Here is a 72,089-nt window from a genome sequence, read left to right as displayed (position 1 = left end):
TAATCAACTTTTGTTAATAACTTCCCCACAGTTATTATTACCATTTTATCTTTCACATTACATTGCTGTGAATCATGGAACACCACTCTTTCAGATAAGTAAAATGACATAAAACCCAAAGGAATGAAAAGTTATACAGGATGTATAAATAGGTGGTGGTGTGAGAAAAATGATGACTTGCATAAGAGAAGTGATGTAAAGCACATTGTTCAGGATATACAAAAAAGAGAAAAGGGGCTGGGTTAGTTCTATACCAGAGTGAGAGAAAACAAATGGTACATTGGTTACCTCAAGATCATAAAAACAAAAGCTAAGTGGTATGGTAGTAGACAGAGCTCTGGTCTTGCAATTAGGGAATTCTGGGTTCCAATTCTGCCTCAGATACTTCCTGTATCCCTGTGGTAATCACTTACCCTTTATCACCCTCAGTTCCCCATCAGAAAAGGAGGATGATAACAGTATCTATATCTCAGGTTATTGTGAGAATAAAATGAAATTCGAATTATAAAATACTTTGCAAACAATAAAATGCTATATCAATTTGAACTATTACTGCAAAAGAACATGAAGAGAACTTTTAGCCTCTTGGGTATCTCTTGTATGTAGGATTTATTGCAAAACTAGAATCATACAGGAAAAGGATTTTGGGATTGATTGCTGCCTACATAGTGTAAAGAAGTCACACCTACACTGATGAAATCATAAATACACCAATGTACCAAAGTGTTGCATTTCTTGATTGTTGGAAAATGGTTTTAGGACACATAATATTGCTTATTAAGAAATGTGAATAGAAGCAAAGATTGTGAAATATAAAACACTTGCTATTCAAACATTAGTCAACATAGTCCTTGCCAAAAATAGAAGCCTTTTAAAAAAAAGTTAATCATAGAAAGGGCAGATTTGATCGAGTGCTTATTTTGAGAATTCAATGGCTCTAGTTAAAACGCTGTCATCACAAAGATAGAAAGAAAATTAATTTAAACATGAAGGTCTACATTGACTCATCAATTATCTTAGATTCTTTCCACTTGTAAGTGATTCTATTATATAAACTCCATGGTCCTTTAAAGCTGTTATTATAAATTAAAATAATAAGTCCAGCAAATAAATCTCTTCTAATTTTTCTTTATTTCATGGGAACTATGGTAAAGAAAAAAATAGTCACCAAATGCATAGTGTATGAGGATGACCCTCTCAGTAAGTTACTGGAATGATCATTTGAAAGTAAACTCCATCTTTTGTCATGCTTTTCAGTATGGAAGAACCTCCCAGAGATTATCCCCTACTAGTATATTTTTTAAAAACCCATGGTCACCTCTGATAAGATGAGGCTATGAAGCAGAACTTTGTGGAGAGCTTTATATGAAATATGAAATATTTGCTTTATTTTGTCCTTAAAACATTTTTTTTCCTTGGCAAGAGGGGAAATATGGAGGACAAAGATAACACTGGTTTAGAATACAAATTGAAAATAATATTTTGATGGCTGATAATTATAAGCAATTTGGGCCTTTTTCCAGCAATTTTTCAGTGGTGTCTGACCTCTTGTGATATCATTTAGAGTTTTCTTGGCAAAGATATTGGAGTGATTTGCTATCTCCTTCTATAGCCTATTTCACAAATGACAAAATGAGGCAAACAAGGTTGAATTACTTGCTCAGGGTCACATAGCTAGTCATGTGTCTGAATCCAGATTTGAACTCGTCTTTCTGACTCCAGACCTAGTGCTCTATCCAAGGCACCACCTATCTGTCACAGTTACAATCAATATCTGTTCACAAGGCAGAGATATGCAATAGAAATGGAGGTGGGAAGAAAATGGGAAACATTTGGAAGGAAAGCACCAAGATCTCACTATGAAAAGCCACCATATCAAGGGCACTTAAGGATGAAAATGCTTTGAGGACAACATATACAGAAAATGTTGGGAAAAAAATTGTAAAAATTATTATAACAAATTGCTTTCACTACCAACATCTTACCTGTTCCTTACCATTACATTTCTAGGTGTGCTTATAGGGGAGGTAGAAATTATAGTAAAGAGAACAAAGATGTGAAGAAGCAGCTGGATTAGATCACATGTATATCGAAGAAACCCATACTAAAAGAGACAATGGTGAAATACTGTGCTATCAACATGAATCAATATGAATGTTTCTAAAGGAAAGAAAGGTACCAAAACATGGGGAAAATTCTCAGACATTATTATTATTTTTACAAATGGGTAACAGAAAGTGCCAGCTTCTAAACTATGTGCTTATTCTCCCTCTTGTATAAAGTCTTTATGTGATTCATCTATACAAAAAGTTGAGAGAATACTCAATACAGATATTACCTTTTTTTATAAAGCAGTTTTTTTCAAAAGTGATATGTCGAGGGTCAGTCTCTGACCTGGTCCATACATGGGAAGACTCTGGTCCAGGATTTCTCCCAAGCCAGCTCTCCATGAAGGCTATGTTATGTCTTAAGATTGGCTCACCATCTCTTCCTGACTTGCAGGAGTTTAGGACGTGATAACTGAGAAGTGACCCAGACATAGATTCATGCAAGGGAATAAAGACATTAAAACATATGGATTTATGTAAGTGAACAAGGACATTAAAACATACAGATGTGTGTAAATGAACAAGGACATTAATCATTTTCTCATGGGAACCTAAGAGAGAATTGCTTTACATTAATTATATAAACCCTGCCCTTTGATCAAAAACTCAGAACTGCTATGACAGACACCACCTGGCTCGTGTCCATCATTCCACACTTTTTAATTTGGCCTGTGACCATTTTGATGCAGGCATCAATGACACAGTGAACAGGACTTAAGAAAAGTACCTGGTACAGGAGTGACCTCCTGTAACTCTGGAGAACATAACTAAAGGTAGGAAGTGAAAGTCAGATTTTCTCTTAAGTCAAAAAGTTACAGAGGCTAACTTGCCATCCTAACACCAATATGTGATAGGGAGTAGTAGAAAATACAAAGAAGCAAAGATTAACCCAGTCTCAAAAAAAAAAAAAACAGGAGAAAATGAGACAGGTACAAAGCAAAAGTAGAGACGAAGAATGTTATCTAAGACTTTTAAAAAGAATAGTAAAAGGAGGATTACTTATCATCAATAGTCAATTACAAGAATTCTTGTAATGTATAGAGCAGAAGGGGGCAGTAGATTTGGTAATAGGGGATACAACAGGGAGATAGAGGACTAAGACACTTATGAAGGATGGACTCCAGCATTTCCCTATTTCTGTCTTTCTTCTATGGAATATATTAATGATATTTTAAACATCAGAAATGAAAGTGCCAGGGGTGGCTCGAGCCATTCACTGTGATACAGCTGGCTTTGTTGGAAATAGATAAAAAGAAAATGATAAAGTTTTACCTTGCCTCCATTCTGGAGGACCAAGCATAATGTCTGAAATCTTTAAAAATTTCTAAGTGCACTCTTTCTGCCATTTTCTCTATCTGTCTTCTTTTTGTATCTCTGTGTGAAAGAGAGTGAGTGAGTAATTTGATACCCTGAAAGTCTTAATATGCAGCTGGACTTTCCTTGGAATGCTATTATCTCTTTCCCTCTACTTTCTTCTGAAGGCAGCAGGAGAGAGAAAGGGAGGGAAAAATCATTTTATTTTTAGATTATATGATGGTAATATTAAGTCATAGAGTATCAAAAGAAGTATCAGGCATAAACAATTTGTATTGAAAATTGTGAACAGAAGTTTTAATATTTTTAAAAGTTTGAAAATCTCCTCTTCATTCTACTCTGGCCAAGTGGAGTGAGAAGAAGGGGATAAGAAATAATAAGGGAATTTTTTTCCTTCAGATCAAAGAGGCATATGAACAAGCATTTAACCATTTCCTGCCTCACTTATTAGAGAAAAAAGTCTGTGTATCATAAAGCAACTGTAAGTCAATTGAATTTATGTGAAAATTAAAAAGTGTCTCTCCTAATTTGATGTTAAAGATAAGTCACAATTTATTTTTCTATTTGACATTTAGGCAAATTGGGATATTTTCTAACATCTGATAAGAAATGTGAGGTTTTTGGGGTTGTCTAGTATGGGAGATAAGGTATTAGGCACCACTCCCCAAAATCACTTTTGCTAGAGAAGTCAAAGTTATCACTTTCAAAGAAGTTTTTAAGGAGTGGACACATAAATAGAGTTTACTGGAGTAGAAGTTAAATCAGCTGAAATTATTTTGCAAAAATTTATTAAAGTTTCTTGTCCTAGATCAGATTAAACTAGAGAGTGCTGAAGAATAATAGGAAATTTAAATTACCCTCCCAAACTGACTAAAGAGAGAAAACATAATAAATTTATCAAGGACCCCACTAGCAACAGCCCTGGGGCACTGAAGCCCACACCTTTAAGCAAACGGATGAAAATTTCCATTCAAAACCCCTAAATATACTACCAGACTCTGCAGCTATGAGGACAGGTGAAAAATCTCTGCACTTTATAAGCCCAAATTTTTATCAATAATTTTTGCAAGTGATTATTTGGAAATAAAATTAATGTCGTGATGTTGTTGTGGTATTTTTAAATTGCAGTAAAATTCTCTGATTTAAAAATTGAGGGTCATTGTAAGCCAGAAATAGTGTTAAATAAAGCAAATTTTTAATTTGAGTTTTGTTGAAACTAAAAGAGGAACATTTTGTGTAAAATCAGTTATGCCACTTATGTCTTATAATGTTTATATATGCTATATAGGAAACCAGGTATTTAAACCTTTACTTGTAGTTATAAAAGGAGGTTACAGTTAAAACAATTTGGCTATCACTTATGGAAATTATTACCTAAGTTACTTTACTGTTTTAATGCTAAAACCTAAAATTTCTAATTGATTACTGCATGTGGAAAGGAGGAGACTGGTGAAAATTTTATTTATATTAATTCTGTTTATTCAGACCATTTCTCCTGCATGTATGAGATTTGATGAAGCAGGGACATTAGCCCCAGCCCCTCCCTAAAGTCCATCTCGCTTATTCTTATTTTGTAAAACTGCCAAGGAAACTGTCTCAAGAGGCAAGGTCATTCAGCCTGAGAAAGGAACTTGTTTTAGTTATGTATTTCCTTAAATAATGAACCTAACTTGCTAAGAAAGTTGCAAAATATTAAAAGAAGATGGCTAACAATTGGTTTTTCCACCAGGACATGTTAAAATTTTATAAATAAAAATGCTAAATGAAATTCTTTATGTAGGAGAAACCAAGTAAATCTTTATTGTTTATTACAGCTCCATGGGAATAAAATTAACACATAATTGGATATGAGTTGTGATTGGTGAAAAGTTGCTAATTAAAATAAAAAAGCATTTAAGACTATATTTAATTCACATATTCTTATTTTTTCTTTTTATAGAAAAATTTCTGTGATCAGAATAATTAGGCAGTAAAAGATATGAAATCTTCTGTCTTAGCTTTATGGGAAATCTAATGTTATTTTTTTTCACAAAGAATTAGAATAGATAGAGAAATCTATACAAACTACTTAGGCTCACTTTATAATATTCCCATTTTTAGAGGCATCACAATACTAATAATTTTTATCAGTAGTTTGATCAGCTTCTTAATTGTTGTCAATATAAAAATTCAATTACCATACCTTTTTTGGCTAAAAAACTTTGTGATATTTAAGAATTCTGCAGTAGTTTGTTAATAAATACCTTAAGCATTTATATCACTTAATGATATTTTTACACCAATTTGTTTTAAATGAATCTCACTCTTAAAACTTTTGTTTTTTGCTTTTAGGTAAAAAAACAGAGCTATCATTGTGTAACTTTTCAATTAGCATTCTTCATAAAAGTTTAGTGATAATTTATGAAATTTAAAACTCTTTTGAATAAAGGAGACATACTTTTAAAATTTCTTTTCAATCCCTAGTATGATTTAAACAACAACAAAAAAACTATTAAAGCTTTCATTTCCAAGGCAATTTATATCTAAGTTAAAGTAAAGCAGAACAGATTTTGCTGTTTTGATTTTGATTTATAGTTATTCTATAGGCTAGAGAAGAGTTAAAGTAGTATCTGAACTTATTATAGAAAAAAAAAGATTCAATTTCTGAAGTTTCTCTTCTAAAATGAATATAATTGAAGGATAAACAAGGCTTGTGAAATAAGGATGTATGTCTCCTATTCAGTTGTAAAGTTCTAGTCAGGAACTTCTTTTGTCTATCAGCTTCCTGGAAATGCAAGCTACTACATTAATTCTAAAAATGATAAAGTTATTAATATTCACTTCTGCCCACTAGACAGAGCTTTCTGCTATGATATTATTGTAAAATGATTTTCTCTTTTCCCCTTAATGTTGTGTCAGATAGCAAATATTCAGTGTATGTGTGCCCATATTGATACTGCTTAACTTAAACACACACAGTATTCAGATCCTTTTAACCTTTTTTTCTAAGATTACAAACTCTCAAAAAATAGAGGTGACAAACTATTTAACCCATATTACAGCTCATATTCCAATTCCTGGATCTCTTTATCAAAATAATGCAACTAATAATCAAAAAGTTCAAATTTTTATAACTCCTTTTTTCCCCAAAATATTCATAGAGCTATGTTATCTCACTTTTATTTTTATCAAAATGCACATACTCTATATAAACAATTCCATGTTATTAAAGACCAGGCTAGACAGATTATTAAAAACTGCCTTCAATGTGTTATATATTATTCCTCCAGCTTCCCTTTACATAGGGGAAGCAGTAAAAAATGTAATTAACCATTATGTTACAGTCTTTTGCTTCAATGGGCATTCCAAAACAATGAAAACTGATAATGCCCCCACCTACACTATCAAATTATTGTACTATTTCTGGGATCACTTTCAAATGATATTAAATATAGGCATTAGCCTTATAATTTTGAGAAACAGAATAAAGACATTAAACCTATTTACAATGTAAAATAAAAAGGAACTTTGTCCAATACATTATAAAGGCAATTAGCTACTGCTTTATATATCAAAAAAAATTTTTATACATCACTAAAAATGAGTATTCACCAGAAGTAAAATAATATGAAAAGGGGCATACTTTCCAAATGAAGGTCATCCAAACTCAGATATGGGAAGGGCCTGCCCCTTAACTAATGGGGGAGGGGGGTGATATTATGTTTTTGTTTTCCAGAAGCCGTGGAAGAAGTGTGAGTGCCCGAAAGAAATGTCAGGGAATATACTCCAGCTCACCCAGAAGATGAAAATAACTCTGGCAGCAGAAGAAGAAATCATGGAGACAGAACATAAAGAAGAATAAAGGGAATAAAGAAGAAGAGGTTTCCTAATCCATCCACTACAGAAAAAAGCTACACCCACATGGGGGCAAACTGAATATTTATTATATTAAGCCAAAGAACTGAAACCTGTTACCCAAGGATTTGTGTTTCTTGCTATGATCACTCTGACTGCAATACAAACTGAACTAGTTACATTCTCACTTAAGTCCTGAGACATATACCCTTATCACATCAATTGTTTCATATATAACCTATAACTACATGTACTTGACCCCCTCAAGTCTTCTTTACTTCTACTAATGTGAATCATTTATCGATTATGTAAGTCAATACAACATTTTATTGGAATATAACCTGATTGTAGAACCACCCTCACAGACTTAGGGGGAATCTACACTTTTAGTAATATCTGATTCTATAGCTACAAAAAGGACTTCTAATCATGGAACTAATTGCCATAGGCTCCCTCTCAATATCAACAACTTTGTCTTCTATTTATTTACTAAGTAAAATACCAATTGCTCAATTTCTGACTGAATTGGCAAAGAATGTTATCTTGGCTTTAAAAAAAACATATTATGGATACACCTATCTATAAATGACTCTTTTGTATGGAATATTTTACATTAATTGTGCTCTTCCTCAATGTATAACTGGTAGAGATTCATTGTAGTAATTATTGAATGATCTTCATTTGTTTTTTCCAAATAATTTTAACTATATTACATAAAAAATTTTGGATTTCTTAAAGAGGGGGGAAAGATTTGTCAGATTCCTTGTTACTAGACTCACTGACCTATTATTATTCTACTATTATTGATAATTTCGACCACTGTGTCTACAATTTCTTTATTTAGAAAAATAAAAAGCAGCACAATATGTTAATGAAGTATAAACAATGTTACTGTAGCCTTTATAACATGATAGAATATAGATAAAGATTTTTTTTTATAAAAGTGGTGTATCAGAACAATGAGTATGGTATTTAGGTGATGAGTTAAAGGCCTTAAAAACTCAATTGCTATTCATAAGTGATTGTAAATATACATACATTAGTGTAACTCTTTTGTTATATATTAGCCCTGATTCTAATGATTTTTGGGGGCAGAATACATGTCGAACTTCTTGGTGTTTGATATGATTCAAATATTACAAACTATATCAGAAAACATCCAAAATTGTCATCGCTCTGGTATTGATCTAGGAACATTGCCAACACAATATTATTAATAATGTTGAAATTATTTCCTTTTAATTTAATGTCTATTATTTTACATATTTACCTGTATTTATTATAGTATTATTTCTTTGTATATGCCTTCCTGCAGTGACCAGACTGGTATTACAGCTTTTGTAACCATTATTGAGTTTTATGTATGTATTGAAAATGTATGAACATAACTTTTAAAGGTCAGGATTTATATTGGAATATTACTTGTAGAAATTATCTCACACAATGTATTATTAGATGTCAACAGTATGTAATTATAATAGAATGCAAAATTGCAGTATGACTGTTGTTATACTTACGTTTGTGTGACACCACATATTTGGAATTATGAAACTTCTAATGTTACTTGTAGTCAAATTGGAAATAGGTTTAATGGCACTTTGCATAGTCATAATTTCACCTGGGATATAATTTAATTAATTGTCCTATATGACTGAACAAATTAAACAAAGTCATATTTCAGTAATTGATCCTGAAGACACAGCCAATCAGTTATTTCATTGGAGAAACCAAATTAATCCAGTTAATCATCTTAACTCTCTATTGCTTCACTTTGTTCTAGTTGCAGGCTTGCTGATGATATTGTGTGTCATTGCACCTCTGGGGATGCACATGCTCAGCCAATCTTTTATGGCTTTGGGAACCCAGGTTCATTCTCTGTTCAAGTTACTTGTACAGAAAGGGGGAGATGTCGAGAGCTAGTCTCTGTCCTGGTCCATACATGGGAAAACTCTGGTCCAGGATTTCTCCCAAACCCAGCTCTCCATGAAGGCTATGTTATGTCTTAAGATTGGCTCACTATCTCTTCCTGACTTGCAGGAGTTTAAGACGTGATAATTGAGAAGTGACCCAGACATAGATGCATGCAAGGGAACAAGGATATTAAAACATATGGATTTACATAAGTGAACAAGGACATTAAAACATACAAATGTGTGTAAATGAACAAGGACATTAATCATTTTCTCATGGGAACCTAAGAGAGAATTTCTTTACATTAATTATATAAACCCTGCCCTTTAATCAAAAAATCAAAACTGCTATGACAGATACCGCCTGGCTTGTGTCCATCATTCCACACTTCTTAGTTTGGCTTCTGCCCATTTTGATGTAGGCAACAGTGATAGCTAACCATGGATCACATCTTCATCATTTTCCAATGAATAAAACACATAGAAAATACAAGATCACATTGTGCTTATATTATTGTGCTATTATGTGCTATATATTATTGTTTTTTTATTATGAAAAATCACTTAATTTTGTAGTGTAAGGTACTTAGAAACATTTTTTTCCTCAAATAAGTTGTCTCTAATCCATAATGAAAATAATTCCAGATGCCTTTGAAAAGAAACAACCTGTTCAATCATCCTCTTATCAAAAACATCCAGAAAGGTATAAGAAAGGGAGATGTACTCTTGCCAAAAGTGTTCACCACTGTGATGAAGGAGATCAAGGGCAATGTTCCACATTTTTTTATTTTCCACATAGTAAAATCATCCAGATGTTTCTGTTAAGATAAGACATTGCGCTGGTGCTGCAGAACACACAAGAAACTGTTGGAAGAGATCTATAACCCTTCAGAAGACCTTGGATTGCCAGTTCACTCTTCTTCCTCCTTTTTGATTCCCAGCATGAAGAACTGTTAGGACTCCACAGTGCATATGTTCATTTGCATTTTGATATGTGTGATTGTTAGGGTTTTTGAAATAGTGGAAATGTAGCTCACTTAGTCTGTTGCACCAAATATTGTACTTGCTGTCTTAAAAAAAATTCTCCTGTATTTTAGAAGATTCTTGCACCAATTGAAATCCTTGATTTATGAAACATTTACCCCGAGTTCAGCTATGGTAAATGCCTCATCATGAAAATGTAGTTACTCAAATCCTTGATTTTTCCCATGGGAAATTTCCAATCATTATGGGAAACAGAATTCTGGGAATTTATCTATGGACCAAGACTATTCCACTGAATATTTTCAATGTGGAAGAACTAAACACAATATCTAGAAGTTGTCTTACTAGGAGATGAGTGGACCTTTCTCCATTGTTTTGGACTAAATTGCCTCTGAGGTCTCTTTAAAGTATCAGTTTTTATAATTTTGTGATAGTCATTATACAAAAAGGAAGAAAACTTCATTGAAGTAATGTACATTTTGGAAATAATGTGCTTTTTCAGTGGGCTTTGATTCCACTTTGGAATGGATCCCTGACAGTTAATGTTATTTATTAAGGACAAGTTATAATTTATTAGCACTATCTCACAAAAGTCATAATTTAAAAGTATCTGAATATTATGTACTACGTGGAGCCTTGTCAATAATTTACAAATTAATTGTTCCTTTTCTAAAGTCATATATATGCATTTTAGTTCATTTTATTGTCATTCAATAAATGACATTCAATAAATAAATTCTTTAGTGCACTAATGGAACCTTAATGAAGAAACTCTGCTACTCTAGCAGGTTTTCCCAGGTTTTGTGGTTGATGAAGGGTCAGTCCCAATGGTATATATCAAGTATATTCATAGAATAAGAATCTAGGATGTAATGACACTATCAGTTTTGTTTGGAAGATCCACATGTCAGCTCTATTCCAATGCCCGGAAGATAATGTTAACATTCAAGTGATAAGCAATCCCTCCCTCCCTCCCTCCATCCATCAATCCACACCCACACCCACCCAATCATACAAATTCACAGTTGTGGAAAACCATAGTCTCAGAAGAAGAAAAGTGTATGTTCTCCTAAAGGTCAAAGAGGAGACACATAGCAAATATGAGCAGGCTCAAAATAGTCACAAAATGAGAATCATATAGGAAAATATTTTCACAAGAGATTACAATAAGGATATGAAGTAGGCTGATTATATTATAAGAGGGAGATAGGAGGGATTTTCCACATTCCTGTTTCAGCCATACTATTTGTGCGATTCTGGGCAAGTCATTTGACCTCTGTCAGTTCCAGTTTCCACATCTACAAAATGGGAAGAGCATGACCTTACAAGATTGCTATGAAGAACAATTAAGATAGCATGTAAAATACTTTGCAAACCTTAAAATATCATATAAATATTAACTATCACTATCATTATCTTTATTAGTCCCAATTATGAGAAATCATTGAGTAGAATGACCATCATATGAAGGCTGGACCTATGGTCTGTTATATCTCAAGATCTATGATCTGATGATCCTGTGATTTCCTGTTGAACATTTATGGAAGGACTTGAACTGGAGTCACACAAAACAGAAGAATTTGGATGAATTGTACTCTTCCACTTTAGTGGAAGTGCCCAGTTTCAAGTGACTACCCAAGTATTGTAGTATAGGGCATTCCAAAACTCTTAAAGTAGTTCTGACTATACGTCTATATCTACACACACACACACACACACACACACACACACACACACACACATATTTGTTGTTGTTCTTTAATTGTTTCAGTTGTGTCAGACTCTCCATGACCCCATTTTGGGGTTTTCTTGGCAAAGATACCAGAGTAAATTACCATTTCCTTCTCCAGCTCACTTTACAAATGAGGAACTGGGGCAAACATGGTTCTATGACATTCTAAGAGTCACATAGCTATGAAATGTCTGAAGTTGGATTTGAACTCATGAAGATGTCTTCCTGATTCCAAGTCCAGTGCTCTATCCACTGTACCATCTAGTAATTGCTGCTGTCGCTGCTGGTAGTGGTGGTGGTAGTGGTGTGTGTGTGTGTGTGTGTGTGTGTGTGTGTGTGTGTGTGTGTATGTAATATGTTTGGAAATTTATTAATTTTATTGATTTCTCATGGAATTCAAGTCATTATCTTACCAGCATAAGGATCCATTCATAGGACAGAATAGAACTCTTCTCAAGAAGTTTGGAACATATTGTAAACATGATAAAGAAGCAAAGTTTGCTATTAACTGAGTAGCCTTTCAGTCAAAATTAAATTAAAAGTATTCATTTCAAATTCTGTAATCATACTAAAGTCAATAATAGCTATCTGGAGGGGGATTGAAAACTCTCAAATATTCAAAATTACAAATGACATTAATTTATCCATCCAAAGAATGTGCCTGTAGGCCAGATTATTTTCTATTAACTAGTAGAATCAGTCTTGTAATTAACTAATGTCACACTGTACTGCACTCTTGCCTTTAGGGGGCACATCTTAAAAGAGAAACACAGGCACACTACACATTTACTTATATCCTGTATTTTTGTCATTTTTCTTTCTTTTTTTAATTGAAATCTTTTTTTCTTTTTTTGAAGGAGAATGGCAGGGCAATTGGGGTTAAGTGAATTGCCCAAGGTCACATGACAAGGAAGTGTTAAGTATGTGTGGTCACATATGAACTCAGGTCCTCCAGATTACAGGGCCTGTGCTCTATTCACTGTGCTACCTAGCCACCCCATTTTGCCATTTGCCATTTTTCTTGTGGCTATATCTATAAGATGGTAAAGACTCAGCCAAAAACAAAAATTCAACAATGAAAAGCTGTCAAACTCATTATTTGACTAAACTGACCACTAAAAATGGTATCTCATGTCACCATGACTCTAAAACTTAAGGCATACAATGAAAAAAAAAAGCTGCTAAATGCTTAGAAAATGATTTCACAGATAAACAAACTTATGGCCAAGGAAGTTAAAAGAATTCTATCAAGAGGTCTGTGACTTTGGGCAAATTATTTACCTTGTGGAAGCTTCAATTTCTATGCCATTAAAATAAGAAGATCCTTTCTACCTCTAAAATTCTGTGGTTCTACTCAGCTTTAGTACTTGTTTATTTTTATGTTTCAGTTCTCACAAAACAGAGGAATTTGGGCTTTCCTTATTGAATTGTTAAAGTTAGTTATATTTAAAGTCATGGGCTAGGTTCAAGAATGACAATACAAATTTGGGAATGTGATGAACTTTAAGAAAATTATTCCATTCAGTTTGATGAATGTTTCTAAAAGTTCAGTAAAAAATTATAATACCATATTAGAAAGAAAAGGAAAAGAAAGGAAGTGGGGTGCTGTAATGTCAAGCAGAAGCAACTTCCAAGGTTCAGAATACCAGCATAGTAACTCTCCATTTTATTCAGTGACAAATTAAGGCAAAACATTCACAAAAAAGAGAAAATCAAAATACAGCATTCATCAACTGTAATTCAATAATTTTCAAGTACTACTCCACCCCTGGAAAATACATTCATTTAGTCAATCAAAAAGTGTCTCCTCTCTAATGGAGATTAGTTTCCAATAATAATCAAAGTACATCATTTGGTCAGTCACAGAGCACAAAAAGGTCAAAAGTTTCCCACACCTGGATCAAAACTGAACTACAATTATCATGAGTTAATGCCAAGCACCATCTGAATAGGGGCAGCGGAGAGCACAAAGGCCATCTACTCCTGAGCTACAAAAAGGTTAAAATATCATCACAGCATTTAATACCCAAAGAGAGCTATTTTTTTCATCTTTTCTTTTCTTTTTTTTTAAGCAATTGGGGTTAAGTAACTTCCTCAAGGTTACACGGCCAGTTATTTCTGGGTGTGTTGCTGAGTATCTGAGTCCAGATTTGATCCCTGAGTTATCCCAACACTGGAGCCAGTGCTCTTACTCGCTGAGCCACTTGGCCGCCCCTAAGCAATTGGGGTTAAGTAACTTGCTCAAGGTTACATGGCCAGGTGTTTCTGGGTGGGTGCTAAGTGTATGAGCCTGGGATTCGATGCCCATGTCATCCTGACACTGGAGCCGGTGCTCTTACTCGCTGTGCTACCTGGCCACACCATCTTTTCTTTATCTTGACACAAGGCAAGTTCTCAGCAATCTCTGTTCCTGGGGAGACAAACTTAACAAAGCCACAAGATACATTGCCAGTATCCTCATCAATTCACTCTCTGTCTGCAGAACAGTCTCAGGAACCCTGAAATCATCAACAAGACCCTCTTCCAGGATTTCTGTAAACATACAAGAAGGAAATCCTTCTTCCCGGCTTCTGAACCAACAGCAAGATTCCAGAACTTCTGCAACAACAGCACTGTCCTTTACCAGCACATGAATCTGGCAAAACAAAATTAAAACAGACAGACAAAATACTGGTACCATAGTCATGCCTCCTTAGTTCTCAGCAGCTCCAGTGGCAGTTCTCAAAAGTCCTGGGATCCAACTGGCCCTCAGCAGTCCTGGTGGCTTCTGCTGGCAGTTCTCTGTCTCTCTCTCTCTCTGTCTCTGTCTCTCTCTGTCTCTCTCTCTGGCTCTCTCTGTTTCTCTCTCTGTGTCTCTCTCTCTTTGTCTCTCTGTCTCTCACTCTCTCTCTGTCTCTCTGTCTGTCTGTCTGTCTGTCTGTCTGTCTGTCTGTCTCTCTCTCTCTGTCTCCATGATGCTGCTCCCAAAAGTTCTCCTGCCTCTCTCTGCTTGGGCCTTCTCTCTAAATTCATCACACCAATTCATCCCAGTTCAGCTCTCTGTCTTCACATCAACAAGTCCATTCCACAAGTGGGATTCTCAAGCTCTGGGTTTCAACACTTAACTTGAAAACCAAGCCAATACAGTGGGATCCTTAAATTCCATTACCATTACAGGTGCTCTATGTCATAGTACCTTGAATAAAACTGTAACAATAGAGGTATAAAAAAGTTATGCATTTACGGTGGAGTGTATAAGTGAAATTAGACCCATACTCCTGATATGTGGTATCTAGATCCCTCTAGGTGATTTTAGGCAGGTATATACGATGTTTTCAATGTCACACTGTTACCAAGAGATTCACATTTTTCTCCCCAAGGTACCAGTATGGCACTAATTACTTGTTTTCACAAATTAGCCTCAGTTTTTTCATCTACAAAATGGTATGCACACACATTATCTACATATAAATATACATTACACATATACATACACACATATGTACATATGTATATACTTGATCCCTCAGGTCTCCTGCCTCTAATTGAATACTCTTTCCACTTCACTATGCTTCCTCTCGGTCAGTCAAATGCATTTTCTTCTTAATAATGAATAACATAGACCTTTCCTTGGGGTTTGTAATGGTAATGTATATGAGAAGATCTTTCCTATGTAACTTAAGTCACATGGAAGCCTGAGTCACATGAAGCCTGTGGTGGGAGGAGTTTGCTGAATCTTTGGAGCAGAACCCAGAGGAAGTTGGTCAGAGCATTTAGAACTGAGGGAGAGAGAGAAAGCAAACAGCAGGCTGTGAGTGTTTGTTTGTGGGAAGGTCCTAGCAGGGAGAAGGTTTGGGGATGTTGATGCCCCCTGCTGTGTTATTGTATGTAGATTTCTTTGTTGCTACTATGGATTTGGCTTTCTGGTGTTTGAATAAATGTTTTGTTTCTGCCTTCCATGTGGAGAGTCTGTTATATTTTGTGATTCAGAATTATGCTGGCATATTCATAGCTGTTGTAGGTGCTGTGAATATTGTGTTGGCACTATAAGGTTCCACAATAGAACAAAAATGTGGAGGTGTAAATTAAGGCAAAGTGTTCAGAAATTTGATAGCTTTTGTCTTCATTTAGAATTAGTTCTTCAAAGTGACTTTATGATTTTATTTAAAATAAATTCATTGAATAACAGATATATTCATAATATATTAATTCATAATATAATTAATTCATAATCATATGCATACCTATATACAAAAACACCTTGTCACTTGTGATTTTGCTCATCTCAAAAATATCAAGAATGACAATTTTATTTTGATAACACGAGTCAAAGATTTGGGAGGGAGTAAAACCATGGTTTTCTATAGCAATATAATATGAAAATCAGTTTCATCTTCTGCTTCCATTACCTCATTTCCTCTCCTCTTGTCTCTTCTTCTCCCTCCCCTTCTCTCCTCTTTCTTTCTTTCTTTCTTTCTTTCTTTCTTTCTTTCTTTCTTTCTCTCTTTCTTTCTTTCTTTCTTTCTTCTTTTCCTCTTACTTGTATTCCCTCTTCTCTTCTGCTCTTTTATCCCTTCTTTTACTTTTAAGACAAGAAAAGATATTTTCAGTGTCTCTTTTGACAGCCATTGAATCACATTTCCTTTAGTATTTATATTTTTAACAATCTGCCAATAGTCACAAAAGGGGCAGATATAGTTCACACTGTACTAGGTAACTTGAATATTTTGAACTCCTAGAAATCTAGATAATATTAAAATAATACTGGGTTGCACCATAGAAAAGGTAGATCTTCCAGGGAATAATATAGTGCCCTGGATTCAGTTAATTTAAACAAATATTTAATAATCAATGACTGTTTAAGTCACTGTTCTAGAGGATACAAAGACAAAAAAAATTTCTGCCATATTTCAGAATGGTAATGGAATACTATGGTGATATAAGAAATGATGAACTTGATTTTAGAAAAAAAAACATGGATAGACTTACATGAAGCAATGAAGAGTGAAATGAAAAGAACTAAGAGAACATTGTATACTGTAACTGCAATATTATTTTTTAAATAAACATTAAGTTTCATTGCAATGTGGTCAATTTTGTGGAGGTGGAGACTTTGATCTCTAAAACAATATTCCATTTAAGGCTCTTTTCATAAAGAATTGCCATTATAACTACATTATTCAAAATATCTATAGTGCTGCAAGATACACATGATAAACACTTAACTAATTGTAATGCCATGCACAAGCAGCTTTCCAGAAGAATGCTACTGTGAACAGCTTTTAAGGTTCTGATTATGCAGTATAGTGAACACTTTTTTTAAACTTTTTTAATTTTATTTTTTTAAACACTATTTATTCCATAACAAATCAGATCAAAATGCTCTGAGAAAATCGAAGTACAGTATTTACAATATTACAAATTATCACAGAAAATCACAATATAATATTCAATCATTAAAATGGCCACATAGTTTTCACCAAAGTGGTCACAATATTTAGAACAAAGAACAATCATCTCAAAGTATAATAATCAGTCTTCCACTCCTGGGGCACACTGAATTAACTCAATCAGTCATTTATTCAGCAATCAATTGCTAAGTATCATTAATCACTAAGTACAATCATTAGAGAATACACAAACTCTCTACCCCAAGGTCACTAGTAAACTACAATTTCATCATTATTCAGTACCTAAGGAGAGGTCTTTTCATCTTGATTGGGGCCAGTTCCCAGATTCCCTGGATCCCTTTCCATGGTCCCAGATTCTACCTGGATTTACCAGACTGTCTCCTGTGTTCAATGGCAGAAAGCTCCCAGTTCCTTGTCCCACTCTCCAGGCAGGTCCTCATCCAAACTGAAATTCACAAAGTCCATTCCATCTCAAATCATTCACAATTTCTGCCTTCGGGAATTCAAGGCTCAACCAAGCCACAAACAGACAAAGTCCCTGCATCCTGGTAATGCTTCCTCAGTCTTCTGCAGCTCATTCAAAAATCAGAATCACCTTATCCAGCCTGGGGGAGGGGTGGCTCCTGGGGTCCTTGCTCCTGGGTTGGCTCCTGGGCTTCAGGGCTCCTGTTTGGAAGAAACTCCACAATCACAAGTTCTCAGGAAATTCCGGCTTAGTTCTTGATTCTCTCTTCTGTAGCTACTCTGCCACCAGATTCTTGTCCCAAGACATTGTGACCATGCCACTCTGGGGCTTTTCTTATATATACACAGCATTAGCTGCTTCCTATTTCAGCCAACCACTTCTTCTCATGTCAGGAACAGGGGTTCATACCTCCTGTTTCATTTACAGAGGTTTGATTAGTTACTAATTGCTAAGTACCTGCTTACTTGCCAATATAAAAAGGGGTCTTCAAATTCAAATTACATTACCATTACACTAATACTCCTGTAGTGTACATTCAAAGGAAAATATATAAAAAGGCATTAGCAACTATTTCATTTAGGAACATATGTAGATAACAGGAATGAACACTGAAGCACTACAATAATTCTATGACAGTTATGACAAGTTAATTAGCATTCTTTTTTGAAGAGGACAACCTTATTACATAAAAGTGCTTTTAATGTATAGTTACACACATATGTGTATATATATATGTGCATGACACAGTGTCATATCACAATAGGTGTGTTAAAGGCAATTTAAGTGTACAAATCACAAGAATTTGAGGAAATGCAATCAAGTACAATTCTAAATTACACTGAAGTTTGGCATTTCTCCAGTGGATCATACTTTCAAGACATGCAATTTCCTAACCCTTTGCAGTTTTCTAAGTTATTCTTATTGGCTATCATATTCATCTTAATTCTGCAAGGGGTTGATATAATGCCATTTGTTTTGGCTAAAATGTGATGTGAAGGCATAACTTGGGTTCCCTCATGTAACTACCAGTTACTGCATGATGGAGCAGTCTAATGGCAATCACTGGTAGGCTGCTTAAATTACTGAAATCTCCTTTATGTTTTCTGAGTAAGCACAGTAAGGGACAAAAACCTAAAGTTATTCCAACTGATGGAGCTGCAGAGATGGTAGGGACTTCTGGGTGGCACTTCACTGTCATTTTCTAAAGGTCTTCCTTCAACTGAAACTACTACTTTGCCTTCCAATTTCTCTCCAAGCATTGAGCGATCTTTAATATCAAGCCATTTTCTTGTAACTCATGTTTAATACCCGTAAATTTCTTTTTAATGGAATCTTTAGAACCAGCATAAATCATCTTGCTTTTTAAAGGTTCACATTCAGAATCCCAGAATATAAAAACCAGGTCTTCTTTCTTAGACTAATTTGTCTCATGTGTGATATCATACACTGCATACTAGCAATAATTCAGAGGTAGCAATTTCACAAAAGATGTGTAGGGGTCCTCTACAGTATCACCAATGTCACCCACTAAGATCTGTTTTGCTTCCTCTATAATTATTTGTATTTTTTTAGTCATCACTTAAACAAAAGAGAACTGCTTTCTTTTTTTATGTTTTCTTGTGTAGGATTTCCTTATTATTATTTTTTTTTGCTTTTTGGAGGGCAATTGGGGTTAAGTAACTTGCCCATGTTTACATGGCTAGTTTTTGTGATAAGTGTCTGAGGCCATATTTGAACTCAGGTCCTCCTAACTCCAGGGCCAGTGCTCCATTCACTGCACCACCTAGCCACCTCTGGATTTTTTTTTTACTTTCATCTCATTGAATTACTTCATCCTTTACAGTTACTCTAGAAGCCATGGTTCCTGGTAGAATGAATGCAGTAGAAGTTTATTCTCACTCAGTGGCACCAGAGGAGGAGGAGAGGAGAAAGGAAGAAAAATTGTTTTAAGAACAACTTTGAGTGAATAAATCATCTTGACTTATAAATACCCAAATTAACTACAAAGGGCATATGAAGGATGATGCTATTTGCATCCAAAGAATGAACTGATAAATAGAAGTAGAAGCATGTATGGAACAATTTTACATCTCTCTCTCCCTCCCTCTCTGTCTCTGTCTCTGTCTCTCTCTCTTTTTCTCTCTCTCTCTCCCTTCATATTTGTGTCTAATTGTAGCTATCTCTAGGGAAGTGGGACGGAGGGGAGAAAAAAAGAAAAAAAAAGAAATTTACACGATAAATGTATTATATATTTAAAAGGAAGAGCGATTTGTACATATTAGTTTTGTGGTTTAGTGTGCAATATTTTTTATTATTCTGTATTATGGAAGTGTTTGTTTTATTTAATAAATTAAAATTTAAAAATAATGACAATCTCTCTGTTTTTACTAAAAGACAAGATATTTGACTATTATAAAATCTTAGGTAGTCTCAGTCCCATATTTTTGTTTTTAAAATTTATCACTGTTTCTTACTGATCCCAAAAATCTCTTGATTATCCTTGTTAGAGAACATGTTACTTCCTTCAGCCCATTTCACTCCCATTTCTTTATGTCAATATGCCTGTAACTTATTTCTAAAACCTGTGGAACATCTCAGACAAATCGTTTCAACTTGCTAATCTTCTGATGTAGATTATAGCATTATGGTGGATATACCACTATTTAGATATAACTTTTGCATAACTTTTTTTTACATTGTTGCTTACATGTTATCTCCTCTCTTACTTTGTAAGTTTCTTGAGTATAGGAGCTGTCTTTTCTGTTTTTCCTTTGTACACCCAATACTGATCACATTGCCTGTAATATAGTGTTGTTATTCTCTTGTTCTTCAGACATGTTTTACTCTTCATGACCCCATTTGGGGTTTTCTTGGCAAAGATACTGGAGTGGTTTAAATTTAATTTTCTGTTTCATTTCACAAATGAGGAAACTAAGATGAAAATAGTTAAGTGACTTATTGAGAGTCAGACAGCTATTAATTGTCTGAGGACAGATTGAACTCTGGAAGATGAATCTTCCTGACTCCAGATCTGGTATTCTATACACTGTGCTATGTGGATGCCATGAAAAATAATAATAAATTTTTATTAACTGACTGACAATCTGCTCCTTGCATTCATCTAAGTTCAGAGAATGATGAGAGAGGCTCACTCACTTTCTTGAGCTATACTCAACTAGTCTTGGAGAACATATATTTATCTCTATGTTTGGTTTACAGAAACATCCCTAACTAGCACAATAGTGTATTAGTCAAAAATATTTTTACATCTACTTTCTTGCTCATCATAGGTTAATAAAGGTGAAAGGAGAATATGTTTGGAACCATACGATATAATTTTGAGGATTTAAAAATGAAAAAGGGTGCTTAGAAATCAACTAATTACTTTCATCATTTATTGATGAGCAACCTGAGGTCCTGAGAGGATTAAAAATTAACTCAAGAGTAGGAATGAAGACTTAGGCCCTCTGGTTCTTTTCCAGCTCTGACCTTTTCCATTTCCTGTTTCTAATCTTTCTCTTTGAAAGTTTGTTTTGCTTATGACTATTCCCTCTTAGCCCTCTGCCTCTATAATCCACTCATTTACTTACTGAGTTTTATATATATATACAAAACATGTGTATTCCATCCTCTTTTGTGTACTTTGGATAAGAACAATGTTGATCTGATGTCTACTTCCCCTCTACACCTTCTTTCATGTTTGTACGCTTTTCTCCTGCCCTTAATTACAAGGAATAGAAAGTTCTGCCTTTTTCATAGTTGCTTGAGCTGGTAAAACTTGATGGTGTAGTGACTACGGAACTAGACCTAGAGGCAGGAAAACCTGTGTTTGAATGTCAGTCTTGAGTACCAGTTACCTATGTAACTCTGGGCAAGGCTTCAGTTTCCCCAACTGTGCAATGACAGGATTAGACTTGATGTTGTCCACACCTAAACCTGTAAAGTTATTGTTCTGATTAATTTTTCCTACATATCACTTTGATCATTATCTTACTCCATCTTACTTCTCCTTAAAGGCAACTTACCATTACCTAGTGAATTAAAAATTAATTTCTGTCCATGGCATTCAAGAACCTGCATAATCTGGCCCCATCATATCCACCTAATTAAAGCTTACAGTACTTGGAATCAGAATCTCATAGTTAGAGTGGACCTTAGACACTATCTCATTCAACTCACACTTAAACAAGAATTACATCTACAAAAGACTTGGCAAGTGGTAATCCAACCTTTTAGGAGATTCAACAAACAATGGCTTATATAATATATCTATCAGACAATCCAATGATATGACATATGGAGATAATTTAAGAGTTCGAAAGGACTTTAAAAAGTAAGTGAAGACAAATATCTTTGTTTCCATGAATATTTCTCTGTTATTGAATTGCTCAATTTTGTGATGTTGATTATTTTGCAATTGTATTTCTGGCCCATTTTAGACAGCATTTGTGGAAACAGGAAAACTGAAAAGGAATTGGTACTGCATGTAATCCCTAATATTATCTGTACTGATATATTCAATTTTCAAGTTGTTTCCTCAAATAGTCTGAGAAAATAGAAAAATGTCTGACAATGCTAATTTCTAATACATTTTGTTTTTTTCCAACCTGACCTTTGATTTTGCAGATTTAAGAAAGGTTTTATGAGGAAACTCCTTATGGTGATGTAGAATGGCAACTGTTCATCATTTCAACCTGCCTTTGATACATAATGACTGTATGCCTCTGAACAAGTCACTTACTCTAGGCAGAGATATTAAACATGATTGCTACTAGCAACACACTCTGGTACTATTGGATTCATCTTAAAATGTAATTGGGAAATGTATAACAAAATAAAGATGAATGCAATAAAATATAGATAACATCATATATTCAAACCAAGTTGGGATTTTATGGATCATCAGGGATCATTTATTTCCCCTTGACAGTATTTTATTTTTCCCCTAATTACATATAAAGATCATCTTAAACATTCATTTTTGTAAAAAAAGGAGTTCCAAGTTTTTCTTCCTCCTTCCCTCACTCCCTTCTCTTTCCCCTACCCAAATCAGAAAACAATCTGTTATAGGTTTAACATGTACAAGCATGTTAAACATATTTCCACATTATGTCAGAAGAAAAAACAAAAAAAAACCCTGAAAATGGCATGTTTTGTTTCGATCTTCACACAGACTCTATAGTTTTTTTATGCATGTGGTTAGCATTTTCTGTCATGAATCTTTTGGAAGTGTCTTGGATCATTATATCGCTGAGAAGAGTTAAGTTTATCACAGTTAATCATTGCACAATGGTGCCATTGCTGTGTACAATATTCTCTAGGTTTTACTCACTTCGCTCAGTGTCAGTCCATGTAGGGATCCTGGAACATAGATTCTGTTCGGTCTTTTATTTTTAACTCTATGTGTCTTTCTGTTTACATGTGTTTCTTATAAATAACATATTGGTGATTCTGATTTTTAATGAATTTTGCTACCAACTTTGAATTTATGAGTGAGCTTATTCCATTCACATTCACAATTATGATTACTTACTGTATATTTCCCTCCATTACAATTTTCTGTTTCTTCTTTTCTCTCTTTTTATCCCATCCCTGCTCAAAAACTTATTTTAACAATTTAAGTGAAATGGAAGAAAATTTAAAAAATATCAATTGCCTAGATTATTAAAAGATGAAACAAAATATTTAAATAGACCTATTTTAGAAAAAGAAGTTGAACAGGCCATAAATGGGCTTCCTAAGGGAAAAGCACCAGGGCCAAATGGATTTACAAATGATTTCTTCGACAAAAATAAACTAATTCCAATATTAAATAAATTATTTGGAATAATAGGTAAAGAAGGAATTCTAAGTGTGCGAGGGGTGATTTTGATAGACTTAGCTCTTCTCAGCAATGCAAGGATCTAAAACAATTCCAAAGAATACACGATGAAAAATACCAGTCACATCCAGAGAAAGAACCATGGAAACAGCATGCAGAACAAAGTAGACTCTTTTCTTTGTTGTTTTGTTTTGTTTTGATTTTTTCTTTCTCATTATTTTTCCCATTTGTTATAATTCTTCTATCCAACATGACTAACATGAAAATGTTTTAATAGGAATGTATGTGTAGAGGACATATCAGATTGCAAGCAGTTTTGGAGAGGGAGGGGGGAGAGGGGGAGAAAATGGAAACTCATGGAAGTGATTGTTGAAAACTAAAAGAAAAATTTAATTTTTTAAAAATGGGAAAAAAGGAAAGGATTCTACTAAACTACTTTTATTAAACAAATATAATACTGATACCTAAACCAAGAACACTAAAAACAGAAAAAAAATGTAGACTAATATCTGTATTGCATTTAGATGCAAAAATACTAAATAAAATACTACCTAGAAGATTACAACAATATTACAAAGAGTATACCTTGTTATAAAGTGGGATTTGTACCAGGAATGAGGGATGGCTTAACTTAAGGAAAACTATTAACACAATTGTTTATTTCAATAATAAAAGTTAAAAAAATCATACAATCATATTAATAGATACAGAAAAAGCTTTTGGTAAATTTCTAAACATATTTATTAAATGCATATTGTACCAATTACAAATAGATTAAATTCATAAAAAGACATTTATCTAAAACCATTAGTAAATATTATTTATAATGTGGATTAGCTAGAGGCCTTCCCAGAAAGATCAGGTGTGAAACAAATATAACATTATCCCTGATATTATTCAACAGTTTATTGGAAAGCCTAGCAATAGCAATGAAAGAAGAAAAAGAAGTTGAAGAATCAGAAGAGGGAATGAGGTGATAAAACTATCTCTTTTTGCAGACAAAATGATGATATACTTGGAAAATCCTAAAGAATCAACTAAAAAGTTTATTGAAGCAATTTATTTTTAGCAAAGTAGTAAGATATAAAATAAATCCACATAAATCATCAGCATTCCTATATATCACAAACAAAACTCTGAAAGAAGAGACAGTAAAAAAAAAACAATGAATAACCTATTTAGAATAATTCTATACCCATACCTGGGAGTACAACTGCCAAAACAAACCCAGGGACTATGTAAACATAATTATATAATTATTTTAATAAAAATAAAATCATATTTAGATAATTGGAAAGATGTTAATTGTTCATGGGTATGTAGGCAGAGCCAATACAATACAAATGAAAATTTTATCCTAATTCCTTTACCCTCTGGAATATGTTTCAAGAACAACCATTCTTTAATATAGAAACTGCTAAGTCTTGTGTGATCCTGATCGTGGCTCCATGATTTTGAATTGTTTCTTTATGGTTGCTTGCAATTTTTTCTTTCACCTGGTAACTTTGAATTTCGCTATAACATTCTTAGAAGTTTTAATTTGGTGATTGTTTTTTAATAATTATTAATTAGTTAATTAATTGTTAGTTTTTGACATTCATTTTGAGAAGATTTTGAGTTCCAAATTTTTTTCCCATCTCTCTCCTCTCCCCACCCCCAGGCGATATGCATTCTAATTACCTCTTCCCCCAGTCTACCCTCCCTTCTATCACACCCTCCTTGTCCCTTTCCCCCTTACTTTCTTGTAGGGCAAGATAGATTTCTATAGCCCATTGCCTGTATATGTTATTTTCAAAAGCGTTTTCTTCTGACTACATTTCCCCCCAATCTGCTCTCCCTTCTATCATCCCCCCTCAATTATATCCCCTTCTATCTTACTTTCCTATAGAGTAAGATACCCAATTGAGTGTGCATGTTATCCCCTCTTTAATCCAAATCTGATGAGAGTAAAATTCACTCATTCCCTCTCATCTCCCCCTCTTTCCTTCCATTGTGAAAACTGTTCCTTGCCTCTTTTATGATAGATAATTTACCCCATTCTATCTCTCTCTTTCTTCTCCCAATATATTCCTCAGTAATCCTTTAATTTTATTTTTTAAGATATCATCCCTTCATATTCAACTAACCATGTGCCATCTATCTATCTATCTATCTATCTATCTATCTATCTATCTATCTATCTATCTATCTATCTATCTATCTATCTATCTGTCTATCTTTCCTCCAACTATCCTAGCTTGACAAAGGTATCAGGAGTTACAAATATCATCTTTTCACATAGGAATGTAAACAGGTCAACTTTAATAAGACCCTTAGGATTTCTTTTTTGCTCTTTACCTTTACATGCTTCTCTTGATTCTTGTGTTTGAAAGTCAAATTTTCTATTCAGCTCTTGTCTTTTCATCAACAATGCTTGAAAGTCCTCTATTTCATTGAACATCCATTTTTCTCCTGAAGTGTTATACTCAGTTTTGTTGGGTAGGTGATTCTAGGCTTTAATCCTAGCTCCACTGACCTCCAGAATATCATATTCCAAAGCCTTAGAATCCTTAATGTAGAAACTTCTAGGTCTTGTGTTATCCTTTTTGTATTTCCACAATACTTGAATTGTTTATTTCTGGCTGCTTGCAATATTTTCTCCTTGATCTGGGAACTCTGTAATTTGGTTATAATATTCATAGGAGTTTTCTTTTGGGGATCTTTTTGAAGAGGTTTGGTGAATTTTTTCAATTTCTATTTTCCCCTCTGGTTCTAAAATAGGTAGTTTTCTTGATAATTTCTTGAAAGATGATGTCCAGGTTGTTTTTTTTTTCTTTGATCTTGGCTTTCAGTTAGTCCAATAATATTAAAATTCTTTCACCTAGATCTATTTTCCAGGTCAGTGGTTTTCCCCATGAGATATTTCACATTGTCTTCTATTTTTATTTCTTTTCTTCTGTTTTATACTTTCTTGATTTCTTATATCATTAGCTTCTATTTACTCCCTTCTAAATTTTTTGGAATTGTTTTCTTCAGTGAGCTTTTGGATCTAATTTTCCATTTGACCAATTCTGCTTTTTAAGGCATTCTTCTCCTCAATTATTTTTTTGACCTCTTTCACCATTTGGGATGGTCTATTTTTCAAAGTCTTATTTTCTTCAGTACATTTTGGGTCTTCTTTAGCAAGCCATTGACTCATTTTGCATTATTTTCTTGCATCACTCTCATTTCTCTTCCAGTTTTTTCCTCTATTTCTCTTACTGCATTTTCAAAATCCTCAGCCCTTCCATGGCCTGTGACCAATTTGTATTTTTAAAAATTTATTTATTTTTAGTTTTCAACATTCATTTCCACAAGATTTTGAGTTACAGTTCCTCTCCCCATCTTTTCCCTACCCCCATCCCAAAACAACAAACCTACTGAATACCCCTTACCCCAATCTCTTCTCTCCTCCCCCATCACCTCCCTAACTTTCTAGTAGGTCAATATGGATTTCTATACCCCAGTACCTGTATATCTTATTTCCAAGTTGCATGTAACAGCAATTAAATAAAAACATTTGTTTTTAAATCTGTGAGTTCCAGATATGTTTTTCCTTCTTTCTTCCTAACCCACTCTTACTGGGAAGATAAGTAATTCAAAATAGATTGTACAGGTGTAGTTATCCAAATCATTTCCATAGTTGTTATATTGTGAAAGACTAACTATATTTCCGTCCATCCTATGCTGTCCCCACTTATTCTAATTTTCTCTTTTGACCCTATCCCTTTTCAAAAATGTTTGCTTCTAGCTACCCTCTCCCCCAATCTGCCCTCCCTTCTATCTTCTCCCCTCTTATTCACTACCACCTTATTTTCTTGTAGGGTAAGTTACCCAATTGAGTGTATAAGTTATTCCCTCCTTAAGACAAATTCAATGAGAATTTGGGTTGTGTTGTCCCATTCCCTTTCACCTTCCTGCTCTTACCCTCCATAGTAATAATTTCTCTTGCCTCTTTTATATGAGACAATTTATCCTAATTTACCTCTCCCTTTCTCCTTCTCTCAATAAATTCCTCTCTCACCTCTTAATTTTACTTTTTAGATATCATCTCTTCAAATTTAACTCATCCTGTGCCCTCTGTCTATGTGTACATGAACATATATATGCCCACACTTGCATATATATTTATATGCACATACACCCTCCTAGATCTTAGAACTAATATATTTGCAACAGTATAAAGTGGTTCCATGTTTTTCCCCAATAAACTCTTACCATCTACATTCTATTTCTTTTGCAGTGGAAAAAGCACTGAACTTTGACAAGATTCAAGTCTCCATTTGTTGTGACAAAGTAAGTCACTGTGTCTTTTTTATCTTTAGCTTCTTCCTCAGTAAAATGAGGGGGTTGGGTTAGATGACCACTTACATACCTTCTAACTACTTTGTCAATGATAATTTCATCCAATTATTATATGATAAAGCTACAAGAAATAACACATCACTTAAAACAAATATACCAAAGTTTATTAATCTAAATAAGTTCTACCCTTCAAAGTAACTACTTTAGGAGTCTATAAGCTTAGGCTAAGTATTTATGCATAGTTTGATACATTTTATAAATCTTTTGGAATTTTCTTCCTAGAAAGTTCATTAACTCAGAAGGAAATTAGGCCCACTACTTTTTTGGTCATGCTTCTGAAAAAAAAATAGCTACCTACACTATTGATCAAGTCTGGCTCCTTATAACCTTGGCCTGTTTCCAAAAATCAACTCTACTTGTCAATGGACAAAAATATTTCATAATTAAGAATATGCAAAAGAATTTAAGGAGAAACAAGTCTTGAAAGCAAGTTCAAAATAAAAGTAGCAAAACTTTTTTTTTTCTTCACTGATGGCAATATGTATGGACTCCCAAATTTACTACTTGGATTTTCAATTATTGTTTCGTTTATTTGAGGACCATTTATAAATAAATTATTAAATGGAATCATAACTATGAAATCTCATCAAGACAGTGTTTTGTAGTACTTTTGACTTTATTATTGTACCTTTTTGAAGATGACAAGTCTGATATGAGGATTTCTTTTCTTTGTAGTTTTACAACTTCCTTTGCTCTCCTGTAGAGAGTTCCCAACCTTAAGATTGCATACAGGCATAGTTCCCAACCTTAAGATTGCATACAGGCATGTGTAAGCAGGCACGATGTGGATAATCACAAAAATGTGAAAATATATTTTCACATAAACACATAGCCAAGCTGATTTCATCTTCTTCTGTCCTCTTTAGCAAATGCTTACTGATCTCACTCTGCTATAGGACTTGATGAATTTATACTCAGTGTGCATTATCATGTAATGCTGCTTTTTGTCCTAAATTGTCTGCTAAAAGAAAATAAAAACCAAAAATATATATAAATCATCTTGTATTGTCACAAAGTATATAATTCCATCCCTCTGCCCATTTGCCTATCAATCAGAAAGTATGTAAGATTCAACATTTTATTTTTTTATTGCATAAATTATCTTACCTATTCAAATTTGGGCTCTAAAAGAGACTTGATTAGTGTCTGCTTGATGGCAAATGAAATGATGGATTTTGTCATTTATAAAGTTCCCACTAATCTACATTTCTAATTATTGATAATCACATTCCATAATAGCAAATTGCTTGCGTTAAAGATGTTATCCTGATATTTACTTGCTGCTTTCCCCCACCCCCCACAAATGACATTGAGAAGTGTTGTTATTTTTGGTACATAGTAACTCATAAAAAAATGTTACTTGAAGCTATTGATCTATAAACTTTTATAGTAATGCCATAATTGAATTAGCAGTAAGAGGAGAAGTTAAAGGGAAAAGTTCATGAAATTAAATACTTGGATATTCCTTACAACACTGTTCTTCCTCATTTAACAAGACTTTAATATATTTCTGCTACTTGGGGATATTAAATGAAAAAATCCTTGCCCTCAAGAAGGTCATATTCTGCTTACATTTACATATTTTGAGGATCTTCAATGAGTCTTTAATTCAGATCTTATATAGAACGATGTTTGGTCATCCAGGAATCATTAAGAAATGCATTATTCAGGTGACATTATTTATAAGTCCTGACCATTTTATATTTTCTCAGAACAATTTACAGAATGAAAATGAATCCATGAGTTCACTAGAAGCTGGTAATATCCAAAGAGAGAAAAAAGAAATATAGTTAAGATGCTTAGTTTGCATATAAACATTAAGCAACAACATGTAAAATTTAATAATGGTGTCCCCTCAGAAATAACTGCAAATTACTTTCCAAGGCTATAAACCAAATCTTGCCATTAAAGTTAGATAATTTATTGCCATAAAATACACATTTTAAACAGCATCACAAAAACAGTTTAGAGGTATAAAAATGTAATTAAATATTATTTGTAAAAGGCAGAGACAAGACAGCTGATAGAAACTAGGAAATTTCCGGAGTTCTCCCCATTTTTCCCTGGAAACATTAAATCAAGCCTCTGAAAGAATTCCAGAGTAAAAGAATGAACAAAAAAGATGAAGCAAAAAATTTTCCAGTCCAAGATAACTTAGAAGGACTTCAGGAAAGGTCTGTTTCACTTGGGTAAAAGGGGAAAACAGCCCAGTACCAAACATATCTGGACCAACCAGTGTGGGGCTCTTAGCCACAGCACAGTTGAGCAACTGAGTCCCCAGGGTTCTGTCTCATCAGGTCAGTGGAACAGTAGGCCAGTTGTGAGGCCTTCAGCCACAGGGAAATAAGCAAACTGCTAGCCCTGGAACCCATGGCACAACAGGCATGGGTAGGCTGGGCCATTCTAGCCTCATGAGCAAATCACCAGTTCTAGAAACCCTGTCACAGAAAGACATTGACCAAGCACCTGCCCCAGTACAAAAAGCTTGGAACAGTGCTCCTTGCACCCCAGAAACAGAGCTCAACTTTTTAAAAAAAATGAGCAAAAAAAAAAGATTCCTCATCACAGAAAGCTACTATGACAACAGGGAAACTCAAAACACAAACTCAGGAGAGGACAACAATGTAAAAATACCTACATGCAAAGTCTCACAGGGTAATATAGATTGGTTTCTAGCCCGGAAAATCCACTTGGAAGAGCTAAAAAGAGATTTTACACATCAAGTAAGAGAGGTAGAAAATTTTTTTGAAAAAATAGAGTTATGCAAGAGAATTATGAGAAAAAAAAAACACCAACAGCTTGGAAAAGGAAGCATAAAAAATGACTGAAGAAAACAACTCTTAAAATATAGCATTGGCTAAATGGAAAAAAAAATCCACTGAAGAAAAACCCTTGGGGCGGCCAGGTAGCACAGCGAGTAAGAGCACTGGCTCCAGTGTTGAGAAGACCTGGAGATCGAATCCCGGGCTCAGACACTTAGCACCTACCCAGAAACACCTGGCCGTGTAACCTTGAGCAAGTTACTTAACCCCAATTGCTTAGGGGTGGCCAGGTGGCTCAGCGAGTAAGAGCACCAGCTCCAGTGTCGGGATGACCTGGATCAAATCTGGGCTCAAGAAAACAATGGCACCAAAATTAGAATTGGGCAAGTGAAAGCTAATGACTCTATGAGACACTAGGAATCAGTCCAAAAAATCAAAAGAATGTAAAAAGTATAAGAAAAAGTAAAATACCTCATTGAAAAAACAACTCACCTGGAAAATAGATCCAGGTGAGACAATTTAAGAATTACTGGACAAGATGAAAATCATGATAAAAAAGGAGAGCCTGAACAGCATCTTTCAGGAAACTGTCAAGGAAAACTGCCCTGATATCATAGAACCAATGGGTAAAATAGAAATTGAAAGAATTCACTAATCACCTTCTGAAAGAGATCCCAAAATGAAAACTGGAAGGAATATTTTGTCAAATTCCAGAACTATCATGTAAAGGAGAAAATACTACTAGCAGCCAGAAAGAAACAATTCAAATATAAAAGACAGGATTACACAGAACTTAGCCACCACTACATTAAAGAATCAGATGGTTTGGAATATATTATTCCAGAAGCAAAGGATCTTTGATTACAGTCAAGAATCAACTACTCAATAAAACTGAGCATGATCTTTTAAGGGAAAAGATGGGCATTCAATGAAACCAGGGGCTTTCTAAATTTTCTGATCAAAAAGAGTGGAGATGAACAGAAAAAAATTATCTTCAAATATAATTCAAGAGAAGCACAAAGTAAAAGAGGAAAGAACAAAAAAACAACATGGTATTGAATAAGGTCAAAATGTTTACATTCTTACATGGGAAGATAATACTTGCCATTCTTAACTGTGTCTCTATTGGGGCAGTTAGAAAGTGTATACTTAGAGGATCTGAGTGTAAGTTGACATTCATTTGATAATAGAAAAATATTTAAGGGTTTAAAAAGGATTGTTCTGGGGAAAGAGGAAATGGGGAAGCAGAATGGGATAAATTATATCACATGAAGAGGCATGAAAGACTTACTAAAGTAGAGGGAAAGAAGGGAGAGAATAGAAGACTTCTTTGACCTTTTGCATTTCAGATGTCATTGGATTTGGGTCAAAGAGGGAATAACATAAAAACTCAGTTAGGTAAAGAAATCCATCTCTCCTATAGGGAAATAGGAGGGGAAAGGAGTAAAGAAAGGGGGAGGTGACTGATAGCAGGGAGGGCAGATTGAGGAAGGCAGTGGTCAAATGCAAAGCAATGATGAGGAGGGACAGGTTGAAATGAGAGAAGGAAAAAAGAATTAACAGGGGTAAAAGAAACTGGAGGGAAATACACAGATGGTAAAAATAAGACAAGATGCCAAAATTTATGGAATGCAGCCCAAGAAGTTGTTAGGGGAAATTCAGTATCTAAAAATAATAATGTGAATAAAATTGATAAAAAGCAGACAAATGAATTGGGCATGTAATTAGAAAAGCCAGAAAAAGCAAAATTTAAAAAAAATCATAAAAAACAAAAGAGTGATTAATAAAATTGAAAATAAGAAAACATTGAACTAATAAATAATATTAAAGGCTGTTTTTTAAAACAATAAAATAAATTAACCATTGCTTAATTTGATTTAAAAGAAGAAAGAAAACCAAATTACCAGTTTAAAAAATGAAAAGAATGAATTTCACACCAATGATGAGAGAATAAAAGCAATAATTAAGAGCTATTTTGCCCAAGTCTATGCCCATACGTCTGACAATTTAAGAGAAATGGATGAATACTTAAAAAATATAATTTGCCAAGATTAAGAGAAGAGGAAATAAATTTTTCAAACTACCCCATTTTAGAAAAAAATAAATTGAAAAATTTATCAATGAACTCCCTAAGAAAAAGATCTACTGGGTTAGAAAGATTCATAAGTAAATTCTATAATTCAAATACTACATAATCTATTTGGAAAAATAGAGAAAGAAGTAGTTCTACCAAATTCATTTTATGACACAAATATGGTGCTGATACCTAAACTGGGAAGAAGAAAAACAGAGAAAGAAAATTATAGAACAACTTATTTAGTGAATATTGATACAAAATTTTAAATAAAATATCAACAAAGAGATTAGAACAATCTATCTTGAGGATAACACACTATGATGAGTTGGGATTTATGCCAGGAATGCAGGGTTGATTGAATATTAGGAAAACTATTAGCATAATTGACCATAATAATAACAAATCGAACAGAAATCATGTAATTATCTCAATAGTTTTGCAGAAAATCTTTTGATACAATATAACACCTTCCTATTAAAAACAATAGAGAGCATAGGAATAAAGGGAGTATTCCTTAAAATGATAAGCAATATGTATCCAAAACCATCAGCAAGCATTATTTATAATGGGGGAAATGCTAGTATTGTTCCCAATAAAATCAGGGGTACAGCATGGATGGCCATTATCACCACTATGATTCAATACTGCACTAGGAAGGAGAGCTTTAGAAATAAGAGAAGAAAAACAAATTAAAGTAATTAGATCAAGCAATGAGAAAATAAAGCTATACCCCTTTGCAGATGACATGATGCCATACTCAGAAAATCCTAGAGAATAAACTAAAAAAAAATACTTAAATAAATAACTTTAGCAAATTTGCTGGATATAAAATAAACTCACATAAATCATTAGCATTTCTGTATATTACTACCAACAAGTCTCAGCAAGAATATATAGAAAAAGAATTATATTTAAAATAACTGTGGACAATATAAAATCTTTGGGACCCTACTTGCCAAGACAAACCCAGGAACTATATGAACACAATTGCCAATTTTTTTTTCACAAATAAATTCAGATCTAAAAAACTGGAAAATTGTCAATTATTCATGGGTAGATTGGGCTAATAAAATAAAAATGACTATTCTACCTAAATTAATTTACTTATTCAGTGCCATACTAATCCAACTACTAAAATTTTTTTGGAGGTAGAAAAAATAATAAAGTTCATCTGAAATACAGAAGGTCAAGCATATCAAGAGAATTAATGGAAGAAAGTGTAAAAAGAAGGCAGCCTAACTATCAGATATAAAACTATATTATAAAGCAGTAATTCTCAAAACTATTTGGTGGTACTGGCTAAACAATAGAATGGTGAATCCTTGGAAAAGATAAGGTACACAAGACACAGTAGTAAATGATTATAGTAACCTATTGTTTGATAACCCTAAAGACTTGTAGTGGCAAGCACCCCAGTGTCCCCAGGGTGCCTGCTCACACAGGTTCTTGGATCTGCTTTGTTAAAGGAAAGCAACTCAAAATGGGTTAACAAGCTTACTTTAATCAGTCAGACATATATCGTTTACCTTGTTCAGAAGAAAAGGTCAGCACTCTGAACCTCAAAGTATACAGGCAAAATTATCAAGACATCAACAGATCAAGTAGACCGCTTTCCAAACTGTCCAACCATTACATCCATACCCAGTCAACATCTGGGTTTCCACATTCTGGGTTTTTCAAAGCCGGGGGACTCTCAACAATGGCTTCCCAGAATTCAGATCAAATCACAGAACACTTCTCAAAGTGAGTCCCAAAACAAAGCTACACATCAGGGCTTATATAGCCTTCTCCTGGCTCAGAGAATGTAACAACCTTATTGACTCACTGGCCAATCAAGAAGTATCTACTGAAAAACAAGCCTCCCACCCCAGGCTTCAGGTGCATATTAGCCTAGGGGCAGGGAAGATCTTCAAAATTTACATTCTTATTACAAGACTACAGCTTCTGTGATAATAACTCACTATTTGAGAAAAATTGCTGGGAAAAATTTTAAAAAAATAGAATAACAGAAACTAGGCATAGACCAACATCTCACACTGTATACCAAGAAAAGGTCAAAATTGGTACATGATTTGGACACAGACGGTGACATCACAATCAAATCAGGAAAGCAAGGAATACTTTACCTGTCAAATCTATGAGGAAAGGAAGAATTTATGACCATATAAGTGATAGACAGCATTATGAAATGAAAAAATGAATAAGGTTGATTACCTTCTATTTAAAAAGTTTTTGTACAAACAAAACTAATGCAAGATTAGAAAGAAAGTATAAAGCTGGGAAACAATTTTTATAGTCAGTGTTTCTGAGAAAGGCCACATGTCTAAAATATATTAAAAAACGGAGTCAAATTTATAAGATTACAAGTCATATCCAATTGTTAATTGGTTAAAGGAGATGAACAGGCATTTTTCAGATGAAGAAATTAAATTGATCCATAATCATATGAAAAAAATACTCTAAAATACTATTGATTAGGGAAATGCAAATTAAAATAACTCTGTAGTACCATCTTACACCTATCAGGTTGAATAATATGCCAGAAAAGGAAAATGACAAAGGTTGGAGAAGATGTGGGAAAATTGGAACACTAATGCATTGTTGATGTAGCTATAAATTGATCCAGGCATTCTGGAGAATAATTTGAAACTATACCCAAAGGGCTATAAACCTGTGCATGCCCTTTGATCCAGCAATACCAATAGTAGGTCCGTATCCCAAAGAAATCATAAAAAAGGGAAAAGGACTCACATCTATAAACACAGCAGCTCTTTTTGTTTTGGCAAAGAATTGAAAATTCATGGGATGCCCATGAATTGGAGAATGGCTGAAAAAGCTGTGGTATATGAAAATAATGGAATACTATTGTGCTAGAAGAAATAGTGAGCAGGGTAATTTCAGAAAAACCTGCAAAGACATATATGAACTGGTGCTGAGTGAGGGTAGCAGAACCAGGAGGACATTGTGCACAATAATGACAACATTATGTAATGATCAACTATGAATGACTTTTCTCTTCTCAGTCATATAATGATTCAAGACAATTCCAAACACTCATGATGGAAAATGTTACCCACATTCAGAGAAAGAACCATGGAGTCTGAATTCAGATAGAAGCATGTTATTTTTACTTTTTTGTGGTTTTTCTCTTTTGTTCTATTTCTTCTTTGACAACATGAGCAATGTGGAAATGTTTACATGACTGCACATATATAATATACATCAGTTTGTTTGCCATTTTGGGGAGGGGAATGGAGTGGGGAGAGGGAGAAAAAATTTGTATCTCAACATTATATAAAAATGAAGGTTGAAAACTACCTTTATATATAATTGGAAAAATAAAATACTATTTACCAAAAAAATGTGTAAAATGTGGAAGACAGAGGTTTGGAATAGGTCACACAGCTAATGATTTTTTGAGGCTGAATTTGAACTCAAATCTTCCCAACTTTATGTCAGCTTTGTCTAGCATACCATCTAGCTGCTTCATGTGATTTCTTTGGCTCACTTAAAATGTTGTTGCACACATTGAGTAAATGATGAATATTTAAGAAGTAAATGCATGCAGGTCAAAATCAATGAGTTCAAAAGTCAAGTCTTCTGTTTACATGTTACTAATTGTGCATTTGCTGAGTAGTGCTTGGTTATATGGGATATTTTAGGAGTAGCATAAGAAAGTCCCTCTGCTAATAGAATGGTCATACCTGGAATCTTTGTCTTTTGAACTTTATTTCTATGTAGTAATGTATAGTCTTATCTTCTTGAATTTCTTCCCTACTGCATCTACCATCCAGAACTAAACTCTTCTTCCTGAAAACTTTCATGAAATTTTGTGCATCTTTTTAAAACTCTTCATGCTTGACTTTTGTTTTGTGGTTATATTTATTCTTCTTATTATTTTATTAACTTATTATTATTATTATTATATCTATATCATTCTTATTTCCTCAGGTTAATTGTAAAGAACTTTGAAAGACTGGGACTATATTACTTGTGCTTGTAATTCTCCTAACATGTAGCATTTTTTTATGTAGCATTTAATTTTTGTTTGTTTTGTTTATTTGTTGAATTTTAGTTTCTAAAATTTAATGATTATGGAAGCTGAGTGGTGCACTGGATGACACACTTGGCTTAGAATCAGAAAGATTCATCTTCATGAAAGCAAATCTGGCCTCAGATACTTGCTTGCTGTGTGACTGTGGACAAGTCACTTAACCTATTTGCTTCAGTTTCCTCCTCTGTAAAATGAGCTGGAGAAGAAAACAGCAAACTTCTCTAGCATCTTGCCATGGAAACTCCAAAATGGGGTCACAAAATGTTGGACACAATTGAACAAAAATTTAATCACCGAATTTTTTTCCTACCTTTACAATGCATATCTTTCTAAATAGCAATTTTAAAAACGTTATTCTGTGAGTATATGAAAAATTTTAAAATCAATAGCTTATTTATTATACAAAGGACATTTAAATATATACTGCGCACTTAGATGCTCAAATTAGCCTTTACTCTTCTGTATATAGGCACTTTTGATCATCAATGAGTTCAGTTTCACTGACTGACTAATTTAATAGTAATGGGAGACAAAAATGGTTAAACCTACAGGTGAATTCAATCCAATTTCCCAAAAACCTTACTCTGGGATGATTTATGTTGAAAATATTGTATACAATTGTATATGGGTATTCCAGTTAACTAAGGTGAATCATAGTTGAAATGAGAGAGACTTAAGGTTAAATTAAAATTAAACTACCAGATGTATGATGAGTCAGTCTCTCAGACACATAAAACAAAGGATTTGCTATTTGAAGAAAACTGCTTATTTCTCCAATATATTCAGAGTAAGCGATGTTTTGTTGCAGTCAGTTTGAAACATTTGCCTTCCTTTTTGCTAAAATCAAATGATTACTATATATTTTGATTTCTTAAATGACTTCTTATGTTACAATAAAGTCCACATTAATGTAAACAATAATGAAAAAGAAGTCTTAAGAATCAGTCACAAAATCTTAAAATTTTTCCCAAAATAAGTTTCTATGAACATTTAACCACAAACATTTATGGGCACCTATATATGCTAGGATTTGTATTAGATGTCATAGGAGATACAGAAATAAACAAAATCTTTCTATCTGCCCTCAAAATGCTTCTAGCTTTACTGCTCCTGAGTATTAATCCCCCCCCCCTAAGAAAAAACAGTTCAAAGTCAACATCAATTTCCTGGAGCTTTTCAAGTGACTGAAACAACAAATCCCCCTTTTGATGTCGGAATGATTAAAGAGAGAAATATTTGAGAATGGTAAATTTACTATTTTTCTCCTGGACCTTTATCACTTCTCTATTTTCTGCATGTCACATTCTTTTCTATGTAGACTGCTAATAATGAGTTGTTGAAAAGGAAGAGAGAAGAGAAAAATCAACCAATGATAGCTTTTATGTCATTACTAATAATAGGTACCTTAAAATTTTGAGAATGTGTAGCGAAGATAATTCATTTAATTCAGTTAAAAGATTTAAGTGCTTACTATGTGCAACACATTGTTCAAGGTTTTGAGAATACAGAGAAAATAAATTAAAGTCCAAGCCCATAAGGACTTAAAATTCTTCTAATGGTAGGAAGAAATATATGACCATAAACAGCTACATGACCCAGAGAAAATAGCACTGAAATTGGAGTCAGAAGGAAGAGTTCAAATCTGATGCTAAGTATTTCCTAGCTGTGTGATACTGGCCAAATCACTCGATCTTTTTAAGCCTCAGTTTCCTAGTTTTTAAAATGGTAGTAATAATAGCACCTACACCCCCACTGTTATGGTAAGGATCAAATGTAATAATATTTGCAAAGTTCAATAAAATTGCTAGCTCTTAGTACTACTGTTAAGTATACAAGAAAGCAAATATAAATGAAAAGTATATGCAAAGTAATTTTAAGGGGGAAAAGGGTGCTAATAACTGGACCAGGGCAAGGAGGAAGATGGGGACAGCTTCATTGAGAAGATGGTACCTGAAGTCCACAAGTACATTTAGTGTTAAGGAAAATACAAAGGATCAAATGTAAGAAGGCCTTGCTTCTGCCCAAACTGCTCATACCCTTCGGTCCAGCAATACCACTACTAGCTCTGTATCCCAAAGATATCATAAAAAAGGAGGAAAGGACTCATATCCAGAAAAAAATGTTTATAATAATTATTTTTGTGGCGACAAAGAATTGGAAATTGAGGGAATGTACATCAATTATGGAATGACTGAAAAAGTTGTGATATATGGATGTAATGAAATACTATTTTGCTATAAGAAATGATAAGCGTGCGGATTTCAGAAAAACCTGGACTTACATGAACTGGTGATGAGTGAAGTGAGCAGAAGCAGGAAAATACTGTAAATGTAATAGTAACATTGTGTGATAATCCACAATAATAGACTTAGCTCTTCTCAGCAATATGATCTAAGAGTTCCAAGAGACTCAGTGAAAAATGCCATCCACATCCAGAGAAAGAACTATGGAGTCTGAATGCAGAAAAAGGTATACTGCTGAGGTCAGAGTTGGGAGAGCTGGTTGAGATATTGAAAAAAAAATCACTCAGACCTTCTCTTTAGCCATTGGGAGCTTTATTGATGCAAAAACACACGGCTTGAAATTCAGCAAGGGGCTAAACAAAGGCACTGATAAAGGAAAAGGACCAGACTTACATACATAGAAAGCTACATAGCCTGCTTGATGATGATGTAATTTTTAGGGTTTCTAATGGGGGTTGGAGATTTAGCGACAGGATGAAGAAGATGGATGACGTAAGATATGGGAAATAGGGGAATTTTTTATGACCCAGGATGGGGGGAGACAAAGAATTCCATGGTCCTAGATAAGGGGGAAGTTTTATAGAATTTTAAAATAAGGGAAGAGACTTTAGGGTGCCTTCAGGTTAGAGAATAAACTAGGGGCTTCACAAAGTACTGGAAAAGCAACCCTTAATATTATCCCTTAGGGAACCTTTGTATACATGTCAATACTATTTTCACTTTTTTTGTGACTTTTCCCTTTTGTTTCTTCTTTCACAACATGACTAATGTAGAAATATGTTTACCATGATTGCACATGTATAAAGCTGTATCAGATTGCTTGCTATCTTGGGGAGAAGGGGTGGAATGGAGAGAGGGAGAAAAAATTTGGAACTCAAAATCTTATAAAACATGAATGTTGAAAACTCTCTGTACAAGTAATTGGGAAAAATTAAGTACTATTTACAACAAAAATTATTTGATTGGGACTTACCTAGGGTATGTAGAGGGTCCAATCTCCCTAAATAAAAATTAGATCATTAGGAAATTAGTTATCACATATATAGGTGATAAAATGTGCTATTTTAATTAACATATTCCTTGAAGTTATGAAAATTCAGAAAAATATAAAAGCTTATTATTTGTAGTATAATTTCACTTCCATTTAGAGTTCAATACCATTGGGTCCAGTAACCTCCAACTTAAAAATTATTCTTACCCTTATCTTTCCTGGTCCTTTTGATTAAGTGTGCCAATAAAAAGCTTCTCACTTTTCATCTCCATAAGAATAATCAATGTATGAAGTTGTCTTTGTCAGTGAGAGAGAGAGAGAGAGAGAGAGACAGAGAGACAGAGACAGAGAGAGACAGGCCGACAGAGAAGAGAGAATAAGAGTGTTGGACAACAAATGAAAGCACTTACTGCCATGTCCATGAAGAATAGCAAGATCACTGTTACTGGACTGCAGAGGATGGGTAGCAAGGTAAAGTTAAACAAGAAAGGAAAGGTAGGAAGGGAGCAGGTTATAAAGGACTTTGAAAGCAAAAAGAAGACGTGAATTTCTTCCTGGAAGTGGTAGAGAGCTACTAGAGCTTATCGAACAGGGAAATGATATAGTCAGAGTCCAGGACAGAACTTTGGGTAACCCCCACTGTTATCGGAGTTTATATTTTTGGGTGGAGTAGGGGAGTGTTGAGTATTGGATAAATCCTTACTTTGCCCACTTCTTTTAGTCAATTACTCTCTCAGGTTTTTGCATCTTATTTATTTATTTATCTTGAAATTTTTAAGAAAAAAAAGCCCAAATATCAACTTTTCCTTTCAATTGCAACTAACTTTTAAATGTCTCAATAGTACACATGTAAATGATTATTCTCTTTATTTTTTCTCAACTACCATTCATAAACTTTCTTATTTAAGGCAGAAATTTATCCTAAAATAAAAAAAAAAGTTATTCTAAGATAAGAAAGTTCTATTTTGGGGCAACCTGGTATACAGAAGATGGGTGAGAGAGGCAGGGACAGATATGTTTGTCCCACAGTGCCAAGGTGAATGTAGAGCTTCTCTTTGATCAGGTTTTTGACTCAGGTGAGGAGCCTGTTTTTCTTTCATCCAGAGCCCACTCTGTTGAGACTTAGCTTAATAGGAGTACCATCTTTTTTAGTCACTGGCATTAAGAAAGAAGAAGCCTTTTGACTAAAACTTATGGTACAATAGTGCAGCATCAATAATAGCAAATGAAAAGATGTAAGAGAGCAAAATAACCTAAGGCAATATAAACTATACTGAAGCATGATGCTATACCTTCTTCCATCAACACCCCCCCCAAAACAAAAACAAAAACAAACAAAACTCCTTTGGGGCAAGTACTGATTTCTCCTTTGTATTTATATGTGAATTGACACCTAGTAAGTGTTTAATAAATATTTATTGAATGAATGAACAATGAGTGAGTAAATAAATGAGTATATGAATCTCTCTTCCCTTAGGATAGTTGATTAATTTTCAGGCTCCAGCATTTTAATTTCACGTGTAAGACTCTTTCCAAACTCAAGAATAACTTGTAATTACCCCTTCAGGAAATGGATTTTTCTTCTTTGCATTTTTAATTACAATGTTTTAAACTTCTATCCTTCAGTGACCTTCAGATGACCAGGTATCATCTGCATGATAGATTCAATTACCAGGATATTAAAAGCTTGAATTGATTCTTGACATCCCTTCTAATCTTCCTTTCTGACAGCAGAGTGTTTTGTATTAACATGAGGAAAATCCTTGCCTAATAATAGAACTTGTAGCAATTTCAAATGATAGATATTTTAAAATCAGTTGAACAAAAGTTAATGCTATGCTGCTTGTCAGCTTTCAACTGAAAATTGAGGTAAATTAAAATATGCATTTAATGGTCAAGAAGAAGGTGGAGTTTTCTCTTTTTTTTAAATCTAGAAGAACTTAATAGCACTTGATACAGCTGCATTGAAATAGTACAGCAGTTATCTTTCCATTTACTGTTAGCAAAAATAAAACCATTTCATTTTGAAAGAAATAAAAAAGATATCTATGTATTTGCTATAGTAAATATGCTTTCATGCCATAAGGAGTTTGAATTTTCTCTAAATGCATTTATTTAAACTTAGCAACCAAATTTTAGGCTAATACAATAGGTTTTCTTAGAAGAATTTAAATTTATTTTATAAATATTATTTCTGTCTATGAATGGCCAAATTAATATTGTTTTATCTTTTAAGGGTGTGTAATTGTAACAAAACCTAATATACAATATTATTTTAATTATATTATACTATATCATATACTAATATTTATATTTAATTATAATATTTATACTATATAATTATAGTAATACTATATCTATAATTATACATAATAACATCTATATGTAATTATACTATAGTTATACTATAAATTATATTATTTAATATTAATATTATATATTAACTATAAGAAAAAATTGATTTCTACATAGTACCAAAAACTCTACATTTAAGGGAGAAAACTGTGAAATCTCTGAGGCTAGAGGATGAGTTAAAAGTAAGAGCTTTTTTTTTAAATGAACATTATATAGGAGGAAGAAAAAGAAGTACAAAAAGTTACACAGAGCAATTTTGCTATTACTTTGTTCAGTCTACTATATACAGAATATCCCCAAAGTTATCAAATCTTTAAGCTATTAACACTGAAAGCTTCACAAAAACTTTTGGGCTATCTTAAAAAAAAACAACACCACCTTTATGTTAATTCACTTTCTTATATAATACTTAATTTTTGCATATTAAAACATGTTTATTATTAAATTTATAATTAAAAGAAAGAAAATAAAATATTACAGGATGGACCTAGACAGTCCAAAAAATTATCAAACTCTAAGTGAAATAGCAAATTGGAGCTGAGGTTTGGAATAGGAGATAATATATCCAGATTAATTTGCAATATAAATTTAATTTGACGGAAAATTCTCACCTCATTACTTTGCTTATATGGAAAAATCAAGAAGAGATGTAATAGGAGAAAGAGATTAGAGATTTTCTATGATGAAATCAAGAAGAGGTAAAATTATGAGGTAATGGCAACAACACTTTAGCAAGTATTGATAAAGTAAAGAAAATGTTAGGGGATCTAACTGGGAGGAAAGTAATATGAAAAAAAAGTCAGAGAAATATTTAGTCAGTAGAAAAAGATTCTTGTTAGGGAAAAATTGGGAACCATTATTTGAGGTATTCCTTTTTTAATATCTGTGAATCAGGTCAACCTAACCTGACATGCTTTGTTTTACAAAATAAAATAGCTTCAATATAAAGAAAAGTTTCATTTTTCTTTGTCTGTATAAGTGACAAACTTGAATTTTCTCCATTTCTACATTACTCAGTCACATATATGATGTGAAAGAAAGCCTCTGACATGCCACAAGTTATTCAATAGGGCTGAATCTAGTCAGATTAGGTTAAATACTTTAATAATTCATTTTCTTATGACCTTACTTGAAATATGACAGTTATGTGAATCAGCTAATTAATTCAGTTTTCTAATTATAAGATAATTCAGATATTTCAACAATAAATTCTGTTACATTTAAAACAATAATAAATTTATAATAATTTCATCTCCTGGGTAGAAATAATTAGTCAAACATTCCGGGGTTGGAGAGAATCTGACTGGAATGCATATGCAGAATGCTTTCTGGTAGGGCCAGTTTGTTCATTTACTTGTCCTCTGGGACAATGGAGATTGTCACATGATTTATTTGTCCAGGAGTGATTTGTATTGATTGAGGAAGTGACTGAAATGAATTAGCCTTGTGATGGCCAGTCTCTCCTGCTCCTTGTACATATGGTTGATTGCTTGCTGATATCTTAAGACTTCTATAGGAAATTGGAACTAAAGAATACTTCTCATTTGTTTAGAGTATCATGGGCCTCTTAAATTACTGCTAGAGATAAATTTGGGACCCTCTGTGACAGAATAGATTTAAATAAGTGATACAGTTGACTTCAATATCATGCTCTTTATTTCACCATAATTTCTTCTTTCTATATCTGAGCACATGTAATATAAAACTTAAGGATATTTTATAGATAAATACAAAGATGTACATGGATTTGCAGGGCTGAGGCCTATAGTAACAGGATCACATTGTAAAAGTTTGAGTATCTTAAAGAAAAGTATATCAAAATGACTTTTATAGGGCACTGATACTTTAAGCAAACCTTTTTATGAAAATACATGCTCATAAAATGAGGTTTTTTATCATAAAGTGATTTCTTTATCACAAAATTATTTTAAAAATACTCACTTGTGTAATGAAAAAATTATTTAATGTGCAAATGTTATTTGATTTATTCAAAAAACCTCATGGTTTAAATAGTAACAAATACTGTAATTTGTAAATTTTTGTAAAGTATAAGTATATATGTTAATATATTTAAAATATATGAAATGATAGCATGTATATAATTAGCATTTTGTTGTTCAGTTGTTTTCCTTTTTTTTTCTGTCATGTCTGACTCTTCATGATTCCATTTAGGGTTTTCCTGGCAAAGATATTGGAACAGTTTTCCATTTTTTTCTTCACCTCATTTTGTAGATGAGAAAACTAAAGCAAATAGGATTAAGTGACTATCCCAGGGTCATGCAGCGAGTAGGTGTCAAAGGCTGGATTTTAACTTAGGTCATCCTGACTCCAAGTAATTCCAAGTAATTCATTTCCTCTATAAATTCGAGGACATCAACAAGACATTGACCACATGTACAAGAAGCTGGAGAACATGGTCATCACATGGTTAATTCATTTCAACCACTTTCACAATCAATACTACTATTACCAGCCACAAACACACACACACGTGTGTATACGCAAATACATTTTTGTATATATGCATAACCATACACATATGTTACACATGCACACTTTTGATGTATATGTACAGATATATGTATAATGGTATATGCATATGTATATATGTATGCACATAGCTCTCTATGCATGTGCATATATACACACTGTATATAGTGTTTGTATGTGCATATGTGTATGTATGTATGTATATATGTGTGTGTGTGTGTGTGTTTACCTCTAGAGAGTATCAGTTAAAGTTAGTATATTAAATATTTATATACTTTCAATGTTCAGTGAGTGATCTGGGGACACATGCTCACATTAAATATTCCTTTATCTGTAATAGGCCTTTTCACCATGCATTTAGGTAACAGTGACTCAAGATATTTGGGAGAAGTTACTTTTCATGCTCCTACTCCATTTTTGATAAAACGAATGAATAAAATGGTAGTGGAATTATAAAGTTACCAGGTGGAGAGGCTGAATAAAAAGTCAGGAAGAGTGGATCTTAAAGTGTAGCTAATGCTGATCATAGTGTTAGCTCTGATACTGAGATTAAAAATGGGAAACCTGGTAATACTTTATTTTCCCATCCTGTTTCCCTTCACTTATCACCCAAGAGAAAAAGTTGAGTATGTTCACACCTTTTTGTTTTGTTTTATTTTCCTCTCAAATGAGAAAGCATAGTCTTTATTTTTAAATGCAAGTTTTTGTTTCAAAGCTTTTAATTGTGATTAAAAGTGAAAGTTGACCAAAAAATTGGAACTATTTATTTATTGATCTGTTCATGTGTATAAAGGAAGGGGAGGAAGTAAACAAATTCACTTTCCAGAGACTATAGCTTATCTGACTAGCAAAAGCTGATTTTGGGGCTTCAAGCTAATTTAGAACAAGTGGATAAAGTGGAGATACTGTACAACCTGGCAAAGAATTTTGGATTTATATACCTCTAGAAATAATATTGTGAGCTACTATGAATGCTGGAGGAATCAAAGGTAGGTCTAACATTCAGAACTTGGCTCAAAGTACTGGGATATGTGGTGTGATCCCTCTCCCTTGGGGAACCTGCTGCTCAGGTTGACCAGACTCAGTCCTGGAAAAGAATTGTCCCTAATGAAATTTTTGAGGGAAACTGCCTAATTTTCCCTTTCTCACTCTCTTCAGTTCTTAAAATTGCATGCTAGCACCTTGGAGAAAAATCATTGAAAGCTTATGTTTTGGCTCATGTCTAGGTCTATGTAAAGAAATGTAAAAAAATGTAATTTTCATAAAAAGATGACAGCTGTTGGACAAGTTTTTATTGCTTACATATGTAAGAAATACTAAAAGAAACAAAAGACATAGAAAACATTGATGAACTGACCCTAAATTAGGATTCAGTTATAAGTATTGTGACTATCTTCTGTATGGCTTACACTTACACCTCACCTAAACATGAAATAGTTTGCAGGGCTTACACATTTTAAATTTCCCCTCAGCTCTGAACTGTCTTCCTCTAAGTCCATAACTTTAGGTAAGTTTGGGGGCTTAGGCTTCTCTCCTTGTCAGAAGCTGCTTTCTCTCAAATGCAGATGTTTCCTTTACATCAATCAGCTCTACTTGTCTTATATCTATTACATTACCTGGGGTGTGGTAGGTGCTTAATAGATATTGATTAGTTGCTTTATGGTACAGTCAAACAGTACTGTGATTATTCTTCACACATGGTACCCCATCTCCAATTCCATGACTTTGAACTAACTTTCCCCCATTTCTGGAAAGTACTCCCACTTTATTATCTTCACCCCTTAGAATATCTTGTTGCCTTCAAAATTCTGCTCAATTGCCACTTTCTATGCAAAATTTTCTTTCATTCTCCAGTTTCTATTCCTTCTTCATAAATTTACCTCCTATTTATTTTGTATGTGTTTTATTTGCTTATTTATGCATATGTTGTTCCCCCAATAAAATATAAGAATATAGATTAAGAAAATGTATTACAAATCACAGCAAGAGTTGCCCTGAGGACTATTGCTGTGAATAATTTCAAGGGTCTAATCACATAGTATATTGAACTCTCTATTCATTCAGCAATAAACTAAAGCATAACATTCACAACAACATAACATAACAACTTATTACAAAGATAGCCACATAGTGTTAAACAACACATATCAACACATATCATTCATAGGAATATATATCTTATAGCATTCCTCAGAATCCCCACATAACATATATTATTTCATTCAGTAGAATTCCCCAAAGTACTTGTTTACACAATTAGGGGGGCTCAGCCTAAGAAATTCCCTAGCACAACACATTACACAGTATATATCATTATATACCCCAAATTAGGGGGTTTCAGGCTAGGGTGTAACCTAGCACAACACATCCTTAAGAGATAGCAGAAAATACAAACACCATTCACCCCAGGTCACAGTAAGTCATAATCTTATCAATAAATACACAGTGTCCAAGTAAAGTCCTCTCTCATCTTGACTCTAGGCTGACTTCCAAACCCCACTGCTCTTCTCCTGTGGCATGACCACTCCCAACTCTTACCTGGATTTACACATAGGCAGTTCTCCATTCCTGCTCCATATCTCAGCTCATGGAGACTCTCCACTCCAAGCTCCTTCCCCACAGCAGTCTCCAGGGGTTCCTGCCCACAGCTTCCGTTTCTAGGAAAACAAAATTTAACAGGACTACAACAACATTTATACAGATTACAAGCACCATCGTTTCAATTCACTAGATCAATAGGGAGAGTGTCTGTCTGAGAAATTAACATGGACCAACAGACAGGGTTCCTGTCTGAGAAATTAACACAGACCAACAGAGTGCTGACATCACAAACATTCTTTCTGTTACATCTCCCCATGAGCAAATTTGCCCAGCCCATTCACACTTGCTTCTCTGTCTCAGCTCTGCTCCTTTCTCTGCACTGTAATACACACACACACACACACACACACAAACACACACACACACACACATATATATATGTATATATATATATGTATACAATTTCAAATCAAAGACTCTTGATTCAATCAAAAGACTCAATCAATGGCATTTGATTGAATAAAACTCAATCCAGAAAAACTGCAAAAACCCTACATTTTGCCATTACAGAAACAGGCAAGGAATATTTGATTTATGTTTTTATATACCCCTTAATCTATTTTCTGGCACATAGAAGGTACTTAATAAATGTTTGTTGATTGATTAATATCTATTTCTCTTTTTCTCTTGCTAACAACTGTTCCCTTAAATTGCATTTCATAGGCTACAAATCCCATGACATTTAAGCTCTTCTGGTTAAGTCTAAATCACATGTCTGTCACTGAAACTTATGCTTTATACAATACATGACAAAAAGAGAAATTCTATGGCTTAAAAGACAAGGTCTTTATTTTACATAGAAATCATAACAGGGATCAACAAAGCATAGCTGTGTCTGCTTCCCAAAGTAATTTGACCTTTTTAAATCACCAGTCGAATTCAAACAAAATAAGTGTTTGAAAACAGCTGATTGGATTCAATTAAATAATCAACTAATCACAAGTTATGAATCACTTATCTCACAAAAAAAACTTGATGTTTGATTGAATTTAGTCTCTCTCAAAAATGGTTTGTATTCATGGGTAAAAGTCACACTGAACTAGTTTTCAAGATTCATACTTTTCCTGAACTAAGATAATATAAAGGAACCAATTATAGATTCTTAAAGGTAACCAAGGCTTAAAGAATCATCTTGTCCAATCTTCTCATTGAACAGAAGATGAAGTGGAGGCTGGCAAAGTTGAGAACTGATTGAGGTCAGATCCATAGTTAGGGTGGGAGTTCAGATAGCCTGGCTTGCAGTATAAGAGTCTACGCACATTGCTACATCACTTCCTTTTATATCTCATCTCTACTTGAAGCTAATAAAATACAAGAAATCATTAAAAGCTGGTCAGGTTTCTTAGTACATCTTCCAGGAAATTTAATGCCAATTGTATATTCTTCAATGGAAGGAACTTTCTAGAAACTATTTCATAGAATTCAATTTGAATCCTTTGTGTCAATTATCTCGTAATTAAAATAATGGGAATAATATTTTATGGAATTATTTAGATAGTGATGAGAAGTAGACCTGGCTTAAGTTTTCCTTTCTTTGAAATAAAATCACATGAAATAATGACTTTTATGGCAAGAGATCTTCATCTTCTTATGCTAAATCAATTTACAGAGAGAGAAACAGAGAGACAGAGAGAGACAGAGAGAGACAGAGAGAGACAGAGAGGGAGAGAGAGAGATAGAGAGAGAGACAGAGAGAGAGAGACAGAGAGAGAGACAGAGACAGAGAGAGAGAGAGAGAGAGAGAGAGAGAGAGAGAGAGAGAGAGAGAGAGAGAGAGAAAGAGAGAGAGAGAGAGAGAGAGAGAGAGAGGGAGGGAGAGAGAGAGAGCTACAAATAGAACAACTTTCAAATAGGTTTTATTCCAGAATTGAGTGAAAGTAGATTTGGTGATGATAATGGTGAATATCAAAGTACTCTGTAAAACTTAAAGATCATTAGATTTATGAATCATTTTCCCATTGAACAATGACAAGTCAATCTTAGGATTAGCCATAAAACCAATCGAATATATAATGCATATGCAACAATGTGAGTTCTCCAATAAGATCCCTTTCAGTGTGTTTTATGGTAGTGGGAAAGGAGCCTTGGCCTCTTGAATTACAAATATAAAAGTGTATAATGCATGTTATTTTAATTTCATCAAAACAAACTAGATTGCAGAAAAAAATTTCAAAAATTTAGCCTGCTGCACAGAAAAGAAGACCTAATAAAGTAATACAAATTCAAACTTATTACTAAAATTCCCAGATCATATAGTTGCAGGAAAAGTAATATCAGAATTCTAAATACAAGCAACCAGTGTAGAATTTTTGGACTATTGTGGGCCATTTTGAACATACCATAATTATGGTAGGTGAAGTATGTTAGGTGTATGTAACATAAGTTTGAATGATTGAGCTAGGTGAACTCAGGAGAAGTCAATGAAGTTCAATCTCTCTCAATCTGTATTCTTTATATCTTGGCTTTTGGACTTGCCAAAAATAGATATTTATGGATGTGCATATTTGCATATATAAATATACAATGCATACATATATTTGTTCATAATATTTCTTTACATATGTTTATGAGCATATGTATACATATATATGTATACAAAGTTAAACACATATATCTATATCTATCTTCTCCAACTTTAGAATAGTGATGACTCAGACTAATCCTCTCTGCTTTTATTTACCTTGCATACCACTTTGGGCTAAGTAAGGACTGCTAGACTGAAACTACCCAAGGTGGAGAGTTCACCTTTCAGTTACTTTCCCTCTTTGGCATCCTCATGCCAGCCTCCAGAACATCCCCTAGAAGAGGACTCTCTGTCTCTCTCTTATCTATAGATATTGATATATGTATGTATATATTTGTAATACACATATTCATTTATTCATTTTACTCCCAAATTTCATTTCTCCCTAATAAGCACACAATGAAAGTTAGCATAGTAAATTCTTTTTTCTAAACTTAAATAATATTTATTATATTTACTATTCACACAACGTTTTCAAAAAATTTCACACTCCACATCTAGAGAATACAGGAAAGAAAAAACGGAAAGTCAATTTTCAAAATAATTAGCAATTCTTAACAAATGCAAACAGTAAAGATCTATAGTTTCAAAATAACCCAATGCAAGTGTCTATGATTTACTCTCAGATTATCTGACTTAGCAGATATCTTGGTAATTGACTAAGGTACAAAGAGGTTAAATGATTCATCCTGGGTCAAATAAGTTATGTGTCCAATATAGTATCTGAAACTAGATCCTTCCAGACTGTACCCTGCTATCCACTATACCCCACTGCCTCTATAATATAGTAATAATATAATATATATCATATAATTAATATAATATAATGCAAATGAAAACTAATAAAAATAATGCAAAAATGGAAAACAATAGTAACCAAAATATTTTCCCCCCAAAGGAGCAGAATAATTTTTTCCCCAAAACCCAAATTGCATAAGATAGCACTAAAATAGATTTAAAAAGTCATTTTCTCAGAAAAAAATGTAAACAAATAAAATTTTAAATAAATTTCACAAGCCATGTGTGAACATTCTTTAAGAGTTTCATACATAAGGTCACATTTAGAGAAAATAGGTTAGCACAGTCATTTGAATTGGCTGCCTTCATACTGGACAAAGCTTATTTTTTTTCTTTTTCAGTGTCTTAGAATGTGTAAAACATGCCATAAAATGTCCTATCCTTCCCTGGACAATACAACCGTTTTTAGGTCCTCTTTGACAGATGACACAGAGGTCTACTGTACTAGGGGGAAGAACAGATTCTATGCTTGTTTCTTTCTCTTGCACTTCTCTCTCAAATTCTCCAATACCTTCCAGACTATAACAGATAATACTTTAGGATATGGATGTGGATGTGGATGAGGATCTGGGAATAATCCTCACTTTCTTGGGAATCTGATATCTGTACTATTTTTTTTTTTGCATCATTTTTCTCAAAACATGAATCTTGAGAGTCATCCATTTTATTTTTCTTACTATCTGGAACATCAAAGCCCTCTTCCTGATGGGGTGCTTGGGGTTTCTATGTTTGTAACATCAGTTTGTAAAATCAATTTGTAAAACAAGCTTGTAAAAATCACATTCCCCTCCCCCCTCAGCCTCAGAGCATTAACTCTGCCCCTTCCCCCTGCCAGCACTCTGCCTAGCAACAATTCGTGAACTGTTTATCTCCCCCTAGTATAATGGCCAGCTGAACCTATGAATCCTTCAATGTACTAACTGTAAGTTAACTCCTCAGCCAATTATACATATCCTGAATCCCCATTAGCCTTGGTTCCCGACATCCATCTTGTCAAGCATGACACCGATGGGTGGCAGACTAGGCACTTCTCCGTCAGCCCTGACCGCTAGCTGACTTAGTGACATTTCAAGCCTAAAATCACACCTCCAGGTAGCCCTGCCTTGGGCTATTTCTCAGTGAATTATGGGTAATATGCCTGCACAGTTGATATTAAAAGTGCATGTTCCTTTAAGCACTGACCACTCCTTAACAAATCCCACCTTTACTCACCTAGTTAGCATAATTGGCATCTGATTTACTGTTGTGACTCCTTAAAACTATACCTAAGACTTCTTTAAGTTTGCAGTTGTCCTAAGAACTCTTGCCTGCTGTAAAATGTAAAAATAAACTTTTACAATCCTGACTCAAAAGATTGCTTGGGTCCTAGTGAATTCATTCCAGACTGTTCACTCCAACTAAGGATATTTCAGGGTCTTCATCAAATGAGTCAGTGTCACTGACCTCTGCCTGATATAAAGTTACCTGGTATATCTCACCATCTTCTTGTTCGAGTTCTTGTCCTTCTTCATTGTGACTATAATCTTCTGAATTGATAGACTCAACTTCAAGCTCAACAATGACTTGGTCTGAAACTGAATCATCTGAATTTTCACTTAATACACCAATATCAATATCCAGACTTGAAGGGATTTCTGTTGATTCACTGCTTCTGTTCGTTTACAGCAGATCTCACTTATGACACATAGGGCACAGCTTTCATCAAATGTAAGGGAAATACTATCTGACTTACGCCATTTTCTGTGTCTTTCACCAGGCAACTGATCCAAATTTTCTTCTATTTCACTATGTGCTCTCCTTCTAGAAGAGGTAGTTAGTCTACAATAAAGATTCGGTGACGGTTTTTCTTCCTGCAATTCTTGCATAGATCCCTTTTGACCAATTCCAATTTCAAGCTGACACCTGGCTTCAGATGTATTTGAACTAGAAAATCCTTGTTGATTGACTGCTACCAAGTTTCTAGATATCATTTCATATATTCTATGCTCTTTCACAGAAAAGCTCGGTGCCCCAAACAGATCTCCAAGAAGGCCATCTTAACAATAGACAATGTGCTGTTGCTTTTTATTATATATTTGTTTTGACATAATATGCTGGCCAAGATAGAATAAAACCTCCTTTATGGTGAATGTGTTTTTTTTTCTGTGCACTAGCAAACTTCAACAGCTTGAAAAGCAATGGTTTTCATCTAACCAGAACCTCCTGTCCCAAAGTTGGAATTTGTGAGGTGCTTAAGGCACCATCTGTACCAGAAGACTTTTTGGTATCGCACATTTGCCTGGATAAAGATGGGAAGAGATTTCTTCAGTCGGCCAGAGGGGAACAGGTCCTTTGCGCCTGGTTCAGAGACCCTCCTCAAAGCTATCTGCTTCTTCCTTTTCTTCCCCTCCAGTGGCTGCAGACCTGCCCTTTCACCAGCTTCCCTCATGTCCTTAGCGGGACGCCTCCAAGCCCCAGAAAAGATGGGCTGCGGATGGGACCCCCCCCCCCTTAACCCCCTCGAATGGTCAGTGCCTGCGGACCCGGCCTCACCCCAGGCTCCAGAACTGAGAGGAGCTTCTGGCGGTGCTGGCGATGGGCCTGAGCCCCCGGCAGAACGGGACGCTACAGCCCTCGGAAGGATGATTTGTGGCCCCATGCCCCTCTTCTCGGACCCTTGGAGGGCTTTGGGGTTCGGGAGAATGCCCTCGGCAGCGTGGGCGCACCTAGGGAAGCCCTGAGCCGGCTCGCACCAGAACCCGCAAGGATCTTCATCAGTAAATTCTTTTAAAGGTCAGTGTGCTATCTGATAACAAAATTGGTTCAAGGAAAAAGAACGGTAATTTCTGGCCAGTTTGGCCTATTAGAAATACTTTAGTTAGCACTGAAGGTTTTTATATAACCATCCCCTATTTGGACACAAGAGAGTTGCAGTAGACACACAGCTTCCTCCAAAACTTGAATTAGAGGGATTGGAACAAGGGAGGCATAGCAAAGGGAGTGTCTTTGAGGGGGCACTGTACCAAATCAGGTTCCACTCTCACCAAGGCAGGTTTATTCTGAAGTGATATGCCTCCCACTTCCAAAGAAGGCATGACTTCTCCTGATTGTCTATTTTTAGGAACATTCAGAAAGGTGGCTGAGACAACCTGCTGTTGAATTTGGCTTCTACCGTTAAAAAAAAATAGAGTTCTTATGTGAAAAGTTCTGATTTTTTTGTAGGTGAAATATTAAATGCATTAGAATTAAAATATAACCATGGCTAATTCATAACCAGTGGATGGGTAAGTATGGAAATAGTTTTTATAAAAACAAACAACTTGAACTCTTTCCAGCTTCTTTTTTCTTATTTATGAACTTTAGTAGAAAAAGTTATTTGATGTCCCTTACAAAAGGGGCCCTTTCCTCCTAACCCATTCTTAGGTTGTCACCAGATACTTTCAAATGTTCAATGAATATTTGTTGATAGGTTAGCATTTTAATGATCCAGTGTGTACCACATCCTTATTCTACTTCAACATCCCTTTGCTTTTTTGTATTTCAGTTCAACTGAACAAGGATTTATTAAGTTTCTACTGTGTATAAAGCATATGTGATAGCTGTGGTCTGCAAACACAAACACAAAATGATCTCTTGTCCTCAAGGAACTTGCATTCTAAAAGGGGATATACATCAATCAATCATCATTAACACATCCCATGTACAAGGCACTGTGCTAAGCGCTAGAAAGACAAAACAATGTAAAAGACAGTCCATACCCTCAAGGAGCTCACAATCTAATGGGAGAGACAAAAGGGATAAGAATATTTAGATAGATATAGATAGATATAGATATATAAATCAAGTTATATACAGAACAAACAGGAAATAATTAAAAGCTAGAAAGCACTAGAATTAAGAAGTGTTGGGGAAGGTTTCCTGTAGAAGGTAGGATTTTAGCTGGAAGGGAAAGGAAGTCAGTAGGAAGAGCAGATGAGGGAGAGTATCTCAGACATGGGAGGCAGAGAATATGCCTAGAGCTGAAGCTGAAAGATGGTATACCTACTTTGTGCAATAGTCATGGGCATGTTTGTAGGCAGTAGGAAATGGCAGACAGAGAGAGACAGAGAGAGAGAGACAGAAAGAGAGATAGAAAGAGAGAGACAGAGACAGAGAGAGAGAAACAGACACACAGAGACAGAGAGAGAGAGACAGAGACACAGAGAAAAACAGAGAGAAACAGAGACAGAGAAACAGAGACAGAGAAAGACAGAGATAAAGACAGAGACACTCAGAGACAGAGACAGTCAGAAACACAGAGACAGAAACACAGAGACAGAGACAGACAAACACACACACATACAGAGAGAGAGAGAGAGAGAGAGAGAGAGAGAGAGAGAGAGAGAGAGAGAATTAGAACCAGTTGAACTCATTCATTATACTACTCCAAATTACTTTAAAATAACACCTCAAATTGAATTCTAAAGTGAAAGGGCAACAAAAAGTTGGGATGAGACATTTTTCCATCCTAAGACAAGTTGGCAAGTTAGGAGAATTCTGTGACAACAGAATGGGGGCTGGCATGCAGCCCACATAGAAGTAGGACTGGGGTGAGCTTTGGAAGCAGCAGCAGCTTCAAGAGCTCTCAGCCCAGAGACAAGAAGGAGGTTGGACAACAGGTCAGAAAGAGATTACAGAGGACTCTTTCCTAGGATGGAGTGCAGGGCCTGGTGTTGTTTGCACTAAAAGTTGGTAGATGCCCAGAATTAGCTAATAAAACAGAGTATGAAAAAGCCTGAAGCTTGGGATAGTGCTTCTCTATCCCTAGCTGTGTAGAACCCAAATTTAAAGGAAAGTTCAGAGCCAATAAATAGTTTAGAAAAATGAACATACTAACAAAAACAAATTTGACCTTAAAAAGCTACCATTGTGGCAGAGAGGGCCAAGATATAAACTCAGAAGAAGACAACAACATGAAAATAGCTACAAACAAAGCCTCAAAGAAAAATATTAATTGTACATAGCCCCAACCAGCAATCCTGGAAGAATTGAAAAAAAGAGAGGAATGACAGAGGAAAAATTGAGAAAAGATAAAAGAGTGATGAAGAAAAATTCTGAAAAGAGAATTAACAACTTAGTAAAAGAAGCACAGAAAATACAGAAGAAAATAACATTTAAAAAACAGAATTGACCTAATGATAAAATAGAAACAAAAATTTGCTAAAGGAAAAGAACTTAAAAAGCAGAAGAGAAGAAATGGAAAAGGAGGTACAAAAATTCAAATGGCAAAAAGAAATACAAAGCCTCACTGATGAAAATAATTCCTTAAAAAATAGAATTGGATAAGTGAAAGCTAATGACTTCATTAGACATCAGGAAACAATAAAACAAAGTCAATAGATGAAAAATAGAAAAAAATGTAAAATATCTAATAAAAACTAACCTGAAAAATAGATCAAGGAGAGATATTTTAAGAATTATTTGACTACTTAAAAACCATGATTAAAAATAAAAAAAAAGCCTGTATCTGATATTTCAAGAAATTATCAAGGAAAACAGTTTTGATATCTTAGATACTAAGGGTAATATAAAAATTGAAAGAACCTACCAATTCCTCCAAAAAAAGATCCCTAGATGAAAACTTCTAGTAATATTAAAGCCAAATCCCAGAGCTATGATGTCAAGGAGAAAATATCACAAGCAGCCAGAAAAAAAAATGCTGGAGCCAAAAGCCACAGTTTGGATTATACAGGATTTAACAGCTTCTACATTAAAGAATTGGAGGACTTGGAATATGATATTCTAGAGTTCAAAGGAATTAAGATTACAACCAAGAATAACCTACTGAGCAAAATAAATATAATCCTTCAAGGGGGAAAATGGATATTTAATGAAATTGAACTTTCTAGCATTCCTGATGAAAAAAAAAACAGACCTGAATAGAAAAATCTGAGATTCATACACAAAACTCAAGTTAACATAAAAAAGGTAAACATGAAGGGAGTAATCATAAGGGACTCCGTGAAGTTAAACTATTTGCATCCTTGTATGGGAAGATGATACATGTAACTCCTGAGAACGTCATCATTATTAAGGCAGTTAGAAGGAGTCTGCATAGACAGAGTGTTTGGGTGTGAATTGGTTATGTTGGGACGTTAGCAAAAAAAAAAAAAAAAGAAAGAATGAGAAAGAAGAATGCATTGGGGGAGGCAGGAAGTGAGAAGAAGAATGGGGAAACTATCTCACATAAAAAGGTGCATGAGGAAAAGCTTTTATAGAAGAGGGGAAAATTAGAGGGTGAAGGAGAAAATGGAGTGTGGTGTGGTGTCTGCAGGTAACATTTGAACTGCACTCTCATTGGAATTGACTCACAGAGGGAAAAATACACACATATACATACATGCATCTACATATGTACAAATACACACATATACTATACATTTAAATAATATAATTTTTACAAGTTCCTCAGATAAAAGCCCTCGTTTTCAAATATATAAGGAACTAAGTTAAATTGATGAAAATAATTGCCATCCCCTAACTAATATATGGTCAAGGCATATGAACAAGCAGTTTTCATAAGAAGAAGTGACAAAAGCTGGAAGAGATATGAAAAAAAATAGGTACAGTAATGCATTGTTGGTGCAGTTGTAACCTATATACACCCACACCCACACAAGTATAGAAATCTATATTACTGAACAAGGAAGTAAGAGAAAGGTGGAAGTGGTGATAAAAGGGAACTGTATTAATAGAGTCAGTGGTCAGAAGGAAAATAGACTTTTGAGGAAGGAAAAGGTAAAAAGGGAGAGAAAAGAATAAATAGAAGAATATAAGATAAAGTGGAAAACATAATAATCATAACTGAATGTGAATGATAAGATCTCACTCATAAAATGGAAGCAGATAGCAGAACATATTAGAAACCAGAATCCAACTGCATGTTGTTTACAAGAGGTACATTTGAAACAGAGAGACACACACATAAAATTAAATTAAAGCCTGGAACAGAATCTGTTATGCATCAACTGAAGGAAAAAGGGAGGGGTAGCAATATTCATCTCAGACAAAGCAAAAGTAAAGATAGACCTAATAAAAAGATATAATCAGGACAATTATATTTTGATAAAAGTTATCCTAGATATTGAAGTAATATCAAAAATTTTTACAAGTTTCTCAGATAAAAGCCTTCTTTCTCAAATATATAAGGAACTGAGATAAATTGATGAAAACCATTGCCATCCCCCAACTAATAAATGGTCAAGGGATATGAACAAGCAGTTTTCAGAAGAAGCAAAAAAAAAATCCCTAAATCACTATTGATTATAGAAAGACAAATTAAAACCACTCTGAGGTACAGAATTGACAAATGCTAGTGGGGATATGGAAAAAAATATGGAAATATATATATACCAATGCATTGTTGGCGGAGTTCTGACCTGGTCCAACCATTCTGTAGAATAATTTGGAACAATGTCCTAAGGGCTATAGAACTGTGCATATCCTTTGACCCCGCTACTAGATCTGTCTCTCAGAGAGCAAAGAAAAAGAAAACAAGGACCTATATGCACAAAAATATTTATAGCAACTCTTTTTGTAGTGGCAAATATTTGTAAACTGAGGTGATGGCCATCAATTGAGATATGATTGAACAAGCTATAGTCCATGATGGCAATGGAAAACTATTTTGGTATAAGAAATGATGACGAAGAATAACCTGGGAAGACCTATATGAATTGATCCAAGGTGAAATGAACAGAACCAGAAGATATTGTTGTAATGATAATCAATGGGAAAGAACAAAACAAAACAAAACAACAAACAACTTAGCTATGCTGATCATTTCAATGAGCCAAAACAATTTGGAAGAATTTATGATAAAAATTGCTGTCCCCTTCAGAGAGAGAACTGATGAACATGTAAATTGAAATAAATTTTCTCACTTTATGTATTTTTCTTGCTTTTTTGTCATATGGTTAATATGCAAATATGTTCTGCATAATTTCACAGGTATAAAGTATTTCATATTTCTTGTTTCCTCAGTGGGTGGGGCAGGGGATGGAGAGAGAAGGAATTTGGAATTCAAATTTTTTAAATATTAAAAACAAAAAATTAAAAAAATAAAAATGAGGAAACACATAAAAACTGAGTGGGAGGGGGGATATTAGAGGGAACAACCTATAGGAGGGTATAAGATATAATAGGATCGCTTGAACAAATGGGAGGTAAAGAGTAAGTTGTCTTCATCAAGTGATACAGGCAAGAGTGAATCTAGAGAAAGTGGCATAAAGCTTTAAGGGATAAAAAAGTGAAAAAGAAAATGGAAAAGGAAACTCTTGGAAAATTGCTTCATTTTTTTTCCTATAAAAATGAAGCAAGGTTTCTTGGTGAGACATGGGGTGGGGACCATGGGAGGTTTGAGTAGAAATGAAAAGGTCTGGAAGAGTCACTGTGGACAATGTGATACTGAGTCGATAAGGAAGGTATAGTAGGATTAGCTAGCTGAAGTGAAGGCCCAGTTGAGGTTACATAACATGATTTACAGTGTACCCATTTAGAGTAGTTGTGTGATTTTTCTCTACTTTAATTTATTAGCATGTTTGTAGCAGAGAAGGTGATGAATGGTGAATTGATTCAAGGTTAAGGCTTGACTGGGTATAATTTGTGAGAGGATAAGGGGATTAGAGATTCAAGAGAGGAAGCCAGTATTGAATTGAATTGCTTCAGGGGAGGTCACTTGGGTCAGAATTGAGGAATCAAGGGAGTTGAGGTTATGGTAAAGTGAAGAGTAGGGTTATTTAAATGAAGACAGAGGAAGGGGTAAAAAGGGAATGGGGAGATAAATGGATTTCAGAATTTTTGAACAAAGAGGTGCTATATTTGTTAGTGATGGCAATATCAAAGATGTTATCCCCTTTGTGTGCCTAACTAAGGTGGAAGGGAAGAGTAGCTCATGGTAGATGAATATATTGTGGAACTTAGGGTATTTGAGAGCGAACCAGTATGTATGTTGAAATTCCCTAGTATGAAGACAGGAGTTGGGAAGGAGAGAAAAATATAAGCTTGTTATTGAACTCATTGAGGAAGGAAGGGAAGTGACCTGAGGGTCTATAAAAAATGGCTACTAAGTTTTTGATTGCGTGTTAGATATTAATAGCATGAACCTCAAAGAAATGGAGGTTACAGAGTGATGGAAAAAGGGGAAAATCTAGAAATGGCAATAATGAGCAAGAACTATTCCAGTTCTTCCCTCAACCAGTGAACGGAGGGGAGTGAATCAAAGTGCATCCAGTACTAGAAAGAGTGTTCAGGAAGACTTTTTCATCAGAAGAGAGGCATTAGATAGAGGAAATGGGAGAGGAATAGATTTAAAATGAAGGGAAGTTCATTGCCTTGAGAACAGGTATTCCTGGGGGCACGGTTGAAGGGCTGAGTGGAATAAGTAAGAAACTTTATAGTGGGAAGACTGATGGGGATGGTAATGAAGAATTGGGTTGTAGGAGTGTGGAATGTGGGAGATGGATGATTATCTACAGGAGTTACTGGGATATGAAGAGTGTAACTTAGGTGTGAAAATGCTCATCTTTGAGTATAGAAAGCCTGTTTATCCCCAGTAGACAGGTGCATCAGGAGATAGGAGACCTGCAGTCTAAGAAAGGATTACTTTACTTTGTGTTATTGTTTCTTTACATCCCATTTGGGAGACAACTAGAAGCAGGACATAGAAGATAACTTGTGCTGGTAGAGATAGAAGTGTTTTCTTTGGGGCAAATAGAAGATTCCTGGTTTAACCCCAAGCACCCTTTCCTCAGGGGACACACTATGCCCACCAGGAGAGGCAGAGGGCTCAGGGCAAGACCTACAAGGTAATTTCAGGAGGTAGAGACATTAATAATAGATCAGAAGAGAGTTCACCCAGAGAATGATAAATGGATTAATATTTATGTAATGAATGTATAATTCTTCCAGAATGTATGGTTCTTCCTTTCTCCTAGAACTCTGAGATAAGAAATGGGTTGTGGTAGGTGCACAAGCCCTAACCCTTCTTTGCCGTTCAGGTTAGGCCGAATTTTCCTTAAAATGAATTGAGACTTGGTTATCTCATGTAACTAAAGTCTCAGACTTTTTCTTTATCACTTTGCTACAATGTAGTCATGAGAGGTGCACAAAGGGGTACTCTGAGATTTGATTGTTGAAAGATGTACAGGGGTCTAATTTTGTTCCAGTGTCAGATTTAAAGTATCAGGGCATTGGTCTGAGTTAGGCCCAGGCTAAAGCATAAATCAATGAGACACACATATGTATGTGTATATAAATATATATATATATATGTGTGTGTGTGTGTATACACGTTTATACACTTAATATGTATATATGTTTATATATATGTATATATACATAAATGTGCAATGCACATACATGCATAAACATATTCTTTCCTCATTCCTCCATTCTTCCCCCCCCCCACACACACACACCTTTTTTAGACTTCTAGAGACCTTTGGACATTTTTTTTTGTTTCTAATCCCAGTGAAAGAGAAAGATGAACAGCCTAGAAACCTGTTGGCTGGCTGGGCACAGAGAGTGCATACCTACTGTGCTCAGATGGACATTTTTGGGCATAGGTGTTACCATGGCAGGAACCCAAGCCTGTGTCTTTGGAGGCCAGTATTAGGGTAGGGGCTCATCATCAAAGTAGAGATTAGACTCTAGAGGAACTTAATTGGCATCTTGTTAAAAATTTACCATATGGTTGAGATGGAGAAGAGGATTGCTTTTTTTTTCCATTCTCCAAACTATCCTTTGCAAGCAGTCATAACCCCATAATTGACCACTGAAGTATATTCCTCCTGCGCTATACTGCCAAATGTTTAAAAACTACTTCTGAGGGAAAATGCTCCCATGGAATACTTTTAAGTTTAATCTGAATTATTAAGATTTTCTCCACCATTTTCTCAAGGCTGGGCAATCAACAAAATAATAAAGGAAGCCCTGATTTGTAATGTTTACTGATTTCTAAGATGTAAATGCTCACACTGAAAATTTAACATTTTGGCTGCAGTAGAATCTGACTCTAGTGCACCACTGAACCCCACTATAATCCTGTATGATATCAAGTTTCTGGAAGAATTTGGAACTTGTCATTAGCAAGCATCTCTCAATCTCCAGTGATGTGGGTGAGCAGAAGGATATTAAGATTGACCATTCCAAGGAGTAGAATTTAACAAGTTTCTTATTCATTTTCTTCTTAGAATAAATGTTGGTGATCACAATATGGATTTCACTTGTAATAGAAATATAGAGGGGCAGCTAGGTGGTGCATTGAATAGAGCACTGACCCTGGAGTTAGGAGAACCTGAGTTCAAATCTGGTCTCAGACACTTGACATACTTATTAGCTGTGTGACCTCGGGCAAGTCACTTAACCTCAACTGCCTTGCCTTCCCCTATCCAAAAAACAAAAAAGATAGAGAATTGGTCAGATTGAAAACTTGGAACCATGTAGATGTTTTCACAATATTCATAAGTCAGAGCTATAATCCATTGTATTCCCCTAGATTGCATTTCTGAATTAAGCCAGTCAAGACAAATAAACTAAATATGTCCTGTCTCAGTACTGGAGGAAAGAAATCTTTTGATTATATTTGATCATATTTGATTAATCAGTAATTAATAGACTAAGAAAGTGACAATCTGATTTTCTGTGAACTTAAAGAGTAACATCAAGTCATGGACCAGGTATGAGCTCTTCCTACAGAAGCATCTCTGTTGTCAACTGGGATTCTCACCATGGTAAAGAGGCTGAACTGTCACATTTGTGCTTTTTAGTCTTTTAAATAGTAAGTTCCTTGAGATCAGATATTATCTCTTATGTTTTTGCTATATTCCCCATTTCTTACCATATTACTACTACTACTAGAACTTATTAATACTAGTACTGGTGCTACTACTACTGCTACTACTAGTACTTATAGGTAGCTAGCTGGTAGAGTGGAGAGTGCCAATCCTGGATTCACGAGGAGCCAAGTTCAAATCAGACCTCAGATACTTATTAGCTTTGTGATCCTGGGCAAGTCACTTAACTATGTTTGCCTCAGTTTCCTCATCTATAAAAAGAGCTAGAGAAAAAAAAATGGCAAATAACTTCAGTACCCTTGCCAAGGAAATCCCAAATGGGTTCTCAAAGAGTCAAACACAACTTAAACAACCATACAGCTCTTCCTTCTCCTAAATAGTTGCCAGCATTTAAATACTATCATTTATGTGCCAGGCATTATGTTAAGCATTTTAGGAATATTATTTCATTTTATCCTCACAACAATCCTGTGAGGTAGATGCTATTATTATCCCTGTTTTAGAATTGAGGAAATGGAGACAGACAGGTTGTGATTATTCAAGGTCACATAGTGTGTAAGAGTACGAAGATGGATTTGAACTCAGGAGTTCCTGACTCCAGGTCCAGTGTTGTATTCACTGTGTTATCTATCTAGATTATACCTATAATAGGATTTATTCATTTATTAAAAAATAGATAGCCAATATATCAGAAAACTTCAATAAATACTTCTCAGTAACAACTATCTGTTGAATAAAATTGAGATGGAATTTACTTCTCCAACTGTGATGGCAAAACATTTTACAAATGAATAGTCATTGTTTCAAGGAACTTTGATTTATGAACAGTGATGAGTTTTGCCACATGTACTTCTTACAGTCCAGCACTGGTGTTCTTTGTGTGTATGTCTGTATGTATTTTAAATAACCCAGAATCCCTAGTCACTGAATTTCCATTTACCTCATAAATCAGGTTGCCTTAGTTGAGTAAACATCAATCCTAGTATATTTTGGAAAGGAATAGCATGCATGGATTCATATATTTGCAGTCCCATATGTGTTACTGAAATAGCTTCCCTGAGCCTTTTTTCCCTCTGCAGCTGAGTACACATGCTATGAGTACCATAGCAAAGCAAAAAAGTATAAGAAAAATGGTATTTGGAGTAGATATTTACTGACATTATGGTCATATTATGATAGTCACTGTATCTTCAGTATAAAGTTTCTGTTTTTATTCAGGAATCTGCTGAAATTGGCAAAAATTGTATTTGAGGGTTGCAAAAATAGATTTAGGTGACTACATAAGATTATGTGAGTAATACTCAGAGTGTCTTATTCGGTTAAACACATAACCTGACTTATCACAAGCCTAAAGTATTTGATAAAATGAATTATTTGGTAAATGAAAATCACATTAGCACCTTTTGGGGAAGTATTGTTTGACAAACTAATTTTCTATATTAAAGAATTATAATATAATTGATATAAAAGCCAGTATAAAGTAATTATCAATAATTCAAATCTATAAAAATTTCTCCCATAGGTATAAAATCAAATTTGACTCAGACTCTTAGGTATTCAATCTAAAGAAAAAAAGACCTTAAAGTTCATCTAGTTACATTTCCTTATTTCCTAGATGAGGAAACTGAGGCCCTGAGAGGTGAAGTAATTTACTCCAGGCCACACAAACAGGAGATCCAGGTTCTTTATTTCCTAATTCATTGCTCCTTACCCTACATACCACTATCTCTATATCCTTAAGACAAGCTACTCAAAACACTCTTCACAGATGGAGATCATTGCATTGTCATTGTTGTTCAGTCCTTTCCAACTGTTCATCTTGTCCAACTATTAGTGACCCCATTTGAGGTTATCTCAGTAAAGATACTGAAATCGTTTGCCGTTTCCTTCTCCAGCTTATTTTACAGATGAGGAAACTGAGACAAACAGGACTAAGTGACTTGTCCAGAGATAACAAAAGTAGTGTCTAAGACCAGATATGAATTCAGGTCTTCCTGACTCCAGGCCTGGCTCTCTACCTACTGAAGATGCCCTCATTGCCTTGATACACACACCTTATGCTCTATCCTTGGGACTTTTCTGGGAGGCAGAATGGAGAGCTTCTTCCTAAACCTCCATTTAAAGAGGGGTCTCAAACCAGTCTTTTCTTCATTTCCCACCTGGCTGGCTCCTACACCAGGTACCAGCACTCTCTTTTCATCTTTCTTTTGCATATTGTTGATCCTCATTAGATTTTAGGTCCCTTAAGTTGAGGGAATTTTTATTTCATACTTGTATTCTCAATATATGGCACGGTGCCAGGGAGATCATAGCAGGAACTTAATAAATGTTTGTTGAGTGACTGAACGACTTGGTAGTTTAAGATGAAAATCTCCAAGTTCTGTCCTATACTTAACTAGAGCGGTACAGTAGGATTCAAACAGTGATACATATGGTTCTTTATCAGGAAGCTCATAAAGTGTTAATGTGGAATGTTACCTAATCATTCCAATTAGAAACCAAGAAAAGAAATTATATTCTGTTTTCAATGTCTGTTTATAAAAAAAAACAAATGATGAACTATAGCTCTTTTTTTTTAAATAAGCTTCTCTTTCCACTGTTTATTATTAATGTTCAAAATATACGAAACAAAAAGAAAATAATCATCCTCAATCCATTGTGGCTCTAAACCTGGTGCCCTGCACAAAACCCGATCCATCCACTGCCATTTTCACAGAAAACAACTGACGCCAGGATGGGACAAAAGAGAAAACTGGGAAAGGGCAGCAATACTTTCCAGGATCCATCCTGGAAAGAGCCAGGTGGGGAATTACAGAAGTGACTGATGGGGTTGGGCCTGAAGAGGCCTCACACTGACATGGTTTGAGGTAAGAGGGACTGGAGCTGAAAAACTCTCAAAAGTCAGTGCATGTAGTGTGACTATGTCAGACTTGGGATCACTGACATATTGACAGAGTGGTCTTGCTTAAGAGTGTTTTATAGATCTCCCAGTTAGTATAAAGGAAGAGAGGACTGACACCAGGGATCTCACCTGCACCAGCTGAAAAAATATCGGGTTCAAAGAATATGGATGACTTTTGTCAAAAGGTATAAAGGACTGATAAAGCTGGTCTGGGTGCTCATACAGGGCTGCAGTGTCATACCATTAAAAAGTATTCAGAGTGCAAAGGACAGGTCCTGATGTATATATTATATAGGAAAAGAAGGGAGGAAGGCAGGGCATAGAGTGTGCTGGATAATTCACACCTAGCCTCTCAGTTCCCTAGAAGGAACCCTCTCAGTGCAATGAAATAAGAGGGCACTCCTCATCTCCTCATCACCCCCCCCCCCCCCCCCATAAGGAATGAATGAACCTGCTTGGTTATAGGATGATTTCACAATAAGTGCAATAGACGCCATTTCAGGCTATTGTTCATGTGGGTGACCAAAGATAGAAAAGGTTTCTTTTCTATCTTGGTTGTAGAGGGGTCTTTGCCTTTCTTCAGGATAACCAGTCATAGGCATATGCAGGGTCCAGGATAATACTGGAAGGAGGTTAGGGCTTGGTAATAGCCCCTCACAGGGCAAAGCCCAATAGGTCTCCTCTTCAGCAGTCCAGGGGTACAGGCTGTATCAGTCTTTCTCCTCCCCTCACTGGAGGAAAATATGTACTACAATGCACTCCAGTGATTAGAAAATTCCCAAAACCCCAAACAGGGGTGAGGAAGGGAGTCCAGCTCATCAGCTGGGGAAAGGGAGAGGTGGGCCTCACAGAAGCCATAACAGGACAAAAGGACCAAGGAGGGAGGGAGGTTGCAATCCACAGGGTACCACAGATGGGTAGCCCCTAGGGCAAAGGTAGCCCATTGACACCTGGGTGGTAGAAGGCACAGTTGTTCTCATATCTGCAGCTGCCCTTCATCATGAAGTGTCGGCACACAGGGCGGCTTGACATATCTCCTCCATGGCCATGGGGATCATGTCCTCTGTGGCCTCCATGACCAGACCCATCATGGCCACGATGCTCATGTGAGGGTGGGCCCCAGTGGTCATGGCCTCGATGACCAGGGCCATCATGAGGCCGGTGACCATGGGGTCCACCATGACCAGGGCCATCATGGGGACAGTGGCAACCACCTCCACCCATTCCACCACCAGGACCTCCTCGACCATTAGGAGAGCCTCCTTGAAATGGAGGAAGCTCATTCCCACCTCAACCCCCTTGGCCTCGATGGTATGGCACAGGACCAGATCCTGGCCCTCCTTACATTGGACCACCTGTCATGGGATCTCCTGGACCATCCCATAAGGGGTCACCACCATGGGGAGGAGGAAGTGGGCCCAAAAATCGTGGACCCACTGGACCACCAGGACCTCCATGGGGACCTGGCATAGGCCCACCAGGGCCAGGGGGGAAATACTGCATCCCTTTGGGGCCACTGGGGCCCCCTGGACCCCCAGGTGTGAAACCATTGGCCATTGAGACAGGTCCCAATATCCCATGGGGCACCAGCAACTGCTTGATTTTATCTGAGTAGTCTGGTTGTTTCAGCAGCTCCTCTGAGGGGTGACTATTGGGGCTTCCCATTACTGAGGTAAGGATCTCCTGGACATTGATGCCACCTCCTTTTGGGCCCTGGGGGCTCTTTCCAGCTCTATACTTCCCATAAGGTTGGCCAAGACAGGAGGCAGCTTGGAGCCACCTGTCCCATCAGGGGAACCACCTGGTCCACCAGTCTCTAATGCCTCAGAATATGAGGTTTCATCTAGGGAACATTCCTTATCCAGAGGAATGAGTTTTGGAGGAACAGGTTCATAGGACTCAGGGTTAGGCTCATTGGGACTGTCAGGGACACTCTCCTTGGATAAGAAGAGCTCCTGCAGAATTCCTTTCACACGTTCAGCCTGGACATAGCACTCTTGGCTACTGTCACCCAGGGACACAAGGGGTGAAGGTAAAGCCAGGGGTCAGGGGCATACCCATGCCACCTTCTCTTCCATATTGTCATTGCTCAGACGCCGAGCTGTTTCAAAGGCATAACGGTCTGATAGTATCTCTCTCTTGGCTGACTTACCAAAGTCCTTGATTTTGTTCACATTAACTTGCTCAGTCTCATTCAGTTCAAAGTAAAAGTATTCTCTCAGTTTACCTACTTGAGGCCATGTCACAGTCTTTCTCTTCTGGCTTTTCCTTATCAACTGGCTTGGATCACGAAGGCTCTCCACAGGTTTTGCATCCAGCACTCCTGTGTCCAAGGAGACTGTGTCCATAAGCTCTGGAATTTCAGCAGGAGAGACAGGGATTCCAGGACACTCTATGTCCATGGCCTCAGCAGGAGCCGCTGGCTCTGATGAAGAAGGTTTAACTGTGTTCGGTTCTGTGCTTTGTTTCCCCTCAAAGGGGCTTGGCTTGAAACAGGGGTTGAGTTGAGGGCATCTAGGAAACCCAGGCCCTCCATAGGCTGTGGGGTATAATCTTCACTTTAATTTCTTTGGTGGTGTTAGGTGTTGTATTGAGTGGTTTGTATTTCTTTTCAGCTGGGAGAGCCACATCATCAGGTGCAGCTGCAGAGCTCTGACACTTAAGGGGGATGGGTTTAAGGTTGTACTTGTCAGAAACAATCACAGTACTGGCATTCTTCTTCACAGGCCCCAGGGATGGTGTCTCTAGCTCCAAACCAGTAGAAGGGAACTTGGCATGGCTAGGAGCTGTGGTTCGCAATGATTTAGGTTTCTCCTTCTTCTTCCCTGATGCCTCCTCAGCTCTTGTTTCTGCCTTCACTTCAGGCAGGGGTTGTTCAGGAGGAGCAGTTCGTCCCTTCCTCTCTTCCGTCCTTTTCTTCTTATCTTTCTCAGTGGGCTGGGTGCTACTCTGAGAGCATATGACAGCCATCCAGTCTCTGACAAGGACTGAAGCTAGTTTCCGGAGTTCTTCATCCTCACTTGACTTGCTCAGATGCTTTACAAGTTTGACTGTATTGTTCTGCTTGAGATGGTCCACAGTAAGGGGTAGGTGCTGTAGGGTGAGCAGAATCTGCTCCAAGAGAGGTATGTTGTTCGTTGTCTTTGAGTAAGTCAGCCAGTTATTAAGGAGCTTGTAGCCACCAACTCCGATAAACTTGGCCAGTGCATCTGGTGAACGGGTCTGCAGGAGAATGTTTAGGTATGTACAGCAGCTCACCATCTTTCTAGCTTCCTTTATCAGGCTAAAAATCTTGGCAATTCCCTCCGCACTTTTGACCTCTCCATCCCTACCAAGGAAGCTGTCTAGGCCCTTAAGGAGTTCTTTAGGGTCAATGGCGCCCGAGCCCATGATGATAATACTATCCAATTTTTTTGCGACATCAGCACCTCGGGCTCAGGGCCGGGTTAAAATTTGGAGGAAAAAATAAAACCAACCAAGACCCAAAGCTTAATTACTTGGGGGGCCTCATTGGATTAAAAAAGTCTTTTAAAAAATAAAGCCAACTCAGGATTCATTACCCTCTCCACTTAAGAAGAGAGTCTTAGAAATAATAAACAAACAAAAAAATAAACTGAGTGGATTGAAAAAGGAGATGCTGGATGGGCAGATTTGACAGGACTTGGGAGTTGGAAGAAGGGTGGTTGATTATTTTTGATAGATTTTGTGGTGATGGTCCTTCAGACACAGATGTGAGTCCCAAGCATTTTGGGCTGGGGGAGCGGGGTGGGAAACAAGATAGGGCGATGGGGCAGATAAGACACAAGTGGTTGGGTTGGTAGCTACAGCTCCCCCCCCCCCCCAAGGATTCTTTACATGTTGTTATGGCTGCTTCTTTTTTCCTTGTGGCCGGGCTGTTTCCTCCAATTAAATTTGAACTTCTAAACAAACCCCAGAATTGAACTATAGCTCTTTTTGATGATTTTGTTCCATTTGATCTAAAATGGAAATTACCCCAGGTCATGTTAAGTGGTTTCAAAGCATTTAATGCATGTTTACTTTCTAAAATCTTTATAAAGGAATGTTGGGGTCATACGGATAGCAAATTAGACCTGATTATAAATACCTGTTTCCTTGCAAGTTGTCTTACTGATGGTATTTAATCTTCTTGTTTAACATCTTCCTAAAATGCAATAATGGGCAGCTAGATGGCCCATGGGATAGAGAGGCACAGAGCAGAAGGAATGGGATCAGGAAATCTGACCTTCCTGTTAAAATTTGGCCGCAGACACTTAATTCTTGTGTGATTCTAGGCAAGTTGCTTAACACTATTTGCCTTAGTTTCCTCATATGTAAAGTGAGCTGGAGAAAGAAATGCAAACCACTCTAGTATCTTTGCCACAAAAACCCCAAATGAAGTCACAAAGAATTAGACATGACTACAAGTACAGAAAAACGCCAATAAAGGCAAAGGTATTCACATATGCACAGACATTCAAAGATAAATTGGCAGCTCCATTTAATTTTGTCCTGTGTATTTTTTTTTTTTTACTTTTGGCTTCTGGTGTGTCTCCCTTTCCCCAATCTTCTATTGTTATCAGTTTTTTGTATGTGTTATTCTATTTTTATTATTACCCTAAGGATGAAGTGAATACCTGATTTGATGCCCCACTATTTCCAGGTAAAAGTGGAAAGGACTGGCAGTAGGTTAGGGGAGATCAATTATTTGTATGGTTGGTCGCATATGTGGATATTGGTGTACTTAACCAGTGTGTGTGTGTGTGTGTGTGTGTGTTTTGCCGTTTGAAAGTACCAAATAGTATTCCAGGTTGTAATGGAATACTGAAATATACTCTTGGTTGCAGGTAAGTCTGGGTCGTGTTACACATCACTGAAGAGAACATAAGCATCATTAAAATCGCAGGTCCACTGCAGGTTTTGCATATTAATTATGAATTCCACATACTTAACACAACAATCATTTCTTAAATATTAACTGTATGCAAAACAGTATGCAAACTGTGTTTCATGCTAGGGATACAAAGAAACTTTTGGAATACTTCCTCCAAGTAAACCCAATTCTAAAATTCTTTGCTTAGTTTTGTAATTTATCAATACACTACTTGAATAAAGAATCATGCCTTGCTACTATATTAAGAAATTGTAGGTAATTATGAAATTTTATTGTATTCAGGGTCAGAATATCACAAAATCAGCCTGGATAAATTTTCATAATATTAAGCAATAAAACAGAAAATGTTAAATCTCAACATCTGATAATACTTCAGACATCAGAGAATTGTAGATACTGACCTGGAAGGGACTTCAGAGAACAACTACCCATTCCCTTCATTTTATAGTTGTAAGAGCTGAGGTATGAGGAGATTAAACTACTTACTTGCTGAAGGAAGTAATCATCAGAAAGGAATTGAACCCAGGTCTTCTGACTCCAGAGTCAGTTCTCATTCCATTATGGCACAGTCACTTTTGAAGAATAAGACCTAAATTACACAAGGAAACTCAGCTTGAAGATGTTAAAAAAAAAAAGTAAATTAATTATCAGTTTAGACTTAGCTCTACCATTTCTGGCTTTTGATTAGCCTACCACATTCGAAATTGACTGCCAAGGTATCCCAGAACCTGCTGACTAACTTCTGTCTGTTGATCCCCAAGGACCTTGTTGAAGTAATGTTTTTCGTGAGGTAGACCACAGCTCCCTTCTAAAATACAAATTAACTTAAATGTCTAATTGATGCATTGTGTCTAAATTAATCTCCGTTAGATGTGCTTTTTTTTTAAGATTTTAAAGTTTTTGGAGGTGAACACTAGATGGCAGAGTCAAGGCAGGGACTCACCTGACCTCTCCCCCAAACCGCTCCAAATACTGTTTCATTATTACTTAATAAATTCTAGATGGCAGAACCTACAAAAAATGGCTTGAAACAAGTTTCTAGCCCAAGACAGCTTAGAAGGTCAACAGGAAAGGTTTGTTGGACAAGGGTGAGAGAAAAGCACAGTCCAGTGCAGGTCATGCCAACACAGACATGGCCCTAGTAAGCCAGGAACAGACCTTAGGGAGACTGAATCAGCCGCAACAGTAGCAGTTTCCAGACCTCTCAGTGCAAAGACAACCTGGCACCAGAAAACCACGAGCAGACTTGGGGAGTCACTGAATCAATAGTGGTGGCAGCTGCTATGCAAGACCTCAGCCCACAAATAATAAGGGTGTCAAACAACTGGTCAGAAGGAGAATATAAGGGTCTTTTCGTTAGCACCAATGGCAGGACTCTGTTGCTTTGACTTTATTTGCATCCAAGTCCTAGTTGCCAGTTTCAGGGCAAGGAGGAGCACTAGCAAATCAGAGTTTGCAACCACAGTGGAGTGTGGACCCTCCCCAAGTTATAGGGCAGAAAAAAGTGTTTGTGGTCACTCATAGACAAAAGCACAGGCCAGGAGAGTAGTAAACCCAAATCTCTTTAGATCATGCTGCCTTGGAAGAACTGAAAACGTACAAGTCCCTAGAAGTATCTCTGAAAATAGGTGCACAAAACCCTTGGA

General features: G+C 35.4%; 3 pseudogenes; all 3 read right to left on the bottom strand.

The window, feature by feature from the left end:
• Positions 1-18,832: 18,832 nt before the first annotated feature.
• On the bottom strand, positions 18,833-52,060 carry LOC138159188 (cofilin-2 pseudogene; annotated as a pseudogene).
• A 151-nt stretch (positions 52,061-52,211) lies between these two features.
• Positions 52,212-53,111, bottom strand: LOC138159187 (E3 ubiquitin-protein ligase Mdm2 pseudogene; annotated as a pseudogene).
• Positions 53,112-66,175: 13,064 nt separating this feature from the next.
• On the bottom strand, positions 66,176-69,058 carry LOC138159099 (serine/threonine-protein phosphatase 1 regulatory subunit 10 pseudogene; annotated as a pseudogene).
• Positions 69,059-72,089: the final 3,031 nt, after the last annotated feature.

The sequence above is a fragment of the Petaurus breviceps genome, unplaced genomic scaffold (genome assembly GCF_028583685.1).
Source record: "Petaurus breviceps papuanus isolate PSGF00001 unplaced genomic scaffold, PetGlider_PUasm1.0 175, whole genome shotgun sequence".
NCBI classification, from domain to species: Eukaryota; Metazoa; Chordata; class Mammalia; order Diprotodontia; family Petauridae; genus Petaurus; species Petaurus breviceps.
Note: the sequence above shows the minus strand (reverse complement) of the source record. Positions and strands in the feature narration are given on the sequence as shown.